This window comes from Cygnus olor, chromosome 2, assembly GCF_009769625.2.
Source record: "Cygnus olor isolate bCygOlo1 chromosome 2, bCygOlo1.pri.v2, whole genome shotgun sequence".
Taxonomy (NCBI): Eukaryota; Metazoa; Chordata; class Aves; order Anseriformes; family Anatidae; genus Cygnus; species Cygnus olor.
This window is the reverse complement of record NC_049170.1, coordinates 110,054,865-110,126,953: the sequence shown is the minus strand read 5'-3', so window position 1 is coordinate 110,126,953 and position 72,089 is coordinate 110,054,865. Positions and strand designations below refer to the sequence as shown.

The 72,089-nt window shown below is 38.8% G+C and overlaps 1 long non-coding RNA gene across 1 annotated transcript; it reads left to right on the top strand.

Annotated features, from left to right (window-relative positions):
• Positions 1-27,483: 27,483 nt before the first annotated feature.
• On the top strand, positions 27,484-43,299 carry LOC121065801. Its single transcript, XR_005817317.1, has 3 exons — positions 27,484-27,556; positions 27,971-28,020; positions 43,108-43,299. It is a non-coding gene; the product is annotated as an uncharacterized LOC121065801 (long non-coding RNA).
• The last annotated feature ends 28,790 nt before the right edge of the window (positions 43,300-72,089 follow it).

Sequence of the window (72,089 nt, the reverse complement as noted above, 5' to 3'; positions counted from 1 at the left end):
TTCATCTACTTTTGGCTATGGGAATTTCCCAAGGGAAATCCCATCCTCTACATCCTTTGTCTTGTCTATTTAGGTTGGAAGCCCTGAGGCTGTATTTTATAACTGTTCAATTACCATCACTGTGGTGTCACATGTGGGGTACACTAGGCATATATGTGGGCTGTGTGTGTGTGTATACACAATATGCATTGGAAACAATACTGGTTTCACTCTTCCTGAGATGAAACCTGAAGAACTTCACAGAGCCAGCAAGGTTGGATTGCTCAAAGTAGAACAAAAAGAAAGAAAGGTTGTTCTGGCTCACACTGTTTTTTCTCTTTCTTTCTTTCTCTTTCTTTCTTTCTCTTTCTTTCTTTCTTTCTTTCTCTTTCTTTCCTTTTTTGTTTAATTTAATTTTATTTTTTATTTATTTTCCCCTGGAAACCGATGAAAAGGACCCATGAGTGTACATTTGCCCTTATAAAATATCAATAATAATTCATCCCACTTGCTTGTCCACAGTTATCTCTTTGTTCTTTTTCTCCTAGGTATTTAGGGAACTCATTTAATGTTTGTATGTAAGGTAAAGAAAAGATTTTGTTTTAAAAAGTAATTATATATATATGTGTGTATATATATGTGTGTGTGTGTGTGTATATATATATATATATATATATAAGAAACCTCTTTCCTGTCTTCATATATTACTGATCTTCACAGGGAGAGAAGTCTGAGGAGGTCTGTCATGTTATGTAGCAAATATTACTTTGGCTGCTTTGTCTGTAAGTAGTTTCATTTGTCTGTATGCTGTTTGATGCTTCTCCTGTAGCCTAATTTCTTTCTAATTTCCAGATTTTCATCATGCTGAAAACTTCTGTCTAGCCATAAGCTGACTCCAGCATAGCCCTCCACTGAAGAGCTGCTCAGGAGGGTCTTGGCATAGTGATCCTCCTATGCCTCTCCTGCTGCTTTTCTGATGAGCTATAGGGGCCAGGCAGGGAGGAGACTTGTGCTCCCCCAGTACATCACTCCCCTTGTTCTACTCCTTGTCAGCCTATATGTGCTGCTGTGCTCTGTGCCTAAACCTAACCACACCTCACCACTCCACACACTCAGATATCAAGAATGTCCCTCTGACCGCACCTAAACTCTTTATCACGCACTTGTGGTCAAGAGCCCCAGTCTAAGCATAGGCAGGTTATACATAATGGGCACATAATAGGAGTTACCTGGAACCTTGCCTCACATAGAGCAACACAAAGAGAAAGGGAAAAAGACACCTTGGTAAAGGCTGGCAGCTTTTTATTTTTTATTTATTTTATTTATTTTTATTTATTTTATTTTATTTTATTTATTTTAATTTTATTTTTTTATTTTATGGTGCACCATAACATCAAAACACTTTCTAAAAGATACAATGATAAAAGAGAATATTTCTACTAGTCCTACTTTGGGTTAGTAGCTATGTCAGCAGACAAAGGGTTACCTGACAGAATCCATGAACATTAATATTGAATTTTGAATGTCTTGGTATTTGAAATCCAAATGTCAGAGTTGGAGAAAACATTTTGCTGTTGACGTAGGCATCGACTGGACATCCACAAACCAAACATCCCCCTTCATAAAATAAACATATTGTGGCAGTCAGCTTAGACAAAGGTGAAGAAAATGGTCCTGATGTGAACAGCTTCTAGTGAGGGTCCCTGTGTATTTTGAGATATAGTTTTCAGGGGTATTTGGTTAACTTTCTTTACAGAAAAGATTGTTTAAGGAACAAAACATATCCTAGAGGTAAGGATGGAAACAGGTGGCAAATAAATCAAGATAACGTAATTCATTCAACATGAATGAAAGTGGAGAGCCCGTGAGGTACAGTATAAAAAAAACCATAAATGTAGTTTAAAAATCAGAACTGCCACAGCCAAGCCTTGCTTTTGTTATTGAAAACCCATGGGCAATGACTTCTTTTAATTTTGCTCTGTTTGCTTTTCACTTTAGCAGTTTTATTTTCTTTCCACTGATTTCCATGAGAAACTACGTAAAATGTTTTTGGGTGTCAAACCTCAGATCTCTGTATCCCAGCCTCAGTGTATAGTAAGTACATGCACAAATCCTATTATATTAAGAAGATTTGCACATATATCTCTTTTGTACTGCTTGGAAAAGGTGCTCTTTGGCTCCTCCCTGATAAGTTCTTCTCAGATGCTTGACTCCACTAGCGACATAATAGAGACATAAAGAGGAAAAACGTCTTTTGCTTGTATTTCACCATGAAACCAAAAATCAGTCTAATCTGAAGAGAGAATAAATATTGTCCCTTTTGTATACTATGAAATAGTATAGTATTGTCTATTCCTTGTGCCTTCTGAGTTGTTTGCTTTAGGTGAGATGCCCCTTTCTCTGTGTGGGTAGGTATTAAGAGTGCAAGTTCCCCACACACTTCTGCACACCCCTCAGGATGATGTAAATGGCTCAGGAGCAGTCTGTTCCTACAAGCAGTTGTCCGGAGGAGCAACTCACAACACCCAAAGGAGGTCGTCATGACTCTTCCTATGTGTGGTGACACTGGACTGAGGAGCTCAGGGGATCAGCAGGGAAGGGAGCAGCCTCTGAGATTACAGCTGGAAGCAAGTTAGCGGTGGTATTAAAGACAGGGGAAAAACAAGAAAGGAATTAGAGGGATCCCAAGAAATGAAAAATTCACCCCAGACTAGTAATCATGCATTGGGAAACCAAAACAAGGCACAAAGACTTAAGCTGGATAGTTGTAAAAACAAATAATCATGCTGGAGATTTCAGCAGTGAAAACAATGACAGCTTAATACTCAAGTTATAATACAACATCACTTTTTCAGTTACACTTTACTTTGAGCTGGGCACATTAACAACATCCTTCCTGCTAAATCCTCAGTCCCTAATACACAGCCTACTCCTTTGCAGAGGAAAAGCAGTCTCTGAACCTTCAGGCAAGACAAAAATGCCATGAAAAAACTGAGAAAGTGGAAATGAATACTTTACTGCTGGTACTCCTAGAAACGAGTAAAGTTACTGTGTAATCAGTTATTTAATTTTCTAGCTGGACAAAGCATGCACTGTCATGGTCCTGCCCACATATTAACTTGATACTCAGGGAGATGAAAGTTTGGGTCCTCCAGGAGAAAGTTAGAAAAGGCCTCAGGCTGTAAGAAGTCCCTTTTTTCCTGTTTGAATTGCTTTAGACATAGTGTGAAATGCATGAATGCCTTCAGAGATTGATTGAAATTTTGTTCTGAGGAATTAATATTAACACTGCTTTCTTTCTAAGTTAGTAGTTAGCAAGAAATAATCTTAGTTTCTGCAAACCAGCTGTTTTTAAAGATGTGATTATATAAGTAGATATAATGTTGCACAAGCCATTCTGAAAATGAAAGGTATTGCAAATGAAAGTGGGTTCAAAGACATACAGTCTGTGTTTCCTGCTAAAAACAGGGAAACTTTCAATACGTCATGCACTTTCCATGAAAGATCTAAAAGCTGGGAGGATGATTTATATCTCTAGAAAATTACTTGCAACAGGTTGCTCTCTTTCTTTAAATGTTTGTAAGATATTGTGGAAGGTTCAGTCGATTAGGGCATTGTTTCTCAGGGTAAGCACTGTTGCTATGGAAATTATATAACATAGGAATAACTGGTTGCTGCTGCATAAGGTTTCTGGAAAACAGTTTAAGGAGTAAAATGGACTTTTTTTTTTTTTTTCTAGTGAGGAGGAAAAGATAATAAATTAGCTATCTCCCTATCTTTACAAGGCTGCAGCTAGGCTATAAAAAATAATTAAAATAATTACTGACTGAGATCTGACATGAAATAACCTCTCTGTACAAACCGGAAAAAGAACCAATGGGTTCACAGGTATTGTAAATAAGGAGAAAGGAGAAAGTGTGTTCCATTTTCGGTAGCTTTTAGCGCTTGATATCAATAAAAATTCTTACTGACTCAAAAGTTAGGCCACCATAGGAAAACAGTTGCATAACACAGTTACTTTTGTAGTTCTTACAACAAAAGTGCTATCGAAATACTATTGCTACAGCAATATATGTTTCAATGAGAAAAAAGGGCTAATGAAGTTTAAGAAATGTCATTACTAAAATATGTATCCACTGCTGTATTTTATAAGCACAAAAAGGACTATATAAACCTATATTAAATGCAAAAAGCCACTATAGCACTGGAGGATTACAATGTAGGTGTGCTGAAGTAAATCTGTGCTTGTCTGAACTGAAAAATTTCTGTGGCAAAAAGACCTTGTCCTTGTGGTGCTTGTTTTGGATGCTTCTTTGGTATATTAAGAATTAAAAGTCAGCTAGTGCTTGCTTGCCACAATCAGTCAGACAACAGCAGTGCACATGGGAACAGGTTTCTGAGGGGTTTTATGGTGGACTAATTTTTTTCCTCAATGGATGTTTACTGCCGACATTAAAGTGGAGCTGGGCCAAAGCTGAGAATTTATGAGACTCCTGCTCATCATGTTCATCTGTTGATAATTAAGTGAGCGTGTCCGACCCCAGCCTTGGGGAAGGGCACGCCTGGCTGGCGACTGCCCCCAGCCCTCTGCTGCTCATGCTGAGTCCAACAGAAGATGTAACAGAGCATTAGCGCCGCAAGCACTTTCTCGTCCCACCCACAAAATTTTGGTAGTGAACTCATTATAAGCCATCCATTAAAGCTGTCTTGTTCAGCTGATAGATGACCCACCTCGGCAGCCGCAGAGCCTACAGCCATCAGAGCCTCCGGTCTCCCCGCTCTGATATCAGCTCCACTGGACTGCTGCCAAGTTCGTTTAGTCACGCTGCTTTAACTTACTCTGTTTCTTTCATTTTCTCTTACAGCCCTGCTACCTCAGCTCTTTAGAAAGGGGAAAGGTAAGAGGGGAGGGAGAAGGCACAAATAATCACAGGTGTGACCCATAAGACATAGCTATGTCCCTCCAGTTATTGTGGACTGTCTCACTGTTTTACATTTTTGTTCTTTTAATTATACTCACACACAGGTAAAGGTCTTTGAGTTTGCCTTCTGATCAAAGTGATGCCCAAAGCTATCAGTGCTAGGTAGTGCAATTCTGCAACTACTGTTTTACTTCTCCTTCCTAGCCATTTTGCTTTCTTCCTGCACGTCTTAGAGCTCTTTAGGAGACAGTTATTACTGACTAAATAAGAAGACCAAACAGGAGGATTTTTTACAAGCTACAAACTGTACAAGAACAGGGAAAGCTCGTGTTCAGAAGGCCAACATGTGCACACATATTTACTTCCTTTGCCCTGCTAATGATGAGTTCCCTGTTGAACTTGTTTACTAGCCTGTTTTTTTAACACACTTGAGATACAGCAGTAATATGCTCGACTAGTTGATATGTCTGACTAGATTGTTGCTTGAAGAGCTTTGAGAAATCTTGGTGAGAAATCAAACACCAGTTTTGAACTCTTCAGTTTTTGTAAAGGTATTGAAAAAAACTTTGCCAGAAAAGGGTTAAAATTCCATTGGCTGAAGAGCCTTTTTATCTTGATGTAATTATTTCTCATGGCCAAAGAGAAGGGGAAACTACATTAGGAACTGTTTTATTGTGTCCCGTGGCCACCTTAAGCTTCTAGACCTGGACTATAAATACAGTGTTGGATTTAAATTGAAGATTCTGTGCTTGGCAATAGGAATAAGATATATTGGCTGAATAACAAAGCAGCAATCTTGGTTAATGACAAGAAAAGACTATTGAATTATAATGGACTGATCTCGTTGAACACCTCTAGCAGTTAGATTTGCAAACTGAATGAGGTATTAAAACAAAACAAAATTATTCCTGACAGGATTCCCTTAGAGACTTTCCCAGCATGCTAAAACAGGAAATCTGTTTATATTTAGCTTTTTAGATTATAGTACCCTTTAGTACTATATACAAGGTTATGGTATATTAAACAGGCACTATGCCCTCTGGCTGTCCTTGGTGGTTATGCATGAGCCCCAGCTGGCATGTGTTGCTATCTGTGCTTCCCTAGAAGAACCCAATAGACAAAGGATCCCACAAGCAACATTTTTAATGGAAACCTGGGGAGATGAACGTACCAGATATGTAGGACACTCTGATTTTGTCTAGCATGTCTCTTGTTTTACCTGCATTACCCTTACCAGTCACCATGTCATCATTTAAGTTTTTCTGGCTGTGTTGAAAGCTAACAATGTTTTTCTGCCCAACTGATTTCAACACAATCTTCTAACTGAAAATGATTTTGAGATGCAAATCAGTGAAAAAACTGAATATACAGTATCTTTTAATATTGTCCATACCAGCTTTTGAGGAAGATTAGGTTAGAAGTGAATAGAAGCCTCACAGAATCACAGAATGGTTGAGGTTGGAAGGGATCTCCAGAGATCATCTAGTCCAACATCCCTGCCAAGCAGGATCACCTGGAGCATGTTGCACAGGATGGCATCCAGGTGGGTTTTGAATTTCTCCAAAGAAGGAGACTCCACAACCTCTCTGGGCAGCCTGTTCCAGGGCTCTGTCACATGAACTGTAAAGAAGTTCTTCCTCATATGGTGATGAAACCTCCTATGATTCTATTTATATCCATTACTCCTTGTCCTATCACTGGCCACCATTGAGAAGAGTTTGGCCCCATCCACTTTACATTGTCCCCTCAGGTATTTATAGCTGTTGATAAGATCCCCTCTCAAACTCCTCTTCTCTAGGCTAAATAGGCCCAGCTCACTTAGTCTTTCCTCATAAGACAGATGCTCCAATCCCTTAATCATCTTTGTGGCTCTGTGCTGGACCCTCTCTAGAAGTTCTGTGTCCCTCTTGTACTGGGGAGCCCAGAACTCGACACTCCAGGTGTGGCCTCATCAGTGCAGAGTAGAGGGGGAGGACCACCTCTCTCGACCTGCTGTCCACACTCCTCTTGATGCAGGCTAGGATCCCATTTTCCTTCTTGGCCACAAGGGCACACTGCTAGCCCATGGTTAACCTGTTGTCCACTACGATCCCCAGGTCCCTCTCCACAGAGCTGGAAGTCCTCCTCAAACTGGGGACTAAATTTTTTTTTTCCTGACACTGAGGAGTCATGGCTATATCCCACATTACTGTTTTGTAAAAAGAATGAAACCAGACATATGAAGAAACAAGAACTATAATAATGATCATGCTATTATTGGAAAAAAGCTAGGTGGTGCCACTGTAGGTAGCCTTATTAGTTTTGTTTAAGTGATTTAATGGTTCAGAAATATCTCCAAAGATGCTTGGACTCGTTTGTAGGTTAGATCTTTCTGCTCCCTGCATATCTCAGAAGCAGTTGTGAGTTATTCTAAAAGACTTGTGCACAGAACGTCAATGGTATGGATATTTTTGAGTGGTTTGCATCAGTGTCTGATGGAAGCAGTGACAATGTACATCTAAAACATGAAGAAAATGCTCCACTATGTTCTCATAGCGTTAGGTTACTAACCTTTAGGAAGGAACCTTGCATTACGCTTTGCAGTTTAAGGGTGTCTTAAAACAGGTTCAAAAGAACTCTTCAAAAGAGAATGAGGTTCTTGAGGTTCGGCTTTGGTTCATGTCTCCTCGGTTACTCATTAGACCAATTTGTATAACACTTTATTGCAAGACATTACTGCTGGGACTACAAACAAATGAGTCATGACCTACAGATTACAAATAATAAACTGTGTGTATCTAGCTAGTTAAATAGCTCATATGGGATATCCAGAAACAAGTCTTTGATTTGCTGTTTAAGTTAAATTTTTCCCTTATGCAGAGTGTAATTTACTACAGACTCTGTTTAATAATAGTAAATCTTTTTCTCTCAGTGTCACTGTTATATTCTGATTACTTGTTGTAACCATAAAACGGACACCTCAGAAATGAGGGATAAATACCTTTTTAAGTTGGCAAATCCTTATTGATAAAACAGTATTTAATCATGCATCTTTTAGTGCTGAAATAGGTAGAAAATATCAAATCATCTCTTGTTCTGGATGTTCTTTGCTGACTACCAGTTTACCAACTTTCTGATAAAGGTGAGCATTAAAGTGATATTTGAATGTAGGAAAGGTATTCCTTTTTCTTTGAATTAACCCTAAAAGAGCACTAATAGAGCAGGCAGTGTATGGGAAAGAACCAGCTGAATGGTGTTTTTAATCTGTGGAATATAGAGAAAAAAATAATTTGAGCAGATACTTATAAGTACCTGCAACTCTGTCTCTAAAATTACAAATCATTCACTTAGGACGAAAAAAACCTCAGTGATACTAAAGTCGAGGGCCTAATTCACAGTTGATTTAAAGCATTCAGCGTAATAGCAAAGATTAAACTAGCTGATGATCTGATGACCCATGGTGGTTGATGCTTTGCTACTTAGCCTTGTATTATAATGGGAAAAAGTAGATGCACCTACATTATGATTCTTCCTTCTTCCTTTTCCTGATCTCCCACCCTTCTTCCAGTAACTTGCTTTCCAACCTCAATTGTATTTAATAAAGTAGCTGGACATTTTATCCTGGTGGATGGTAAGAGATATTCTCAGTGCATGCTCTGAGGCTGCAATTTACACTACAGTCATGCAGTTTGCAGTGCACCATCAAACAACTGAGCATTCACACACCCTTCTCTGTTTCTGAACCACATGAAAAAATGTAATTGGGCTAAATGCCTTCTCAGATCCCAGAGAATCCACTCACTGTTCAGATTTGTTCTCCATTAATTAAGGGGTGTGGTTACACTGCAACCTTAATAAATAAATACATTAAAAAAAAAAAAAGCTACAAGGACTTATAATAAAAGTTGTTTTTCTACATTTGTCTTAACAATCAATATTTTCTGCTGCACATCTGAGTTTGTTGTGGAGAAGTGTAAAGGTATTAAAGCACTATCAGGATCACGCAGAAGGCAAATGTCTGTGTCTAAATTTTCCTCTCTAATGTAGCCTTCTCATTAAAACTGTGGTCCATCAAACATTGTAATACATGTCTGTGAGGTGGGGGGCTGTATTTTAGCCATTCACATCTTTTAGCAAAAATCCTAGCAGAAACACACCCAATTCCTGTTTAAAACAAACTTTTAAATAAGGTCTGAAAAAACATGTCTCATTAACACATTCCTTAAATACAACATACACAGCATTTATCATATTGCTTCAGGTGGAACCATAACACAAGAGACTGTGTTTTTAAATATGATGTGCTTGCTCCTTTGAATAATTGGATTAAGTTTCTTGAGTCACAAGAACATAGATCTTGTCAAAGTGGATTACATCCATGATCCATCTATTCCAGCACCCTTTTTCTGAGTGGCCAGTGCCAGATGCTATGGAGCATGGCACAGCAACCTCATGCTAGACAGATGCAGTGCAGTCTGGCACCATGCAGATCTCCTTTTAACTCTTAATGAGTGATTTTTTTTTTTGGCTAACATCAGTCTTCCTTAATGTCATGGGAACAATGCTATGGCAGTGGAAAAAGAAGTGTTGGTGAGTTTAGAAATAATTTTGTCCACAAAGGGGAACAAATAGGAAAAAGAAAAGAAGGGCACTCAAACATCTGAATGTACCTTTCATTCAGATCCTTTGACATAAGAATACTTTTGTCTGTTATCCTCCTAGTCTCTGCTGAAACTGCCAAGGGTTCTTCAAGCAAGATGTTTTCAAATACAGCCCCTGGGGACTGAGCAGAAATGCATGTGATTAAATGTTTATTAAAGCATCTTGATGGAGATTTGTATTCCTTATCAGGATGCTTGCAGATAAAATGCCAACTGTATGTTAAACTGAGATAAAAATCAAGAGCTGGCAAACAAGTGGTAAAAGGGCAAAGAGTGTACCCAAAATAAGTGCTATTGGGAAGAAATTTTTGTGAATGGAAAAGATACATTCCCTTTAGAAGCCAGATCTGGAACTTTCAATAAAATGTCAAGATGTTTTTTATGAAGATTTCATATGACATATTTTATAGAACAGCTATCTCATAAAAGCTGAAAAAGACAATGGCTGGACAATTTCACTACACCCATGGCAGTAAAACTAAAATGTTTTTCATATAAACTTGTCGATCAAAACTTATTCTGCTTCCCTTTGTAGAGGGCATCCTTGTCCACCTATACTTAATGTCCCTTTTCAGCCATTGCACTGGTTTGTGGGCTTTACAGATCTCCAAAGATGGATTTAATATGATTCTACAGATACTGCTTCCTTTATTGGTTTTATTGGCTGTACTCCATCTTATGGCTTTTCATCCTCTTCCCTCAGGCCACATGTAGTAGGTGGAGAAGGACTACTCAAACACATTTAAACCTGGAATAATTCACCTTGCTGGTCATGTTAGCTGCTTTAAAAGTACTGGAGTTTTTAGCCAAGCCAGTCAAAAAAAACTATCTAGTTTAAAACCAGCTTAGAAGTCAATGAAACTATGCTGATTTACACCACCTGTCCCAAACAGTTGGACCTTTCATCACCATTCTTGTTTTTGTGTTGCAAACAACGCATCTCTTGCCTTTTTTTTTTTTTTTGTGTGTGTGTGTGTAAATATCCTATATTTTTTAGAATACAGATTTTTTAGAATACATTTAAAAGTGCCATAAATATTGAACAAATAACAGTCCAAGTGTGAGACACTTGAAGACAAATCTCATTCCCTTCTTTGTATGTAGAAATGGATATGAGAATGCAAATGAAACTACAGGGGTGTTACTAACTTCCATATGACTTGATGAAAAAAAGGACTGATTCAGGGATGAATTATTTTGGCTCTCATGTATAGAGTTGCTACTCATTAAAAGCAGTTACCTCATATTTCTGTTTTGCTTACTTCCTTATGTATGTTATGGGAGAAATCAGCAAGTATAGTCAAGGGCAAAGAGAAGTGAATAAGTTTGCATTCAAATAGCAGAAATTACCTCCTTCTTGTCCAGTCTGAAAATGCTAACAGGTAATCTTACCTGTCTTTAAAATTTCCCTGAATATTAAACAGAAAATCCAAACACAAAGATGTACTGCCAAATGTTCTCAGTTTCTATCAAAATTTAGTGAATTTAGAACAAGTTGATCACAGTGTAGAAAGATGCACTAATGATGAGTCAGACAAGGAAGTCACTAGTCAGAAAGTGTCCTAAAGTATTACTTCATGGTTGGTATTTTAAGTGTTATGCCACATGTAGGAAGAAGAACAAAAAGCAAAATGATGGTAATGACAACTGACAGGAAGTCATGGAGTGGGACTAGTCACTCATACCTAGTGCTTTTCGAGGAGATAGGTAACTATGTAAGGAAGTCTTAAATGCTCAGTCCAGAGGCAGATCATGTAAATCCACCTGCTGTTGCTGTTTATCTGGGTGGCCTGTGGATATTTAAAGCCCTCTTCATTTGGTCTGTATGAAGATTATGGACTTCATTGCAGGAGAAGAAAACACTGCTAGCAAAAAGGTTGTAAACAGAAATGGATGAGTCTTAGGAGGAATTGACATTTTTCAAGGAGTGCTTGTTAAAGCTCCTTTCTTCATCTCTAAAGTCTTAAAGAAAATCTACCATGAGTCCTATGGCAATCCACTTAACTAGTTTTTCTAGGATCACTCTCTCCCTATCAAGTTGTAAGGATAAATTTACTATACCTTTTAATCTATTGATCTGTTATGATTATTTTTTTGGTCAGTTATCTTGAACAAGGTAGCTAAAATCCTGCAGGTGTTCAGTGATTTATTTCACATGCGCTACCCAGGGGATCAATCCACTTAAACATGAGCATTTTCTCTTGATCTTTAAATGGGCATTACAGCAAAAGAAAATGCAGTATGAGATGGAGATGGGAGGTGAGAGATCCTCACAGAATAACTGCAAAACCTTTTAGATTTAGAGGTGTGATGGGTGTCTATTTGCAGCTCCAGCCACAGGCTGTAGAGAAGCTGTATATCACTCACCCATGAGAATGTCTGTGTCTAAACAGCTCACCTCAAGTTTAATGGCCAGTAAAGGCTGCGTACAGCACTGATTGTTTTTTCATTTTTGTATTTTACAGAATTGGATCTGGACGCTGCTAAATAAGTTTTGATTTCAAAGGTTCAGGCCCAGCAGAGCAGTAACATCAGCCTGAAAGCCTAAGTGGCCCTTGTAAATGTAGCTCTCTTGTGAACACAGTTGTCTGCAGTTGCACTGAATGTACGAAACCCCTATTATTTCCCATGGTAAGACACAATAGCAACATTATGGTCTCAATACTGTGTAATCTAAGAGTAATAACTTAGACTGTTTCAGTTTATTGAACACAAAAAAAATGTGCAACCTAGAGGCTAACATGTACAGTTTAACAGAATAAAAATGCCAAAGGTATGAAACAAGGATGAACCAAATGCTTGAAAAGAGGTCTTCTGTAAACGAGAGTCAATAAGTTGGCTAAGGGCTGGTGGATGCTAAAGAATAGGTTACAGTGGATAGGCTTTTTTGGTTCTGGCATTTTTCACTTACTACATATATTCCCCAGACAAAAATCCCTCATATTTTCTAGAAAAGAAAAGAGCTTCTTCCCCAGAAACATCAGCTAACATTTAGTATAGTTGCATCCTCTTGTGAAAAAGTGCACTTCAGTTGCCTATGTTTAGAAAAGGAAGTTCCTGATCTGCTCTACAATCAAATAATCCTATACTTCAGTACATATGGTCCAATTATTCAAATTTAATTAACTGTTCATTTCCAAAAGGAAATCTCATGCAACCTTTGCATCAGGGAGAATATTCAAACAGTTATCCATCAGTATGTTTTCTTGTAAATCACTAAGGAGTAATGATAATTTCTGCAACAATCAGGTTTGTTTAGGGTAGAAATTAATTGTCCTCATAAGCCTAATCCAGACTCCAAGGGAGTTAACAGACTGATATCCACTGATCTAAACTCTCTAAACTCCTTACTAGACCTTTGGGCATTCTTTAGACAGCCTAGATGCTAGCCAGCTATCGCTCCTTTGTGTTTCCAACTGGCTTCACACAAGTGTCTTTCTGTTTGGTACTGGATTTTGGCCATTCAGGCCTGTCATCAGAAATGCCTAGATTTCTCTATTAATAAGGTAAAGAAAAATGGACAGAACATGATTATGGCTCAGTGTCTGTATTCATATGTATTTGAGTCAAAAATTAAGATTTTTTTTTTTTTAAAGATCCTTTTAAAAGAAAAGTTCAATAATGCCCATGAAAGAGAACAGGAAAAAGATCCTTGCACAGCAGCTGTCCTGAACTAGTTTTCAACATAATTGCTGTAAATAAAGATATTACATCTACATAAATCTTTATTTTTCCAGGAACATGATTGCTTCACACATTAGATTTGTCACTGGGACATGACAGCCTTTTCTTGTTTGAACATTTCGCAGTAAATCTTTATTCACAACAACAACTGATGCATGATACCAGATATTACATTAGACAGCACAAAACGAAAACAGTTTCACACAAAAGCATCAAACACATGTACTAAATAATAATAAAAAAAAGACCCCAAGTGGCGGGATTTAACACAGTCATAAAACTAACAGATTATGACAAAGAAAGGAAAAAAAAAGTTATTGCATCCTTTTCCCTGTTTAGCTGATATATAAAGGGGCAGTGTGGTTCAAAGATTGAAATAGCAGTAACAGAACAGAAGTTTTAAGTTTTGTTTGAACAGATTGTGTTCCAGTATATGGACAAAAATAATATTTCCCTCACCTGTGACATTTTTATTACTGTAAAGTAAACAAAAATAGCTTAGTTTAGCTCACTAGCCATTTTCATTCTTTGTTGCTTACTAGATGCTTGTCCGATAATTTTGACAGCAAATGAAGGATTTATTTTTTATTTATTTTTATGTTTTACATTAGATAGTGTGTTTTACCTTAATTTTCAGAGCCCAAGCCTGCCCTGCATGCACAGCAGTCTGTATTCATAGAATCATAGAATATCCCGAGTTGGAAGGGACCCACAAGGATCATTGAGTCCAACTCCTGGCACCACACAGGTCTACCCAAAAATTCAGACCATATGACTAAATTCAGATGGTTCCTGTTCTGATACTCATTTGACTGAACTAGCTTTGGACCTGCAGATCCCATGGCATTAAGGGTATGGCCACCAAGCTAAATAATCCAGATGCTTAACACTAAATTCTCACTGTCACTAGCTCAAATTGTGTGAGTGACTCTTACCACTCTTCTCTGGTCTTTTATCGTAGTGGCCTGTCCATACTGACATTGCTGACATCACTGTACTCCTTGTACCTTGGGAAGGTACATGTTGGAATTAAAAATGTCCCTATCTGTGGGTCATGGACTCAAGAAATGAGAAGTTAATATGGTGGCTTTTCTTAGCAGTTATCCCCCTTGCATCCTTTTCCAAATACATAACTGGTTTACTTCAATGCACAGGTAAATATTTACCTACTTATTTATTTAAAATGGGATACGTCATAGGATGGGGCTAAAATCACAGCCACACCAGTGGCTGTATACTTAAAGGTCTTCCCAGAGCACTGTATTTGAATAAGCAAACAGTAACTTTATTGTGTAAGTTTATTTCATGTGGCTCTTTGCATTTATTGGAAACAATGTGAAATAGAATCCTTTGTTGTTGTTATTCTATTGTAGTTATATTTTGTAAAGTCAAATATAATTAATAACATTTTAGCTGTCGTTATTTTAAGTAAAAGAACATTTTTTTAATATAAAATAAATCTCTTCAGAAAGCTAAGCCATTTTCACTTTGAAAAGTGATATTTGCCAGGACTTACTTCTGAAAGTGTCGTAATTGTTTTAAAGTTTATTCTAAATTATACATTGAGATGCAAAGTTCAGTCATAGCTTTGGATATATATAAAAATCATTTCACCATTAAAGCACCAAGAAGACTTAGACTATTTGTATGATAGAGCTAGTTATTAAGAGTGTTATTATCTTGCTGAGTCTTATTTAAAATAACTCTTTTCCTTCTGCATAGATATACACATAATGAAGTGTATTTCAAATTTTTTATTTCTCATGGATATTAATCACCAAAATATCTCATTGCCTTAAAGGAAAGACAAGGAAGATTAGAGAGAGAACAACGACATAAAGATGCACTTCTATGCTCCTGATGATAAAATGATCTGAACAAGGACTGTACAAATCTGTTAAATCAAATAAATAAGACTTGTTTTTGTCACTGTATCACAATGCCATCAAACACAGATAAACACGAACTCCCTTAACTATACTTGTATTCTTTCCAGTTTGCTTACAATAAGAATCTGTCCTAAAAATCTTGAGTCAAAACATCTCCAGTGCATTTTTCATGTTGTGCGAATCTTGAATTTTTAGGTCTTATGCATTTTAGAAAGTGAGGAGAATATGGAGATCCCTTTCTCCTAAATGGCTGAAGAGTCACCTGAATTCTGTAAATTCACACAATTGCCTCATATTCTTTGTTATAAACTGTTGTCCTACTAGACAGGAGACACAAAGAGGCACAAGCATTTCAAGGTGAACTGAATAAGATTAAAAACAAATTAGTGATTTTTCTTTCTTCACACAATTTAGCAAAAAACTCTGCAATACTGAGTGAGAATAACTATATATGCTTATAACCAAGAATTACAGCTTATTGTCTCTAAAAGGGCAGCCTTGTCCTCCAGTGCTAATTTAGCACACTGACTCATTTTCTTAGAACATATGAGCTCCAGAATTAAATAAAATTTATTTTTCATTAAGTGTTTCCTTTTTTTAAATTCAAAATCTGAGAATTTTAGTGGGGACTCCACTTCTGTTGGTTTTCTCCTATTTACTAGAATCTCAGCTGACTGTGAGTAGTCATATAAACAAGTCGAATCAAATGTTGGAAGTTAAGCCAATTTAATTACATCTAAAGTCAGGTTACGCAGTAAGTTAATTATGAATATTTATTACAAAAATATTATCAGCTGTACCTTTGATTGACACCAGTATTATCACTTTAAATTAGTTACAGCCTGAATGAGGAAAAAATAACTATAACTCTCATCAGATCTATAACATGACCCTGGGTCACTTGAACACTAATTAGGAAATGAAAATAAATAATGGTCTAATATAAGCCAAAACAATGAAGGAAAAAAAAATCCTAGCAATAGACCTGTCAAGCAGATGACAAAATATTGCTTGATATGGCTGTAGTTTGAGATAAAATCAAATCAACCACAAAACAATAGGAAGTCTGGGATAGAGTTTATCTCTTCAGACTGAAGTATTGATTGCGTTAGCTATACAAAGCAATCCTTTGAGGGTGGGGAGAGGATGATAACGCTCTATAGTATATGAATGACTGATTGAAACATAAATGAATATAAGCAGCAAATGAATTTCTTAAAAGGGCAGACTTAACTACATATGGAAATTTACTCAATAAAAGCTTAGCCACCAGACCACACTAAACAGTGGAACAACCCCTTTTTAGACAGAGATGTTCCTGAATCACAAAAATACAATAAATAATCTATCTAATAATCCTGAATTCCATGTTCTTCTGTGTACTCATCGTGTTGAAGAAAGCTTTAGCACTTCAAGTGACAGTAGTGGGGAAACAAAGCCAAAGCAGGAAATTTCATGGAACTACCCCAATTTAGCTTATGTGTTACATAAGCTTCCATCAGTTTCCGGTTAGAAAAAGTGCTATAACTTGCTTTTAGTCATGCTTTTGAAAAGCTTTAATTATGAATTTCCGAGTCAGCTTACCTACTGCAATTTCATTTCCCCACTGTCTTTCTACCTTACAAAATAGGTTTGAAACAACATACACTTCATCCGGAAATGACTCCTAAAAACAATGTTGGTATATTTAAGATAATAGGAAAACAATGAGAAAAATATTTCCCAATTATTCCTTATTTGTCTTAGACAAACTTTTTGCAGGACTTTATCTGTCAACAGAATTCTTATGTGTTTTTTTTTTTTTTTCTTTTGCTGGAGTGCTCATTGTTGCTTCAGGAATTATATCTAGATAGCAATTGTGTTGTATTAGCAGTTATAAATCTACTACTGTTACAGACTACTGGAGTGACAGTTGTCACTTATACAGGCTCTGCTCAGCTGGGATTTGGGCCATTAGCACTTTTTTGGAGAAGTTTGACAATTATCCAGGTAGTTTATAGAGTTCATGAATAATTTTTTTCTTGTAACAAACTGTTCATTTGTCCTTCTAGCTTATATGATCAAGGATTTTTCTGTTGCTGAGGCATATCAGACCAAGAAAATCTTGTGAAAAGGCCACAGAAATATAGTGTGTATTGACAGCAGGTGTACTAACTCATTACAAATTATATTTATATAAGTGTTACACACTTACAAACCATATGGTTGGTAATCAAAAAGCTCTTCTGACACCATAAAGACAAGCTATCACAAACCTAGATGAAACATCAGCTACTTTAACTAAAAACTGAGTAACATCTGGATTAGTGTACATGGAAACTTACTGCCTTTGAGGATTTGCCTTGAGTCTAATATCGACATTGCCTTCATATTAGTATTATTTTTGTACTGCCTACAAAGTGCAATTTCAATGGTGTCATGCAGTGAATCTGAATAAAGGCAAGCAGCAAACTTTTCAAAAGTCTATCTCCACATTTTAGAGACATTTATGCCTGCAGAAATGCTTCCATATTTATTTCCATAGTAATCCACTTAATGTGATAGCATTCAAGAAACTAAGAAGCATGATCTTCTTTAAGGACCAAATCTGGAAATGCTTAGTCAATTACTCAGACTGCAAGTTCAAAATATCCATCTTACCAGCTACGGGTGAAATAAGCCTAACCATTCACACCTAAATCAACAAACTTGTGCAGGTGCCCTTCCGTGACCACTTGGAGTCTGACAGATTTAACCTATTACTGCATTATTTGAGAATCCCTCCTATGATACAAATCTACAGCTCTTCTCCATCTCTGTCTCCTGTCTAGTTAGAAAAGCAGCCTTTCTCTGGTCATCTCTTCGTCTCCCTGCTACATGTCTGGCATATCAACTATGCCATCTTCTCTGACCATCTAGCATGCTGCTCCATCACTTTCACAAGCCGATTTTAACTGAACACTTTGCTCTTTGCCTTCCTGGGGTTGTGATTTGTTTGAGTAGTAATCACTCACAGTTGCTGCTTCTTTACCTTTGGCTTCGTTCCCCTGTCCAAACTGGCTGACTTCCCATGCTGACTGCCCTCCTTCATCCCTGTTCCTAATTGCTGCTTGGGTCCTGGCACTGCCTCCCTGTACCTCCACCCAACACCCCATTCTTCTCTGCCCTGTAGGGCTTTTAAGCCTCTCATCTTTATTTTTTTTTTTTTTTTTTTTTTTTCCTGCTGCTGAGGAGAATCTGCCTCTGGCTATTTTTATTCACTTTGCCCTCTCATGCATTCCATTTTTTTTTTTTTTTTTTTTTTTTTTTTTTTTTTTTTTTAGGAGAAATACAAGCAGATTAGAAGAGAGAGCAAATCAATAACTTGTCAGTGCTCTCTCAGGGTTGATCACTTTGCTTTAGTTACCATGTATCATTGATAGAGACTGAAAAAAAGACAATCAAAATGTATCCTGCTTTTCCAGTTGTTGATGCCAGTAACACCACGAGATTTTCTCCTAGGAACTAATGGGCCCTTCACTCACAAACTCCAGCACACAGACCAAGCTCGTTTATGCAGAGACAACATCTCCTGATGCCCTAGGGTTGGCATCAAGAACAGTAACACTTGTGTTTTGAAGAGTCCTGAGGGAGGAATAATGTGACAGAGTGCATGGAATAATTATCTCTAAAAACTTATCTCTAAAGGTGCAGCAGAATGGTTTTCATGCAAAGCATGCACAGTTTCAAATGTCAGATAACTGAGCTACTTTTTCACCTCTCGCTTACATCTGCTACCCTTTAATTTAAGCACAGAAATGAAGGAGATGATGCACATATTTGCTAGAGCCATGGTTTGTAGCACTCAGCCTAGGCCTAGTGTCGTTGCAGTGATGTGCTCTTTAGTACATACATAGTAACAGCTTGAACCCTCCTTATGTTGATGCAAATGTAAAGAAAAACAAATGGAATAAATGATAAACGTGCATTTTAAAGTAATTAGATTTTTGGATGTATCCTGTTTTGCCTCTGGACCAAAACAAGTACTCTGAGGAGAGAGGTGGTGATGGCCACAATCTGGGTGGAGTAAAGTCCTGTCCTGCTCCTGAGCAACAGTTTAGGTAAAGGCGAATATACTGAATCTTCTGTGAATTTTCCATCTGAAGGAGGAAACGTGGCAAGGGACTGAAAAGTGCAAAAACTACCCTGAAATCCTCTGCCTGACACTGGCCTCTGCTGCAGGCTAGAAATATTCTCCAACATTTCAAAAGGCTTGTTATTCCTTTTGCACTCCAGCATGCTGTTCTTAAGCACGCAGAACCAATATAACACTGAGTGCACTCAGCAGGAGGAAAACCCAAGCAAAATAGATCGACCGTAGCAACCCTTCTCTTGCCTACCCAAACCCACTCATTTCAGTGCTCAGAGCAGTAACACATCGCTTGGGTTATAGGTACCACTTATGGAGCTGGCTTGTTTAAGAAGATGCCAGAGGAGCAAAATGTGAAAACCTATACTCTGCTACCTGGAAAAGGATGAAAGAGTGCTGTGCTGGGGAATGTGTGAGTTAAAACTGTACATAGTTTAAAAAAGAAAAAAGTTGTCAGTTTCTGTAAGGCATTGTGTTCAGCAAAGTTCAACTGATTTCAGGTGTGTTATTCTAGAATGGATTTTAGTCCCAAAAGGGCAAGGCTCAGTTAGGCTAATTTTAAATTCTTACTTGAAAGTAATCTTGTGAAAATTTCAGTGGGCTGTATTTTGATATTCCTACATGAAAGAAATAATGACCTACTTCATGCAAATTGGTATTTAAATCTATGGATATGCTGGTGGGGTAAATTGATGTTAACCTGAGATGATGGTTTAGGATTAGGTTTGTAGAGCACAGCTTTGCTCTTAAAATCATGCTGCTGAAGGCAAAGGAAGGCACGGGCAGAAGAAGCAAAGTGGAAAGGTTAGCTTTAGGAGTTTTGTCTTTCAGCAGTTCTGAAGAACAAAGAGTCTTAAATAAATTTTAAAATTTTCTAAACACAAACGCAAGTGGCCAGGTTCTCACGCAACTGAGGAATTTTAAAAGATTGAATTTGCCCCACTTTGACTTCATTTTTAAATAAGCAAGTAAACAAACAAACACATGAAAGATGTTTTCACTGAGAATTTGGGTCGCTAAGTTATTGGATTGCAAAATCCATATTTGCAGGAATGAGGTTGTTGCTTGGGCTAGTCCTGATTCAGATTCCATTTCAGATGGCATAAACTAAAAGGCCTGCGCAAAGCCTGGAGAAATTGTGTCAGACAAAAAGATAGGCAAGGCTTAGAGCTTTCATATTGTGCCTGTGAGCTGGTACCATTTGTTGATATTTAAGGATAGAACTGATAAAAATGGAGCAGTTCTATGGGGGGGTCAGCTCTCATATTGGAGAAAACAGTCAAATTTGTTTTCCAGAAAATTTCAGATATTTGATTTGGAACATTTTATTATTTTTATTTTTATTATTTATTTATTTATTATGTCAGAATTTTCTGTACTGCTATGCAGGTTCATATTACTGATCCTCTAAGAGTGAGGCTGTATTGCAGTATACCACAGAGCACTATTGTGGCAAAGTTCTTGGTTATGTGAGCTCTCTCTCTTGTAAGACAATATCAGAATTAGGGAAGTGTGCTTGTATTTGATTCGTTTAGAAGTTCAAACAAGCACATTACATCAGTCTTGGCATTATTTAATAGGAAGAAGGTCATGTTATAGCAGCAGATTCTTGCAGCAGAACTTTGCAGCATATTGTAATGAGTCACTATCAAAGGGCAGGCTTGGTCTTCCAGCAAAATCTCGTATTCTTGGAGATGTGCAAAGGGCTAATAGACGGTATCATAAGTGTGTTTGATTTTTGTTTAGTAATTTGATTTCTTTTTAAATGAGCAAATCAAAGTCTTCTTGTTACTGTAATTGTTTTTAATACCTCTTATTTTATTTCTCCATGAAATAGGTACCATCCATTGGCTGCTGCAGTTTCCAAGACACATACACCCCAAATGATCTCCAACATAATTTATTGGGAGGACTTTTTTTATTTACAGGTTGGACTTCTTTCACCAAATCACTCTCTGTCCACAGAGAAACTTTTCAATGAAGAAATACATTTGAACTGTCAGTTATGTGTCTGTTTTTCCTGCTGATCTGAAAACACAGCAGCTGGAAAACTTTGATTTTCTAGAAATCTCTCTCATAGAAGAAATGATTGAAAAATCCCTGCTTGTGATTCAGTACTCTTAAAAGTTAAAAAGCTGTTTCCAGTGTGCAATTTCCATTTTAAATGACTATTATTATCCAGCAGTATATGCTTAGCTTAGATATTCTCCATATCTCCTCCCTTTCTTTTCCATCCTAGTACTGAGAAAATATCTTTTAATGACCCTCCTTCAGAGAAATCATTTTTATGCTTAGTTTTGTAAACTTATTTTGGGGTTTATAACCAACAAAAGCCCAGATATTCTCTCACATATAAAAGTTATGTACCTGTTTTTTAAGGGAATTACCATTACAGAGAGAGACATAGTACATGAGATAGAGAGGGAAGATGGGAACTCCACCAGCACTTTTAAGAGGGAAAGGTCAGCACCTGGTAGAAAAAGAGCTGGACGACCCTCAGTATCCCCTTTTTTGCTCACATATGCTCAAAAAATCTGTAGCCACTGCAAAGGTGAGAAATAGAGGAAGAAACAGAGTAAGGTCAGGGAGTCAGCCTCACCATGTTTTTGACCTGCCAGCAGTGCAGGGACACAAATTCATCTGGTATAAGACGGCTGCATTGGCCAGGAAATCCGTGGAACCACATTTTAAACTGGACAGGACACTTCAGAAGTCCCAGGCTGAAATTAGCCTTTTGGAACAGCCTCTGAGAATGTGTCAGTGAGTCTTAGTCACTGGGATTTTTCTCTGTCCTGTCCCTTTCCAGGAGCCCAGCTACCTTCTGTCTGTCTGCTGCTGGTTACATTTTTGGATTTTTTTTTCTTTTTTTTTTTTTTCTTAATGCTGTTATTGTATTAATATTTTTAATTGCATTAACTTTTAAAAAATATTTCAGCTTTTCCTCAGGGGGAGTCAGGCTTCTAAAGCCATTGCAGTGTGGAACAGAAGTTAAATGAAGGATGATCCCAAATGCACATTTTGAAACTGCAGCTTGACTTCCAAGTGTTTGGGAAAAGTAGAATCAGCATACCCTCATTATGTGAAAATAATTCTGTTTGGTTTCCTTCATTTTCTAAAATCACAGTTTCCTAAGAATTGCAAGAATCCTGCTTCTTTTTTATGCACAGCTCTGTGTTTATCACTTCCACCTGTGTAGAAATTATCCTCTTTTACCTTTTTTTTTTTTTCCTTCCAATGGCAGAGCTTAGAAAGAAGATGGAACATTTAACTCTTTCCTAGTCTATATGTCCTTGCTGAGAACATGTTAATTGGTTTTCTGTTTCTTTTACATTGCCACAGTTCATGGCTGTGAACCCAGCTCTGTTTAGTGCCTGGCAAACCAATTAACATAGCTACATTAATGTGTATCTAAAATTTCTTTGCAATTCAAGTTATTAAAGCAGGTATGCAAAGATCTTCTGAGCATTGAGACCTTCATATTCTGTCACCTGGTATGTAGATAAGTAGAAGTCTATAGTATTTTTAACATCAGGACAACTTCTGATTTTAAAGGTTACTGTGATATACAAGACAACTCAATATCCTTGTAAGTAGAAGGTAGCATTTCCTTACCTCCCAGAAGAGAAATTTCTATACTAATATATTTTCTTATTCACAAAAACATAGCTTGATGACTTGGTAAAATGAAGTTTCCTGCAAGATAAACAGAAAAGCAAACTGTTCTGAACCAAATATACATACCTATTTAACAGTTTTTAGTGCATTTGATGCATCTTAGTTGAATTGAAAATTAAACATTAGGTTGATACTCAATTTGATGTTTGCTAATTATTTTTCCCCAGAAATTCTGAATAACACCAATAACAGGTGTCACATAAATATGAAAGGAAATGGTAACTGAAGAAATTTCAATTCAAATATATAAATATATATAGCCTTTTCATTCTCTTTAACTGAGAAAAGCTTTTTTTTTTTTTTTTTTTTTTTTTTAAATTATTGTAGCTATAACATTTTTCTAGACTGTCTCTATACTTGCTATAATGCCTTGTGGTTTTGGTAGGGTCAAAAAATAGATTCTTTGTTGCTCAGTGCTGATTTACACAGGAACCAGTGTGGAGGAGAAAGCAGATAAAATAAGGATGGCAATAAATAGAACTGATTTTAATAAAAAAAAATGGCTGAGCGATGTTGCATTTAGAATCACAGATTCTCCTGTCTCCTGTGATGCCGTTAGTTTAGTGGGCTTTGCACATGATGAATGCATCTGACTGCAGGCTGATGGCACAAACTCCATGCTGATCCTCTGCTCTTCTCTGATCCTCTGCAGTGCCTGTGACCTTTTTGCACCCATCCCCAAAATCTCCCCCAAGAGTTCTGGCATTTTTTCTTCCTTGCTCGACTGAACAGAGCAATGGGTGTGTGAGAAATGTATGACAGACTTATACACGTCAGCACAAGAGCTGAGGAAAGGAAAGTAACTAGGCTGTGTGACCAAAGGACTAAAATCATGTCTTGAGAGGCAATGAACTGGGGACAATGAATAGAAAAAATGACTGTTGTGGTTATGGTCATGCGATGGTCTTACTTTCTTCCTGTCATCCTGTCAGTAAGATCAAAACATTGCCCATCCTTGTGACAGAAGGATAAAGGATAAAGGAATTTGGCTGCCATAATATCTTTGTGTTTATGCCTGGATTTTTTTTTTTTTTAATATAATTGCAATTGGACATGTTGTCCATCATAGATAGGAAATCTTACCCAGGATGCACATGAACCCTGGTAAAATTCCAGAAAACAACCTCTGAGGTCTCTAACATGCTACTTGTTTTTAACTTACATCTCTTTACCTTTAGCTGCAAAGATTCTATAAAAGGAATTTGTAATGCAAAAGATGCAGCAGGCTATAGCAGTCTTTTCCAGGACTGTATATTCAGCATAAGGACCATGGACACTGAGCTATAGCATTTTACTATCTCGTAGAGAATTTCCTGCCCTCCCAAGGTGGATTTCATCAAACAACTTTAACTACTTGATCATAAAGGTGTTTTCTCTATACAGGCAAGTGAAAACCACAGAAACAAAGGAGGCATCTTAAATAGACAAAAAACAAACAAACAAACAAAAAAACCCAACAAAACCCCAGCATCAAATTTTTTAAGTTATGTATCTGGACCCAAGAGGCAGAGATATCTGAGTGTCTGTGTATGACGTATCCTTCTGGGGACAACATAGGTGTAGTCACTGTGGGGACTGGCTACTCTCCTACCTGGACACTTCTGCAGGTGAGGCTTGGTGAATGAGTCACACCAGCACAGCGAGAAAATTGCTGTTGGTACTCATTTGCCTCAGCTTTGAAAGGTGTGTAATGAATGAGTAAAAGGACTGAAGGCACAGGAAGGACAGTCATTCTGCATCTTCCTCCTCCAGAATGAGTCCTTATTTACTTTAACAAGCAGATGTGAACAATGCAGATCTTGTTCTCCCAGCATTAAAATTGAATTAAAATGCTCTTAATTTAGAAGGATGTTCTAAAGGCAACAATAAAAACTGTTTTTTTTTTCATACTCTACTAAGCTTTCTTTTGATTTTCCATAGTGCTGTGGAAGGCCAGTACAGAAACCAGGCTTTCCAGTTGCATCCACTTGTGGAATCTTTTGTATAATATACTACAAAAAATCACAGGATAACAATGTGACTCAAACATCTTTATGTATTCCTCAGCTCTCTAAAACATATCTTGAGAAGAGATAAAGGAGCATATGAGCATATATGAAAAGGGGCTGCAAGTCATTCTGTGTGATGGATCATTTATAAAGTGCACCTAGGGAGAAGAGAGGTCTGTCGGGGCTTTTTTGTTGTACTTTATCACTGCCTGGAGAGTACAGGCTCAATTGTCCTGGTAAAATAAAGCTATATCTGCATTTCAAACACATCATTAGGAAAACGTTCACCAGGAAAGGAAGTAAAATTTCATAACGCACATAAAGTTTGCCTGCTACAGTTCTGGAGTATATAAAATGTCATCTGCCTTTCTGGGTAGGGTTTACTGCACTGAAGAAGGAATTGCATGAAATGACCCTAAAGTCTTGTAAGCAAGCAGGCCAGATAAATGGATGAAGTACCCAGGCTTGTCGCTTTTTTTTAAGGGTAATCTGATGTGTCCCTTTTTTCCTGAGCTGGAAACAAAGTTGGCGATTACAACTTAGGCCATAGCTTTGCTACTCCTATTCTTGCTTAAGCAGTGCTTTCTTGCTCCAGATGTCAGATAGATTTTGGGGGTGTGGGGCCCAAAGGGTCATTAGCTTCTGCCCCATCTAGGCCATGTCAGGGCTGGTCTCCAGATCCCCACAGCCCTGCCCTGGCGTGCCTGGCTGTGGGCCCCATCAGGCCAGGCCCCTTGCAGGCCCATGTCCAGGCCTGGCTTTGACCTGTCCCTGTCCCCATCTGCTGGGAAGCTGCTGATGCCTGGGACTGGGGCTACCCTGGTGTCCCTGGTGCCCTACTCTTGGCCTGCCTTGGGACAGGCCTGCTCTTGCCCTGTCTTGGGACAGGGCCTGGCTGTTGGACCCTGCCCTGATGACCCATAGGAGTCCCTATGGGCCCTAGGTAACTCCAGCACCTCAGCCCCCTGTTTTTAAGAGCACTTCCCCTGAATTCACTTTTTCTTTCCCTCTCCTTTGATCATCATCTCTCCATAATTCTTAACTGAACGTAGCTGCAATCTGCTTAGTGGCTTTGGGTAGTGGTATGAAGCCACGTATAAAGCCAGAGTTCCTCCAGCTTTGAAGATGTTTGACTTTTCATGTTGTTTTTGATAAGTAGACTTTTTTCAGCCACACAACTTCATGGACACAATTCTCTTTCTTTTTGGGGGCTAAATGGATTTGCTTGAGTTTCCTTTCCCCAGGTTTGGAGAGAAGGTGTTCTCCTTCTCTCACATGTGTCCCAAGGAGCACCTACGCTTTATTTTCTCCCCTGTGGTGCAGTCATATCTGGGTGATCATTGGCAGATGTTTTTATGCTGAAACATCAGGGAGCAAGCCACCTCTCATACCACATTCAAGTTCACTGGAAATAAGAAGTCCCGCTTTAATGGATGTGCTTATATTGTATGCCACGAGTGATGCTCAGCTATTGTTCAAAGAGAAAAAAGCATGTAGCCATGCTTGTCCAGTTCTGAGGCTGAGCTAATCCCCAGGAGATGGGACATTTTGTCTGATATTGTAGAATTGTGTGAACTTCAAACACTTTAAAGAGTTAATTATCTGCTTCTGCTTTTTGAACTGAGGTAATTAAGGAAAAATTCAACAGTAGCTGGAGTCAATGGAACTGGAATAAAGACATTTAAACATTATGATGCTATACCTGTCCTTTCCTCTAAAGAAGAACTTTCTTATATTCTCCTTTTCAGTTTTCCTGGTCACAGCTAAAGAGAAACTATTCAGAACTGAGTCCGATCCCTCCAGTAAGAAATCTGAAGGCCAGTTTCCTATTGAAAGTGCATAGCAGGTTCTTCTCCAGCAACAAAAAAAGCCTCTTCCACTCCAAACATAAGAGCGCTACCTCAGCAAGACTGGTCTCTGCATTTCTTCTGAAGGTTGATGGTAATGAATTCCTCTCTGAGGTTTAATATTGAGCAAAATAAACTGCATTTTCTTCCTGTTAAAAACACTTTCATTGTGAAATGTCAACATAAATTCTGAGTTACAATGCCTGATATCAATTACCTCCATAACTATCTGGACAGCTATGCAGCTATGTGAGGGAGCTGTGCTAATTTAAAGTGGTTTCATCAAGTTCTTTAGAAAAAGATATGAATGTAGGCTTTATTTACATTCCCCCTCCTCCTTCTGTTTACCCAAATAGCTTTGTGAAGCTGAGCAAGATTCCTCTGGTTCTTGAAGACAACTACTCTTTTTTTCTTTCTTTTCCCAGACATTATTTTACAGTGATATTATTCTATTTGCCCACTTACAAGCAATGTGTGAACAGCAAAGCTGACTTACACAGTTTACCATCACCCTTCATACAGCAATTGGTCACTTGTGACTCAATTTCAAACGCAGAAGTGTCTCTGAAGTTTCTTGGTCAAACGGAGGTTCAAAGAGAAGTCTTCTGTCTAGGAAGTCCAGGTAGAAACTACCCCTCAGGCATGAGTATGTTTTCTTGTCATGCTGCATCATGGTGCACAGGGAAGTGAAAGTTTCTTGCAATTGCAGTTTTATCTATATATACCTTTTTTTTTTTTTTTTTTCCTCTTAGGTTTTTCTGCAGATTAAAATTTCCAGATTTTTAGTCTTGAGTGTAATTGCGGCTGAATTGCACTTAATTCAGGTAAGTGGAGAAACTTCTGGTTAATTTGATATTGTTCTTTAGGAAGATGACATATAGACAGGGTTGGAGTAATGTCTCATTTCCCTGATGTAATGTAATATGTGTTTTTAAATGATTGGATGTGAGTGTTAACAGCAGAATTGTTCAGTCACAACTAACATATATAGCTTTCAAGAAGCAACAGCTCAATAATATTATTGGTGTTAATTGAATTTTGCCCACTGTTTTTTATCTAAGTCCTTCTTAACTGTTTTTCAGTGTCTTAAATTCTGGGATGTATTAGCTTCTGAACAATGTTATTAAATGACCAAATAAGAGAATATGACAGACATGTTGGAGTTTAGATAATTATATTTGCTGCTTTTTTCTAAATATAAATGTTAACTGTGATGAAATTTTCTTTTATGTTTTCAGGGGGAAGAAGTCAAAAAGAAAGCCAACTTTCAACTTTAGTCTAAAAACTAGTAAGTTAGACATTATTATTACTTAATGCCTATGGACACATCACTAATTAATTGCTTATTCCATGTCAATTAATTCCATATCAAATAATGGGATATCAGTTTCATATTGTTTATATACCAGGTAGTCATACCTACAGAGAATCTCAGAAAATTCATATCATTCTCCAAATTGAAATGCAGTCACAAAATACACGTGGCATTTTCATATTATTATTATTCATAATATTATCCATGATTATGAAGACAACTTTTACAATTTTTATAACTGTACTTGGTTTTAAGGAAGTTTCTATCTCAAAATACAAAGTGTTGCTTTTTATTCTGTAATTGAATGTTAATATTGCAAAGTTAATAATGTATTGTGGAAACTGCTAGCACAATTATTATTGAAAAACAAATGATGTTTCTTTTAAATACAAAGAAACAATTACAGTAACAAATAAGAATATTCTGGAAGACAATAATGGATAGCTCATAAAAGCAGAACACTTATTTAATAAGAGGCAGCTGAAACTCAAAATTGGCAAATATGAAGTGATGCACATGGGAAAGACAAGCCTAACTTTGCATATAAAAAGATGGGCTGTGAGCTCCCATTATCACCCTGGAGTGAAATCTTAGGGTTATGACTCATATTTCCGTGCAAACACGAACTCAGTGCTTGGTATCAGTCAAAAAGCAATTCAAAATTTTGAAAATATGAGGAAAAAAGCTGAGACTAAGACTGAGAACATCATTATTGTGACTCAGAATAAATCCACGACTCACTTGTAGTTCAAATGTTATGTCCCTCTTTCCAAGGAGAATAGAGCAGAAATGGAAAAAGTCTAGGGCTGGGCAGTGAAGATGAGAAGGTGGTGAACATAATCTTTCTATATTTCAGTAAAGTCTTTGATGCCTTCCCTCTCAGAATCCTTCTGGACAAATTGTCCGTCTGTGAGACAAAGAGGTTCATGCCACTCTGGGTAATGAACTGGCTCAGTGGCAGAGCTCTAGGCTTGTAGTAAATAGGGCTACAGTAAATGGTGTGCATGGTCACCAGTGTTGTTCCTCACTGGCCCTAGTTCTAGGGCCAGTCCTGTTCAACATTTTTATCAATGATCTGGATACAGGAGTGGAGTGCATCCTCAGCAAGTTTGCTGATGATACTAAACTAGGAGGTGCTGTTGACTCCTTGGAGGAGTGGGAGATCTTGCAGAGGGATCTAGATAGGTTGCATCTGGGTGATTAGCAATGGCATAAAGCTCAACAAAGGAAAATGCCAGGTGCTGCACCTGGGACAGAGTAATGCTGGACACAGGCACAGACCAGGAGACAAGTGGCTGGAGAGCAGCTCTGCAGAAAGGGGCCTGGGGGTGCTGGTGGCAGCAGCTCAGCATGAGCCAGCAGCATGCCCTGTCAGCCAAGAGAACAAACCACATTTTGGGGAACATTAAACACAGTATTGCCCACCAGTCAAAAGAGGTGATTTTCCTGCTATATTTAGCATTGGTGCAGCCTCACCTTGAGTATTGTGTGCAGTTCTGGGCTCCACAATATAAAAAGAGATGTTAAAGTCCTTGAAAGTGTCCAGAGGAGGGCAAGAAAGTTGCTAAAAGGGCTGGAAGGCATGTCCTGTGAGAAGAGGCTGAGGACATTTGGGTTGTCTAGTGTGGAGGAGAGAAGGCCGAGAGGTGACCTCATGGATCTCTGCAACTTCCTGGGGAGGGGAAGTGGAGAGGGAGGTGCTGGCCTCTTCTCCCTGGTCGCCGATGACAGAATGCGTGGGAATGGCAAAAGTTTGTACCAGGGGAGGTTCAGACTAGATATAAGGAAAAATTTCTTTACTGTGAGGGTTGTCAAACACTGGAACAGGCTTCCTAGAGAGGTGGTTTGATGCCCCATGCCTGTCAGTGTTTAAGAGGTGTTTGGATAATGCTCTCAAAAATATGTTTTGACTTTTGATTAGCCCTGAATAGGTCCAGGCTAGATGATCGCTGAAGATCCCTTCCAACTGAACTATTCTATTCTATTCTGTTCTGTGCCATGCCATGCCATGCCATTTCCAAATCACAGGTGACTCAGTAAAGTGGGATTCTTCAACCTGGGAAAGAGATGAATTTGGGGAAGGGAGTTGTAACGAAAGTCTACAAAATGTGGAGAAACATGGAAAGGGCAGAGAGGAATTTGTCATTCATTATCTCCTGAATGGAAACAGGAGGGTGTGATCTGCTGGTCGTAGGAGCCATAATCAAGGCTACCACCATGAGTTTGCTCTTCATTCAGGGGGCAAGAGACCTATGGAACTCTGCCACTGAGGATACTAGAGGTTTCTGTGTGTCTCAGGGGAGACTGGACAAATTCATGAAAGGGAAATCCATGGAGAAGTATTGCAATTGTAGAAGACACAGCTAGTTCAGCACACTTCTGAGCTAAGAATGTAAGAATGGGAGACAATTGGGGTGGGGAGGAGGGGGTTCAGCATATACTTAGTCTGCTATTACACCCAAGCACTCTCTTAAGGCACTTGTGGGAAAAAGCACAGTGGGCTAGATGAAACTATGGACTTACCCACTACAGCCACTTTCAGAGTCTTACTCTAAGGATCTTGGCTTAAAGTGATTTGCAGCTGAATTCTAGATTTTTGCTTTGACACATTGTTTTTCAAAATCTTCAGACTTTCAGGGAATGTCCCCTCTCCTCCAAACCTCAGTCTGTTGAATGTTACATTGTATGATCAAATTCAAAGGAAAGAAATGCATAAAAGATTAAAAAATAAGCATTTGAAGTATTTTGAAGTTCCTATCTGTCAAGTAGTGTTTGACCCCTCTCTGCTGGATTATTCATTTTATATCAGCATTATATTAGAAATTTACTGTTCAGTGTACTAACCCAAGATTATTAAAAATTAAAATGTACTAGTTTAGCTCTCACTTTTTATTCTGAAGTTCTTTTTCCAATGTACCATAATAATGCAACACAATAAACCTAAAACCCAGAAAAGGAAAAGCAGACAATAACCATCGTCTGACAGTATAAAGGAATATTTTGTAAGATATTGTAGCTTTGCCTGTGTTTTTAATTCCCTAATCATAACCTGGTCTCTCATCACATCACTCTTGCTCTGTGGCTAAGATGACTGCTATTTGCCTGAGGTCACATAAAACACCTTGAAGAGCTGCATCACAGCGTCAGGTTCCTGGCGTTGGGTACCCTGCTCAGAGCAGGCACTGGCAATGTCTGCAATATCTTAAATGCCAGGACTGCCTGTGGTCCACCTTCAGTTTGGCAAAGTAAGTAGCAGTCAGGCTTCTTTTTATGGAAGCATATTGCTGTGTAGGAAAATCCCCACAAAACAGATGACTGATCCTTTCTTGGTACAGAGGCAAATTAAAAATAGCATGTTTTTTCTCCTTTATTTTTTTTCCCCTCAAATAGTATCTTTTGATCTAAGTTCTTTGTGAACCAGGAATATATACCGGTTTAATGCATTGGTCTGTTTTTAAGAAACATTTTTTTTTTTTTTCTGTGGGTAAGGAGCTTTTTGGGTTCCTCGTGGTTCTGGCTGTGGTTGTTGTGATCTACATATCCTCTGCATTTGGCAGTTTCTCTGGAGAGACTGCAGTCTTCAAATCAACAGAAATGTGAAAAATTTGGGAACTCAGGCTGAATTATAGGCAGCTTAGTTGGGGAAATTCCTTTTAAAAGGAATACTTTCAGAACATTCCCAGAGACTAATTCAGTAGTATACAGTGTAATACTGGTTTCAGCTGCTGCATAGCTGATACATAAGTGTGTTCAACATTTACATATTCATTCATTTTAGATCACTAACCTTTCCATTGCTTTAGTTTGAAAATTTGTTGTTGTGGTTTAGCCCGGCTGGCAGCCAAACACCACACAGCCGTTCGCTCACCCTCCCCCCTCCCTCTCCGGGATGGGGGAGAGAAACGGGAAAGTGAAGTCTGTGAGTTGAGATAAAGACAGTTTATTAAGACAGGGAAAAGAATAACAACAACAATAATAATAATAATAGTATTAATAGTAATAATGTGTACGAAATAAGTGATGCACAATGCAATTGCTCACCACCCGTTGACCGATGCCCAGCCAATCCCCGAGCAGCCGGCCCCCCCCTCCACCCCGGCTAGCCACCCCTATATATTGTTCAGCATGACGTCAGATGGTATGGAATACCCCTTTGGCCAGTTTGGGTCAGCTGTCCTGGGTCTGTCCCCTCCCAGCTCCTGCTGCATCCCTAGCCTGCTCGCTAGCAGGACAGAGCGAGAAGCTGAAAAGTCCTTGGCTTGGTGTAAGCACTGCTCTACAACAATTAAAACATCAGCATGTTATCAGCGCTCTTCTCATTCTAATCCAAAACATAGCACCCTGCCAGCTACTAGGAGGAAAATTAACTCTGTCCTACCTGAAACCAGGACATTTGTTCAACAGGTTTTGTCTTTTTGTTTAATCTTTTCCAGTTAGTCCAGGATCTTTGGCCTCTTCAGCTTCTCCATTTTTTACATGACTGATCCAGGCAGACAAACTGCTGTCTGTAGCTTGGGACTACAAAACCATCCAACAATGGCATGTCGGTTGCCAAACAGTAGCCAGTTTGTCCAGCAGCTAGAGCTTGGTTTTAATTAGCTCAGAAATCCCTTTCTGTCAGAAGACGTTATATTCAGTTGCATTAAATGTTTGCTTTGTGACCAGTTAACATGTTTACATGTGTGTAGGGACATGCATTTGCACAGTTGAAATTCTGATCACTATTTGGCACTTGAATCTTTGATACACATTTGGAGTTATTGTACCCAGAACATTGTTTTTGTGTATTACTCCATTTCGTATAGGCCCCTGCAATAGTTCTCTTGCTTGTAATCTAACAAATTTTCTGTCAAGCTCATAGTCAGCCACTTTGCAGAAATTTCCGCACCCCAAAAATCAGATCTGTATTATAAGTGGACTCTGCTGACATAGGCCTGGTGAGAAGTGCATCTGCACTAGCTCTGTGTTTGGGGAGGTGGCAAAAGGAAGCACCAACACTTGTGCTCCAGGAGTTTGTGAAGTGCCAGCATACCAGGTTTTGGGTTAATGACATAATTTTTCCTACTATTTGCTATGTGAAGCAGTATGCAATACACATGTAGGAACAAATATGACTTGGGGAGGAAGCTAAAGCAAAGACAACCATGGAACTTGTGTTTTGAACCTGTTTTCTAATGCTTTTTTTTTTTTTTTCTCAATTTTTCATAGAGTGGAGTACAGACTTGAAGGAATTCAGTGCGTGATAGCTATGCTTATTATTATCTCATATACCCTTTAAGGAAGGGTAGAACTGTTTTTCCAGTTACATTATGGGAAAAAAATATATTAGCAGAGTACTCTGATGACTACATTAAAGGGGAAAGATTAATGTTGATTTCTGTTCTCCATCGCCCCTGAGAAACACTATGAACTTGTATGGTAGCCACATAAGTAATATTGAAAATTGTTCATTTATAAACCCTTTCAATTTAGGAAGCAAGTATACATGGTGAAGTGGATTGGGTGACTCACAGAGGGACATGATTATTTTTCACCCCCTGACACAAATTCTTATTTATTCCAGGCAATGAACATGGCAGGAAGTAACCATCATTCATTTCACATCTCTGTATGTACCTCTGTGTAATCTGCCAGAGTGTAAAGAACATATAACATTTAAAAGAAAAAAAAAAGTGGAATAAAAAAAAATATTCTCAAAGGAGGGTATAGCAGTTTTTAAGAAATGCTTTATAAAAATATAGTGATCTGCAACTGAAAAGGCTAAGCAGCTGGTTGTGAAATTTGCTTGTATTGGCTTAAGGGATCTGAGTTTATGGCCCAGCTTGTCCATGGCTTTCTGTTGCTATACTAACGAGATCTTACCTCTGTGTGCCTTTGTGTTCAATATGTGCAATGATAAAGATATTTCTTTCTTCTACTTGACTTACAAGCTCTTTGGATTAGTGATAGAGTTTGTATCTGGCCATGTATGCATACAGTTTGTTGCCTTTGGGTGTTATAATTAGAATAATGTTCCTGGTTCCAGAAGGAAAACCATTCAGTAGGAATGAGAATAATAATATAAACAGTATATTACTATACAAAAGAATGTTTCCTAAACCCTAGGAAAAACTCCTAGGTGCACCTTAACAAGCTATTTGTAATGAAGAATCACTTGGCAGCCTGGGTTCCTTTAATGGACCTTACAAAGTACAGTAAGCCTCACCATCTGCTGCACCCTCTAATTACCAGTGAGAAAAGGACACTTTTCCTTGCTGCACCACACAAAGAGATATGATTTAGATGTGTATGTTACTTATCCAATGTAACATACATCTGTTGTGTTCTCATATTTTAGACACAAATCCAGGAGGAGGCACAAATAGCCTTGCCTGAGAATGTACATCCTTTTTGTTGTACTGGCACACACGTAGTCTTACTATTGGGTAAACCTTCTGCAATTTCTTTTCCCATTTTTTTTTCTGTGTAAGTAATTTTGCTCATGATCTGCCCCTGTGTTTATTTGTGAAGTAACAAGTATAGGTTGAGATGCTATTTTACAGACTTAAGGTTACTTCAGAAAAAACAAGTCAGCCCTGGAAAGTCTTTAACCTTTTTTTGAGAGACAGTGCCTAGAGAGAGAACAAGTGAGAGGCAAAATAAATCACAGCCCTTTTCAGAGGTTTTCCCTTTTCTCTGAGCTCTCTGTGACTACAGAAGGGAGGAAAATCTCTTGCACTCATGTAAGTTGAGGAAAAGTGACAAGAGGTTTGGCCCGGTTCTGCCTTCCTCTCCTGTTTGTGCAGAGAGGTTGCTGGGTCAGGACAAAAAAAAAGAAACAGCACAAAGAAGGACACTGTGATACCTACCCATCATCCCGCATCTGACCTGTGTCTTTGAAAAAGCTGGGAGTAGCTATGGGAAGGAAGCAAATTTTTGCTGGGAGCTGAGGGTGACAGCAAGGAGGCAGCACTGTGACCTCCATGAGAAGTGGTGCGGTCTCCTACTACCCAAGCTAGAATCACAGAGCAGGTCTGGATGCAGAGTTGGCCAAGATGTCTGCTAGTCACCAGGTGGGTGCAGCAGGTGGGTGCACAGGTGCAGGGTGCTGCACCAGTGGTGCAGCAGGTCCAGAGGCAAGTCAGTGGTCCAGACCAACTAGTACCTGGCCCGGCACAGGTGTAGCTACAATTAAATTCAAGCAGGGACCACAGGTGAGGACCTGAGCTTAAACAGTTTGGGAGTGATGGTAGTGAACATCCCCACAGAGGCCTCTCCCAGGGCTCTTTTTGCAGCAGCCTGCTTCAAGGCTACCCAGCTGCACCATGTCAGAGCTGGTCTTGGCCACAGACAGCCTAACACTTAGGGTTTGGAGAGGCATGGGGCTGTGGTCAAGGCCCTGACAGTTGGAGAAGTGAATGTGGGTTTTCTCTGCTAGTCATTTTGTGGAACAAACTGATGGAAATGCAGCAGGACCCAAAGGAGGATTCTTGTGAAGCTGTGAGGAAAGTATATTGTTATTCATTGGAAAGAAAAATGTGAATGGAGCTGAAAGAGCGTGAATGTGCCTCTATTTCCTCTGACTCAAGTCATATTAATGATGGAGAAGCTGTTCTGTGTTGCTGAGTATGTTTTCATTGTCAGGGGCACATTGCTGCAAGTATGCTCCCACATCAAAATCCAAGCACATCTGAATTATAAACTTCTAAAAAATGGAATACACCTGTTGAACTTACAGTTTTATGGGTTGATTTCGGTGCAGGGGATGATAAGTGAGACCTGATCTTACTGGCAACATGGCTTATAGCACTTCACCAAGGCAAACAGTAGCTGCCATGTCAAGAACTGTAGCTTGTGGGCAAACAAGAGCAGATGTGTTAAAAACATTCAGTCATGATTCAAAGATTGCAGGAGTCTTATGATGCAAAGGCAATCCACTTCAGAGAATACACACTGCTGTAGCTAAGATAAGATTTGGGACCAAATAAATTTATGAACACAGCAAGCTTTAGGAACATTCCTAATCCTGATTGTTCCTTTGGCTTGCATAGCTTTCCATGGTAAGGGCAGGAGGCCTTCTTCATGTCTGCTTACTGTCTGTGCATGGACCTATTTTGCTTTCAAATCCTGAGGAATTACAGATCCTTAACTCCCATCAGTAAAATATATCTTACATTTTCTTTTGTGGTATTACTCTTCTTCCTCATTTCAGAATCTGAGAAACTGACTATGGTCAAAGATGCAGTGTTGCAAAATCTTACTTCCAGTGACGTTATCAGGCTTTGCTGTTTGCACTGTGGTAATGCAGAGTAAGGTCTCTCTGCACCTGCAGACTGAAAAATCCAAATATTAGCTGCTATTATAAATGTGCAGAAAAGGCTCCTTGCTTTGACTGTAAGCAAGCAGCAGTTGGCATGGCTGTATGAGACAACTCTTTATGGACTGGCACAAAAATTTTATTTTCCTGAATGAGCATGCATGAGAAAGGAACCTGATCTCTGGACTAGTAACCTCTGGGCTTTGGTACTGAGGGTAATCAGTGGTACTGGAGGTATGTGAACAACTTGTGACTCAATTTTGTGGTTAAAAAAAAAAAAAGTTCTTAAAAACAAACTCCATGGGGCAGGCCTGGTACTTATTTGTTGTTTGTTTGTTTATTTTTTGGCAAAGCAAACAATAGACCTGAAAAATATTTTCATGTCAACCTGGACTCTTTTATTTAACTTGTTTTAATAAAAATATTATTTTGAAGTCATCTAGCTTTCCAAAACTTTTTCTTCATTTAATTTGGCACTGAATGATTGAGTTATTTTGCTCATTTAAAAAAAAAAAAAAGATGAAAAGATGAATAGCATTATGGCACATAGGAAGAAAATAGAAAATGCCAGGGCTCACTGGAGTTAATATAAACAGGAGAGAGAAAGATAACAAAAATCATTCTCAAAATGCATTACTAGGAAAAGGAAGTACTGAGCAACTCCCAGTGAGAAGACAAAACTATTACTGGATATTGGGAAAACTGGAGTGTTTAAGTGCCGTTTTTGCTTCATTTTCACTAACCAGGATAAATGTGGCCAGATGGCTAACACAATGAACATCGGTGACAGATGGGTAAGTGCTCTAACTAGCATCAGAAAAAAACAGGTTAGAGATGCTTGTGAATTGGCAGGGCCTGATGAAACTCACCCTGGAATACTTAACGAGATAGCTGAGACTGTCCCTGCTCCTTCAAGATGAGGTTCCAGAAGATGGGAAGGGAAAACCATAATCATGATTTTTAAAGAGAAAATATAAGAGAAGCAGAGAAGCAAGAGGGGGACCAAGAGAATCATCGAGCAATAAATATATCTTCTGAACCCAGAGAAATACAAATTAGCAATCCATTTATCAAGAACAGAAAGCATCTCTTGAAAAGAATAAACCATACCAAACCAACCTAATTATCTCTTGAGACATCATGGAATAGAGAGGCAGTTATAAATAGCATGTCTTTGATAAAGCTTTTGATATTGTCTTAGATGACAGTTTCCAAAACAGCCAAGAAACAGCCTAGAGGTATCTACTGCAAAGCAGCTTTGTGGCTGGTTGGGAAACACACAGTCATGGTAGTTACCAGCAGCTTATGACAAAATTGAGAGAATGGACCTTAAGGGGGTTCTCCAAGGCATTAGTCCTGGGTCCGGATGTTTTCATCTGGGGTCTGATCAACGAAATAAAGAATACTCATGTTAACTATGCAAGTAGTGACCAAGGGTACTGAGCAGATAAGATCACTTTGCATGACAGGGATGTGATTAACAGCAGATCTTCAATATCTAGAACATGGTTAGGAGACATGGGGCTGGAAAGATCTGGATTTAATCCATGCACCTTCCACAAAGTGTACAGAAGTGTCTGCTACCTTTTTGGACAGAAAAATCTAATCTGCTCCTGAAAGTCTTTGGTGAGGGAGGCTCCATAATCTCTCCAAACAATTAAGTACAGTGTTTCACTGTACTTACTGTTAAAAAAATTTCCCAAATGTCTCACCTAGGAGTTTACTGCAGCTGAAGCTTATTGCTTCTTGATTTATCCAGAAGATAAACGTAGGCCGTTTTCTGTCCTTGCAGCAATTTTTCATATGTTAGAGGACGGTGCAGAGCCGCAACTGAGCCAGTTGTTTTTATATTTTATATAGTTGATTACTCCTGCTTAAGTGCAGTATGTTGTATTCCTTCCCATCAAATGCCACCCTATTTCTTTTTCCAGCCTATATCTCCAAGTTGTCAATATCAGTTTTGATCATTTTTTGGTTTTATTGCTTTTGGTTTTCTGGCACTGTATTTCAGTCTTTTCCCTAGTCTCATATATCATTGCAAAAACTTATAAAACAATATAATAAATGTTATACTGGCACATATAAAAATGAAAATCATATGTAGCTCAAACACAGCAATGCTTTAACTCAGCTTGTCACCTAAGCTGGGGTGATGCACTTCAACTGAGGCCTGGACCAGTAGCAGAGAATCCAGGAAAGATAAATGAGAAAGATCAGAGGTCTTATCTGGGATGTTTAAAGATGTGGTTTAACCCTTACAAATGGCCAAGTATCGCACAGCCACTCACTCACTTTTCCCACGTGGAATGAGGGAGACAATCAGAAAGGTAAAAATGCGAGAACTCATGAGTTGAGATAAGGACAGTTTACTAGGTAAAGCAAAAGCCACGCATGCAAGCAAAGCAAAAACAGGAATTCATTCGCTGCACTTCCAGGAGAGCAGGGCTCATCATGTGTTTCATGGGAAGACAAACAACATCACTCCAAATGTTCCCCACTTGCTCCTTCTTTCAAAGCTTTCTCGGCTTTTATTGCTGAGAATGACATTGTATGTTATGGGATATCCTTTTGGTCAGTCTGGGCCAGATGTCCTGGCTCTGTTCCCTCCCAGCTCCTGGTGCACCCTCAGCTTCCTCCTGGCAGGACAGCATGAGAAGTAGAAAAGTTCTTGGCTCTGTGTGAGCACTGCTCTGCAACAACTAAAACATTGGTGTGTTATCACCACTACTTTCATCAAAAATCCAAAATAGCATCATACATGCCTCTATAAGGAAATTAACTCTATCCCAGTCAGAACCATGACAGAAGGAACTGAAGCTGTTAAATAGGGAAAGCAGCAGACTTAGAGGAGAGCACCTTCAAGCATGCAGAAGTCTGAGCCAACAGCAAGGTAATGGGCTGCATTCTCAGTCTGCTGGAAATAGGTCAGAAGCAATGAGCTCTAACTGCAATAGGAATATTGAGGTTAGACATCAAGAAGTAGTTTTTGTTGGAAAGTGCAACCAAGCACAGGCATAGATGTGCTGAGGGAGGCTGTGAAATCTCTATTAACAGTGGCATTAAGAACAGTGAGAGTAATATCTGCTGAGGGCAGTTTAACAAGGATCTTTTCTTGTGTAGGAGTACAATCTGTGATCCTTAGAGCTCCAAATAAATTTTTTAACAAAATGGTTAAGAATTTAAGATTTTTTTTTTCCACTGTACATCTTCCTGATTTTGGTCTTAATTCAGAAAGAGGAATGGATTTAGTGAATTTTAGTAACACTTGGGGAAAAAAAAAGAAACCCAAATCTAGTCAAGACTTAAATCTATGCTATCCTTGGGTTAAAGAAATAAATAAACTACAGATCAGTATTGTATCTTTTGTCTGATAGTATGGGAAATAAACAACAGGACCCTAGGCACTAGTGTGTCTTCTGTCCCAGAGCACAGCCTGGGCTGGACAGAGTTCATATCTCAAATGAACGTGAAACTGATCTGTGTTCTCTGTTTTGGAAGAATAAATGTGGCCTTCAGAAGTATTTGGGTCACTTACTGTGTCTTTTATACCATACCTGGTCTACCAAAGCTATTACACCAGTCAGTAGGACAGAGTTTTTTATATCAATGAATGTCTCAAAAAAGCTTAAATGAATTGTAATGAATACTTTAATACTGGCACCAGCTAAAAGCATAATACTAGCTAAGATAACACCCACACCCACACATAGGCTCCTCAAGCATCGTTTCTATAGTATAAGTAGTCTCATAACTTAAATATTTTGGTAGTTATTTTTGCATTAGGAATAAAACAAACATTTGTAGAGTAGCAATGTTGTATTATTGGTGTTAAAAGTAGGTCTCAGTATGCATGAGAAACAGCTGCTCTTCCTGAATGGAAAAGTGATATATTTGTTCCAATGGGTGAAACATCCTTCTAGTAACTGAGCACACATCAGTGTGAACAGCACTCATGCCTTAATATGACCAGCAGAGTTTTGCATTGTAAACAGTTGATTTAGAAAAATGTGATGAAATCTAAGTTCATAACAAAAACATCGAGTACCATAGGGAAATAGTATTACATAGCTTTTGCGTTTCCTTGCTTTCCTTCTTTTTACAACATGCTATTTGTTTGCACCGAATAACTCTTTTGAAATGAAATTTCAAAGCTCTTACAAATGATGTGCACACCTCTTCTACAACAGTTAGTTGAATTTTCCATCTCCTTTTTTCCCTTTGTTTGTTTTACTTGAACAAATACACAAACAAAAGATGCAGTATAGCAAGGTTTAAACCTATGCTTTAAACCTTTAAAAATACAATTCCAGAGGCTTTTTGAAAGAGACCGAACTCTGAAAGTGATGTTCAGATCCTATTTTTCACTATTTTTTAATCATAAGTTGAACTATAAAGCTGGGAGAGCAATTTATCTGAATACTTAAGCACTCTTTCTCATACATAAATATTTTTCTTCTTTCAGAATGCAAATCTTCCTTGCTTCACTGGTATATGACTTGTGAGGCACAGGTAAAGTTGTCTGCATGACTAGAAACTGAGGCTTGTCTCTAGCTTTCGTAAAACTAAAATCTTCTTTTTAGATACTCTGACACTAAAATACAGAATGTATGAGCTAGTGTATCTATAGGATATATCTATATATATATGAAATTTTATAGGGTGAGCAGCAGCTAAATCCTGATCTGCTGTTCAGCAAGAACTATACAAGAGCAAGATGCTGCCAGTAGAGAACAAGGAAGAATATGGTAATTACTTGTTTGTTCATTTATCTAATACACAATTTGAACTGTGAAGTTTGTGTAATGTGCAGCTTGAATTTGCCAACTTGAATGAAATCTTTACAAGTTTCTTGTTCCCTTCTTTGTGATCTCGTTCTTTTCTCAAAATACTTTCAGCAAGTAATTCTTAATATTTAGATATTAAGCTTTAGAGTTCTCTTGATTCTAAAGGAACTAATTTTTAACAGTCTTTGTTAATGATTTCAGCTATAAATTGTTTTTACCTAAATCTTTTGTACTCCAAACTTATGTAATAAATTTAATGATATTAACATCTTTGTAGAAGATTATTTAACATTTTTATATTATTATTATTATTATTATTGTTATTGTTATTATTATTATTTTATTACCTTGCTACTGACTGGTTCTACTTTTGTCTGCAAAAATGGCTTTAGGGAATTTCAGAAAAGTAATGGTAGGTCTCAGTTATAGCCAAGTCTTCCTACCAATGTAAGGGGAAATGTTTGTAATTCTCATTAGTGTATTTAAAAGGAACAAAATCCCCTTATGCTCTTGCTTGAATGTTTGTAAGGATTTGCAGCAACTTAAAGAAATGAATAAGCTGTTGAGTGGTTGATAGGAAGAAATCATTACAGTTCACGTTGCAAATGAGCCCACCTGTCAGGGGAGCTCTGCAGAAAATTGCCCTCAATTTTCGTATAGGACTTTGGCAAAAAGAGCAGGTGACTCATGAGAAAATTCTTTTCTGTGTCTGCTATCTTGTTTCATGTCAGGGGTAAGAACTAAGTAGAGACTTGTGAAGAATTATTCAGTGAATTATAAGTGGAAAATGAGAAACTTGAATTTCATTTCAGTGATGAGAAAAACTCCTTGGAATATTTTTAAAAGGAGCTCAGTGTGAGCCAAAGAGCAGGAGATGGTCCTGATATCAATGATGCTATCTAAATATACTGAAGCGAAAACTGGATAAGCAATTGAAAAAATGTTGGTAGGTAACTGGCAAAATGAAATAGGTAAATTTTGGACTAACTTATTTTCAGTAAGGCAGAAAAGCAAAGTGGATTTTTAAAATGGATCTGAGAAAATAGTCACCAGAAAAATATTATTATTTTATATATTTAGATACAAGAAATTTACAAAATCCAGGGTAGTTAAAAATCTTAGGTTATCCTTAGTGGGGTGGGTTTTTTTAGGTGATGGTCTGTTGGATTCATGCACCTAAAAGCAGTTTTTTTTTCGTCTCCTTCATCCTTTTCAGCTTTTCTCTTTTCTCTCTCTCTCTTTTTTTTTTTTTTTCCTTTTCACTATTTTCTTCCATTATTGAACTATGCAATGTGTTCAGACAGTATATACTTTCACAGTACATTAATATATCCTAGCAGTTATATTTATAAACAGATGCAAGTGTCTGGCAGGATGGATCATTATTTTGGGGCTCAGATGTTATTAATTAACACCAGGAATGTTGTGAAATAAGCTTGAAATCAGACCTCCCCCCTCCTGATGCAATGTGAATGGTTAAGTACTTTTCCTTTCAAATAATAATAGAAGGAACCCCTCCTCTTACTACATTGTGAAACAGTATGAGTAATCAGTAAGTAATTACTGAAACTGTTGAAAATGGATGGATGTTGAAAATCCCTAAAAAATCCTGAAAAATGTTTTTTCCTTTCACTGTCGCTGATTTTATTTGGCAGAAGTCTCCAAATGCGCTGAACTTATTTATTTATTTTTCCTGGTACTTTTTTAAAAATTATTATTAATCTTTCTTTTCTTTTTACTTAGAGTTCTGTAGGTAAAGTGACCTGACAGAGATGTTCCATTCAGAGGGGTTCTACCAAACTTATAGCACTTCAACTATTCTGTAAATAGATATGGAAGGGGATGCTCTGTGTAGACAAGAATGTAGAAACTCTTGTACTGGATCAGACCAAAGGCTTGTTTAGCCCAATATCTTGTCTGATAATACTTCTGTTCTAAGGAAAGGATTGAAGGAAATGACTGAACACTGTGTTCTTTCAGGTTCCAGTAAAAAACTGTTAATGACTGCCTGAACTGCTTTCAAATTATCAAGAAGTCTTGATGGACTTATTTTCCATCAGCCTTTTGGAACCTCTTTGTAAGTTTGGCCTCAGTGACATCTTTATGTTTCAAATCTGATTCACATGCTTTGTTTAAAAATAATTAAGAATAAATGCTTTTTATGTGTGTTTGTTTTTGTTTTGATTTAAAACTTCTGCTTGAAAATAGTGCCCTAGATACAAGAGATATAAATAAGGAATCATTTCTCACCCTTCATATTTGGATGTTGTCTCAATGGCTTTCTAAATCAGAGAATACTATTTTAGTTTCTGCTAACACAAACTATTTTCTCCATGTCTTTGATAATTTTAGTTACCCTTGTCTTACTGTTGTGGAAGCTTACAGTATACACTCTTCAAGATGGGATAACTGGAAACGTACTCAGTATGCAAAATGTGTGGCATCTACGTTTGTGTACTGATGTAGTAATATATATATATTTTTTATTCCTCCCCTTCCCCCCCCCCCCCCCCCCCAAATTGTCTGCAGTGACTTGATGCTCTTTCACATGCAGTATTAACAGCTTCAGAGCTCTTTGCTGCATACAGACTTAAGGATGCTTTTCTCAAGGTGAATTCTTCATGTTCACTACTCCTGATTGGGATTTCCTGTCTTTGTATGCTGTCCCTGTCATTAATGTTGTCATGTGAATGTGGCACGGAGATGAGAGGAAAGCTCTCTTGGTAAAAGATCTTCAGGACTGTGCAGTCTTCATTGTTCAAGAACAAGGAACAATTAAGGCAGTTCACTGTAGCAGGCAAATTTTACTCATCCTTTCCTGCAGTGTTCTCCTATCAAGTGCTACCTGTCAGGAAAGTTTTCAAAGTTCATAAATATCGCCTGATATGGAAGCATCCTATCATGCAGTTTTGCTCCACCTTCCTTTTCTGAACTCCTGAGAAGCTGTCTGTCAGAACAACTGTATCTGAATTTGGAAAAGCACAAAAATTAACAAGACATCACTGTATGAATGAGGACCTCTTCTGGCTGTTTCCATGAGCTTTCCCCATTAAGAACCACACTGAAAATATCTGGGTCAGAAAAGTGCAGCTAAAGAAAACACTGCGTACAAGAATGATACTATAATAATCCGAGTCCCTGTTGTCACACTTTTTAAATGGATGGGTGAGTGGCCTCTATGATCTGAATATTTAATATGCCTAGTTTTTGAGGCCCCTTGCATTTTGCTGCTTAACAGCTCAGATCTTAGTTTCTTTACTTTCTTTATTGTAGTAGCTGATGTAAGGCACTAACTGCAGAACACTTACAGAATTCAAAGGCAGTGACCTGTGAAAACTAGCTAGCAGTGGCCTGCTTAGAGATAAAGACAAAAAGTAAAAGCAAACCTCATGTCTTGTATATTATCTACAGAAAACCATGTTTTATGTGTAAAAACTTATGTATTTTTCCTACCAATTGAATTTCCTGGAATGTAAACATGTCATTATAAAACAGTTGTAGAAGGAAAATCACAAAACAGACCAAATTTCCTTAATCCAAAGCATCTTTTTTGGATACCTTTTCCATATTAATCCCAGTGCCCAATAGACCATGTCAAGTGTAGTCCCACTGACTTTATGTGACTAAATCATTCTATTCCCCCAAAATAGAGCTATTTATGAAAGTAAGAGAGGCAGGATTTTGCCCTTTATTTATCCCCGTAGTGCCTCCCCAAAGTCAAACATATGTCTGCTAAGCATCATTCAGAAATTGTTAGCACAATTTAGTTGGACACTTCTATACTGACCCAGTGACAGATGGTAGTATGGGAGTATGGTGTTTGAATGTATTATAAGTCCTGGGTAGGTGAAGCAACCTGTATTTAAGGAGATCCATTTCTGAAGCTCCTGAGTTTTCACCCCGAGTGTGAGGATTTTTTGATGAATTACTGTTTCTCTTTTCCTTCTGGCTACAGTTCGATTAGTATACTGAATACCTCTCCTTTATGAAAGTTCAGAGTACGCATTTCATTTCAAAGAGTGAATCACACAGAACATAATTTTCTTGGTTTACTGTCTATTATTGTAGTTTGCTATTGGCACTGTCAGAGCACCCAAAGGCTCAACCAGATTCTTAAAATACTTTGTGCTGGGCACCATACAGACTTATTAAAAGAAGTTTCTTGTCTGGAATGAGACAATGAGGTCACTCAATATGATGAACGATGGAAGAGAATGATAGTGATATTTTTGGTCTCTTTATTCTTTAGCATGCTTCTTAAAAATTATTGCATATGACAAGGGTGTGACTGGTCAGCATACTCCATCAATATAAGTTTCAGTAAAAAATGCAAATAACGGAGTCTGTTTCTGAATAGCAAGTATTAACAATTGTCCAAATGAATCCATGGTAGCAAGCAATCAGCTCCAAGTCATTAACTCCTTCCTTAATTACAGAGGAGCCAAGATTGTAGATTCACTTTGTAGCTCACGAAGAAGAAAATGTTCTTCAGCTGAGCCTTCCAGCATTAGTTGCTGAAAGACTTCAGCTTCTATCAAACTGATCATTTGATAATGACAGCACAGCATTAACATCACTGGTTTAATATTTTTATTAGACAATTGCAAATATTTTGCCCATATGAATCATTAAGCTACTGTGAAATGGGGAAACTTGTTTTGTTCTGCAGTCAGATGTTTACAAAGCATCACTCTGTACCAGGCCTTAGTTTCTGACAAATATAAGGGACAATAAAGATGAAATTGGAACTCCATTTTTGAACTTCAGCTTTGGACAGGTTTTCTGATATAAGTTTTCTGAGTTTGCAGTCTTTGTTATTTTAACTTTGATTTGGTCAAACTTTGCAGTTTTATTAAGTTGTATTATTTATGTAGGATTTATGGTAGTATGGTATTATTTATGGTAGTAGGAAGGCAGGCGGGATGGTAGAATCATAGAATCATTTAGGTTGGGAAGACCTTCAAGATAATTAAGTCCAACCATTCCTGGTGGCAGGAATGGAAAAACATTTCCAGGTAAGAAATTAGGGTGGTGGAGTTGTGTCCTGGTTTCAGTTAGGACAGAGTTAATTTTCCTCCTAGTAGCTGGTAGGGTGCTATGTTTTGGATTAGAATGAGAAGAGCGCTGATAACATGCTGATGTTTTAATTGTTGTAGAGCAGTGCTTACACCAAGCCAAGGACTTTTCAGCCTCTCTCTGTCCTGCTAGCGAGCAGGCTAGGGATGCAGCAGGAGCTGGGAGGGGACAGACCCAGGACAGCTGACCCAAACTGGCCAAAGGGGTATTCCATACCATCTGACGTCATGCTGAACAATATATAGGGGTGGCTAGCCGGGGTGGAGGGGGGGGCCGGCTGCTCGGGGATTGGCTGGGCATCGGTCAGGGGGTGGTGAGCAATTGCATTGTGCATCACTTATTTCGTACACATTATTACTATTAATACTATTATTATTATTATTATTATTGTTGTTATTCTTTTCCCTGTCTTAATAAACTGTCTTTATCTCAACTCACAGACTTCACTTTCCCGTTTCTCTCCCCCATCCCGGAGAGGGAGGGGGGAGGGTGAGCGAACGGCTGTGTGGTGTTTGGCTGCCAGCCGGGCTAAACCACAAGTTGACTGAAAAGGAGAAATGTAGTCGTGAGCTGCAGCAAACTATGAGAGAGGAAGCAAAGTCCAGTCTGAGGTTACGTGGTAGCTGGTAGAAGATGAGTTGTCCGCTCTCTCTGTTTATGGCCTCTAAACTGCTGAAGTCTTTAGAAAACATCCCTACTTCTGCCTTTCACATTCTGCTGCTTCTTCCTTATGAATGGGATTTCTGTATGGACTCTGATAGCAGAGAATGGGAAAGAGTCCATTCAACTTATATTTAGATAGATAGGTCAGGATGCTGATAGACAGAAAGTCTTGGAGAAATCAGCCCAGCAGAGCAAACTTTCTAAATGATTGGATTATTATTATTATTTTTTTTTCTGGACTCATTATTTGCTTAAAATGATAAGTTTGCTAACTAGGCATGCCAAACATGACAAAGCATTTTTTCCTGGGAACAGATTATTACACCGATTAGACTGTCTATATTTTATCATTCTGTTTCTCGAAAGTTTGTGTGTGTGTGTGTCTCCACATTCAGGCACATGTGCATGAGTGCGAGGCTAACCATCTTGGCAAAGCTACTCAAAGATGAGCTGCAACTTGAACAGCTGCAAAGTCTCTGAACAACAGAATTATTCATAGCACATAAAGGAAGAAAACCTCTTGAAAAAGGTTCAAACACAATTATGGGAGGATCAAACTTTAATTTTTGATTTGAATGAACCAGCTCCTGAAGGAGTATGTAAGATGGGCACATTGGGATAATGGTGTTATTTCAAAGTCCTTTTTGCATTTAAAAGTAAGCAGAATGCAGCAAAAATATTGAGATCTGTGTGCAAAATTTATCTGTTTGCTTTCTTTCTGACAGTGTAAAATTAGGAATCCTGTGTCATGGCCAGACAAACATGTAGTATTATAGAGAATAACATTCTGTGTGACTACAGTCCTCAATGTAGAAAGGTCTGAAAGCATGTGGTTGGTTCAACTATGTCTATTTTGCTTAGAGCTACAGAATTGCTTACATATCTTAATGATACACTAATTCAGAGATCATCCTTTTTGGCATAGGGATTAAGCCAGAGGGTGTGCTTTAATCCTGAGAAGACTGTATCTGAATCTAATGCTCTTGCTTTGGTTTTGTGTAGTCAGATTTTTTTGCATGTGCCCAATGCTACTTATAGTTTAAAAGATTATGTGAAGCTAAAGAATATAAATCTCCAAGTACAGAGGTCAAACATTTAAAAAGGAAGATTACAGTGTTCTTTCCTCCCTTGTTAATACAAGTAAAAACAGTCATCAACTTGCTCACAGGTTACGCTGTTGTCCACAACTGTACTGCTTGCTTTCTCTGCATCAAATAGCAAGTGGCAATACTCAGAACAAAATGACACTTACAAATATATTTTATTCATAGGGAATTCACATGTTCAATTTTGGTATGCCTCAGGCAGCCAGCTGGAGTGTAAAGTGAGTATCGTGTGGCTTTCCCCTAACACCTGTTGTTGCAGATAGCAGCATGCCTTAATGGCAGGCTCTTTCCCAATGACACCAGTTAGCGATATTTATGATTCCACTTTCCTATCTCCCCACAGCTTTCCTATTAATTTAGACCAGGTCATATGTAGGGTGAAATACTGATTCAACCGTGAACTCAGTCTTGCCTTTAGAAATATGTTGGATATGGGTGAGTGCATGTGACACTGCCAGACACACCATTCTGCAGTGAGTGAGAGAGAGGGAGAGGCATGCAGAGCTGAGAGATGTTGCGTAGCCCCATTGTATTCATTGTACCATTAGAAAACAAAACCTACAAAGCACCTGACAAAATAATCAGCTAGAATTTCTTACACCAAAGCAAAAAGTATTTTCTTGCCTGGTGTAAATCATATAACTCTTTGCCACAGCGTTTTTAGGAGGTAAAAGTGTAAGCGCATTAAAAAGAAAGATAGAGCAAGTGTTACCTCTGTCAGTGGTTATTTATTTATTTATTTATTGCATAGTGATAAAGTTGGTTCAGGAAGTTCTTGAAACTGATTGCTAGATGCAGAGAAGGCATTTAGTGGAATGATGCCTCTGTTTTACCTATTTCTTTAATAAGCCTCTGAGGTATACACACTAGAGGATGATATTTAGAGACAGTCCTTCTAAGACAAGCCCTTTCCTCCAGTACCTTAGTTGATTTTACTGTATTAACTGTTACTGAAGATTTCAGATCACTTTTATGTGCTGGCCTGAAAAATGATGTTCCGTCTGAAGCTTTGAGCCATTCCTGTGTAGATGTCCAGTGATGGCTGAGGGTAAGTAAGTTCCAGTCACTCATTCAATCTAATGTTAAATGCAAGTCAGATTTCTCGCTATTCCCCTGAGGTAGGATAGTTGGCAATATGGACCTGTGGGGTAAACCTGTTCTGCCTTGTTCTAGACCTTGACTAAGAACACAGAGATCTGAATACACTCATCTGGTTTGCCTGTTTTGTTTTAAGATTTTTTTTCCTTTCTGTTAGTAGTGATTTAGTGGGTTTATGGTTGGAGGGGAGAGTACAGACATTATCCATTACTTAAACGAGTAGTTATTTACAATGTTTTAAAATGTCTTGTCACTGGGGAGAAATAACAGAATGATAGTTTAATTTGGGCTGGAAGGTACCTCTGAATATCAGCTGTATAGACATCAACCTGTCCTGCCTAAAGCATGGTCAACTTACAGCAAGCTGCTCAGGTCTATGCTTTGAATATCTTTAAGGACAGAGATTCCACAGCTTTTCTAGGCAACATGTACCAGCATTTGACCAACATTATGATGCAAATTTTTTTTCATATGTAATTGGAATTTTCCTTTTAAAAATTGCAGCAAATGAAATTTCCTTTTACAAATGTCCTTGTGTGCCTTTAAGAAGAATCTGTCTCTGTCTTCTCTATACCATTGCATTAGGCATTTGTAGACAGCAACAAAGTCTCCCTTGGCCTTCATTTCTTAAGGCTGAGTAGAATCAGATCTGTCAGCCTCTAGTTACAGGTTTTGTGCTCCAGCTACCGGATGTGCACCACCTTGATGGCTCTCTGTTCTATTTGCTACTGCATTTCATGTCCTTTTGATCATACTGCAAGATGGAAACTGGACACGGTGCTCAGACATCATCTTACAACAACCAAGAACATCACTTCCCTGGACCTGCTGGCTGCATACTTTCTACAGCACGGTTTGCATTTGTGCCACAAGAGCACACTGCTAACCTATGTTCAGCTTGTTGCACATGCAGCCTGTAGCCTGCAGCTCCTTTTAGGTAAAGTTTCTCTTTAGCCAGTTAATTCCCCATCTGAAGTGCTGCATGGACTTATTATTCCTCTAGAATAGGATGTTGAACTTCCTGATTTTGCCATTAGCCTGCCTCTCCAGCCTGTCAAGGTCCCTTTGAATAGCAGCCCTGAGCTCCATGGCTAATGTTGGTCAGATAAGGAAAATAGATCAAACATTTGAAATATTTTAAAGAATAAAGCAAAAAGGTATACTGGTGTGTTTGTGTGTGGGGAGAGAAAGAACAACTTTTTAACACTGGATTGCACTGAGGGGCCACTGCATGTGTCAGTATACCCTACAGCACAAATGAAGCCATGTTTCAATCGTGAAGTGCTCTTTAAGAAGAGCATGATTCTCTTAGTGAGATACTTATGACACTCCCCAAGGTATGTAGATATACAATAGTCAAAGCACAGATACGAAGATGTTTCCAATACCTTACTACATTCAAGGTTAGGGACATGATTCAGAAACTCAGCAGATGCTGTGACTCAAGTAACTGCTGATGCACTTGGCAGCATGTCTGTATGTACAAACACTAGGAAGTACATTTTCATTTCAGTGTACATGGAAATTAGGCATGCAATTCATGTTGCCTACCAAATAATGGTATCCTTCTTCTCCATGCACTAGCCAGGAACTTCCAAGACTCATGAGCTCAGCAGAGGAAAATGCCTGTTACAGTTGCTGTTATAATGTCATATATGTATTCTCTAGGTCTTAATAAGCAGCAGAAGAAATAATTTACCTGTAAGCTGCACCTCTTCTGAAAAATGAATCATATACAACCATGTAACGGTGTCTGTAGTGGGTCAGAATACGGTCCATTGGCTTAATTATGTTTACTCTGGCAGCAAGCGTATAAGAAACTTAACATAGCCTGTTCAGCAGGTTTCTTTCTCCATGATTCTGGTCAGGAGTCTCCTCCTGAAGTACAGAAATTCTTAACATCTACAACCATCAGTGCCAACGAATTCCCCAGCTTGATTTCGCCTTGTTTATGAAGAACTACATCTCTTTTCTTTTCTGGTCCTGCACCCTCCTAGTTTCATTTGAATTTTCTTTGTTCAAGAAGCAGTGAGTTACCAGACTACTTCAGAGAAACAGAAGCGATCACAGTCTATATTTTCTGCTTCATCTTTTCTTTCGTCCTGCCTGGTGCTCTTGATCAGCCTGCTTACAACTGAGCTATGGGAATTGGGAGCTTCTGCTCCAACAAGTTTTGTTTTGTATTTCTATCTGAATTCTTTTGTACTAGTTGGCAAAGTTAGCAGGTTGTACATAGCAGTGGCCAGAACAGAGAGAAGAAAAGTATGTGCAATCAGAAATGTTTTAATTTGTTGTGTTGGCAGGCTAAAAACACACCCACACAGGGCCACAAGAAGGCGGAGGAGCAGTCTCATGATTCAATACCAAAACAATTTCTGTGTTCACTTAGGTTCCTGTTATATATATACCCTCAGAAATGGGAACATCACATGCAGTGTTGTGTTGCTGTGGCAATGTGACACGGGTAGGACTCAAGCAACGGTGTGTGTTGTGGACACTTAACGTGGGGGTCAGCTCACCCAGCTGATAAGCTCAGGTAACTTCAGGGAAGCAAGACAGCAAATGCAGAATGAGGGCTGTCAAAGAGGCTGTGAGTTTGCTGCTATTTTGGGTGCATTTAAGTCACTGGAATAGCTTTGTTTTGTTTCTTGTTGGCAGTTTTGTGGAACTCTGATGCAAAAACCTACTCTTTGGTTTGCTGTATCCTCCAGGGTTTTGCTAGTTACTGTAAAGTTATGGCTAAATTAACACACACCTTTTTTTTTTTTTTTTTTTTTTTTTCCTTCCAATTTTTGGGCTGTTTCCTACTACCATTGTACTAACTTGGATATTTATCTTATTTTTATGTGATGGTAAGAAACTTTTCTGAGATGTGAGCTATTTAAAAATGAAGAAATATGTCCAGAGGTCTGGTATCCACCAGCAACACTGAAAAAGTGGCAGTCCTGAAACAGCAGTGTTAGCAGAGCATTCATACCATAGAAGACATAAAATTGTATTAAATCTAATGGACAACACATTTTTGACTAAAAGACTGATATGTTTTGACAAGAAAAGATGACATAACAATAACTGGATATGGAAGTTTGAAATAAATAAAAAAATACAGGCTTAGTAATTTAGAATAACATAAGACACAAATGCTTTATGAAAAGGCAATGTATAATATTTGGTTTTAATAGATCTTTGTGTCAAAGAGGTATAATTGACAAAGTTCTCTGATGTAGATTTAAAAGAAAATAATCTGACCATGTGCTAAAACACTTGTTACACACATTTCAATGGTAACAAGATTAGGTAGATAATAAGGCTAATATGTATCCAAAAGCATCAACCACTCATGAAGCAAAAATGGCTGGCCTCCAGGGGCACCTGCCTTAGAGTCTAACAAAATCATTGGTGCACATATCAAATGTCACAGTTCTTGATTTGGTAGACAAAGGACTATGCTGAGTTATAATATATTACTGTGCAAAGACTCTTGATGTGGAAGATTAGAAAGTCACAAACTCTGGGTCAGAGCACCAAGCACACAGGCAGTGCTCCAATGTCCCTGCTTCAATGGGAGTTGTGTTTGACAGCCTGGAACTTGACTATGAAGAGGGGAAAAACAGTGTGCTTTTGTTGTAGCCTGGGCAGATAAGATAATGCTGGTCACTGAAGCATTTGGTTTTGAAAACTTGTAACACACACACGGGGAAAGGAGAGAAAAACAGAGATTTTATCTGCAAAACTGGTGCTTTTGAAGTATTAACTGAGTTATTCAGTGTCCTGGGAGCAAGTGGCAGGAAGAGCATCAGGAGGAATGTCGGATTAAATATGATGTACTGATGAAGGCATGAATAACATTTTATCTGAAGCACTGACAAGATGTAGTTGAGAGTATCCTAGCCTAGCATTTTCCTTTTGACTTTTTCTCCGATCTTTCATTTTGCATGTTCTGGTAGAGCTTATTCTTCTGTGTAATACTTCAGGAAGGGAAGGGAAAAGCAGGCTGGAGATGCTGCTCAGGTTTCAAACACTGTTAGCAATGTTACCATTAATGCTGGTTTTAGTGGGAGGGTAAACTCTGTTCACTGTTCTAGTTTCTTCTTCCCAAAATGTAAGTCTATAGGAATAAATCTCAGCCCATGTGAATAACTGTGTAGGTATTCCTATGTTTTAGCCATTTGAATAATTGGCCTAGTAAATGACTGTTGCTTGAGATGCTCTATTCTTCTCACCTTTCAACCAGAGATTCAGATACGATATATGAATTTGTGATCATCTCTGAAAAAGCTATAAACGTGTGAGCAGAAAAACACTATTAAACCCCCTTCATTTAGCTTTTGCAGAATGGTTTGTATGAGACAATACAGATCAAACATTACCTTTGAAAAAATAAATGCAATGCACATCAATTGAACGAACATCACTAAGCTGTCTTTTATTAAAAACCCTAGCAGATATAAGGAAGGCTGACAGTATAGTAAATTTATTATACACCTGCACAAGTTATATATGTATTGCTTCTTTCAGTATATTAGCTTTGTGCTGCTGCCAGTTGTTAAAGCATTTTGGAAAGTGAAAATATGTGTGGTAAAGTCCATTACAGGCTTTAAACCAGTGATGCTACACACCTCATGAGACAGGAATTTCATCACCTCCAGAGACCAAAGGGGACCTAGCATCCTCCCTGTAGGAAAAGGTTCCTTGGGGAGTGCCTGGCTGCTGCACTACTACGGCAGGCAGCCCCTTCCCCTTTCCCTTTGCATCTCAGTCTCATTTCCAAACTGGTCTGGGGCCAGATGGGCTGTGGGCTGGTGTGCAACCCTGGGGGCACCAGCACAAGGTCAAGGGAGCATTTTGGCTGTCTTGGGGAACGGAGCTCTACAAATGGATCATTATCAGTAAGGAAGCGATCCCCTTCCTGTTACAGAGTGATCATTCAGGTCGGTAGGCACTTTGGGCTTTAAATCTTAGTTTGTCTTCAACAGAGACTGAAATTTGCCAACCTGAGCACAGCACGCTTGTTTGGCAAGCAAGCCCAGATATTGCTATTCTGGATAGGAGCTTTAAAACTTCTCCCTAAATCATAGGATTCTTGCAGGAGTTCCTTGGCTTATATGGAGATTGATTAGGAAGTTGCAGTGTTTCAAACGTTAACCAAAGGACACTGGAAGATGGGCAATGTGGTAAGAAACTCTCCCAGCCATATGTGTATGGACTATTGTATTACAGATGCATACTGGGAGTTTACTATTAAGACAAAAATCAGTTCTGTCAGGTTTCTTTTTACTCACTCTTACTAACTATAACGCTTAATTCACTAATGGTGGCAGAGAGAGGTGTGTATTTAACCTGACAAGATTCATGGTGAATAGACGAATATGTTTTCATAGTCCATATGCCATTTTTCATAGACTTGTGAATATGAAAATGCAGATAAAAGTGAAGGAATGATGCAGCAGAATATGATGTAATTTTTCTATTTCTATGGACTTTGTACACTTTAAGTGAGGATGAATCTATAAAGGCAGCTGAGTTTCACTGGCTCTAAATCTGGCACACAGCTTGCTAAAACCTATTCAAACTTAGCTCCTATGCTCCTTTTTTTTTCTTTTTTTTTTTTCTTTTGTTCTTCCCACAAAAGAATCGAGCTTTCAAGCCATCAATAGGTGAATGTTATTTTTCAAATGATTTTTTTTTTTTTTTAGAGTATCTAGGAAACAAAACAATAATGTTGGTCAGAAAAGCAAAGAGAAATGATAAATACAAAAACAAGGTCAAATTGTGTCAGAAATAGAGATGTTTCCTGTGATATATTTTGCTGCAAGTATTATTTTTGAGTATAATCAGAGCATTTAGGGACTTCAGAAGAGTAAAGAAAAAGAAATACAGGTTGTTGTGACATATAGGCATTCTTTCAAATTTCTCAATATTCAATAATGTAAATTGATTTGCTATTTGTTATAGTAAGGGCTTTTTTTTCTTTTTTTTTTTCTATTTTTTTCCCCTGCCCTTTGAGGCTATATAAAGACAAAATGCTTATGCTTTTGGGGAGGCCTAGTTGGGCATTTTCGTAAAGAAAGAACTAAATACTTAGCAGTTTACTTCATTGTAAGCAGGATTATAACCTTCATTTTCAAGAAGTTTCAGCTTCGTGTTAATATGTTTCAGTTTGGCATATGCTTGTAAGCTAGGCAGTGGGCTTGGCTTTGCATCAGGTATTCTTCTTTCACGACAATGCCGTCAATCAAGAATGTTTGCAGAGTTCATGTTTAATATCACCGATAACACGTATTAAGTCATTACAGTGATGTTAACCACTCAAAGTATATTGAGTATAATATACAACTGCTGATGAATATAATTTCCAAATATGTTTGTTCACTATAAAGGTTGGGTGTAAGAACAAAATGATTTAAAAAGAGGTAAGACTGTTTTTCAATGAGATCTGAACTACATATCTGAATTCCTTTCCATTATGTTTCTGGCAAGCCAAAATAAAATCTTCAGCCTTCTCTAAGCTGCCGAGCTATCTAACAAGGTCAGGTTTTACCTATTAGTTTGAAAGAAAACAAACAAACAAATAAAACCTTAAAGCTTCTCTTGCACACAAGAAAAGCAATGTTTTCCGTGATATTTTTATGTGATTACTTAGGTCAATTATTTAATTAGCTTTTTCCATCTCTACATGGAAATAATGAATATATATATAAATGCATATAATGAAATGCAGACATCAAAAAGGTCTGAAAAAGTCCTGCATCAGAAAAACAGATTTAAATGATGCTTTAAAATGCTAACAAAATCAATTTCTTACCAGCTGTGAACAATAGATCCGTAAACTTAAAAGACAGCTAAGTGTAGTAGAGAAGAGCACAAAGCTGGTGGTAAAATTTGTTTGGGTGAAAATGCTTGAGCTGCTGAATGAAATGCTTGCTAATCTAGGTGCTGGGACACCTAGTCCCCTCCAGTTTGCACAAAGCCTTTTGAAAGGGCTGTGCAGGAATGACTATCTGAGTAGAAGCCAATTCTTTTACTGGACTGTATTTTACTTTCATGATATGATACCTGGATCTGATTTCTAATTCTTCATAAAAGTTGAATTCATTTTTTGGGTGCACTGAGGTGAAACCTTGGATCTATCTAAAAAGTGGAAGGTGGGAAGAGTACAGCATGGACGATGAATCCCACTGGCTTTGGGCAGGTGACCAGCAGGTGCCTGTGTGACAAGAGGAAGAGGTAGTGCAATAGCCCACCACCAATAATATGGAGGTCTAAACAAGTTTGTTCTGCTCACAGGAACTGTAGTATTTGGGCTACTAGGGGAGTGAACAGAAAGAAGCAGGAGCTGTGTGCCTTTGCATTGCAGTGGAAGTATTTTCATATAGTAATTTCCAAGAAAGCAGGACATTTCTGCACTTATCCTTCTTTTGATGGAGCTAAGTGAAAAGACAAGTTAAAGTCTACCTGCACGGATAAATCATAACACATGTATTACAACGTAAAATGAAACGAAATGGTAGCTTTTTTTTTTTTTTTTTTTTTTTTTTTTTTCCCAGGGTGTCACAGCCTGCTGCTGGCAGCACATGCTGAGCTGCTTGGACAGGGGTTCTCTTTGGATGTATCACGTTGATTCTATGATTCTTACATTATGGTTAGATTGGTTTGCTTTACTTTGTAGCCTCTTTAATGGTACAGATTCCATGCTGCACTGAAAGTGTGAGAAGTTTGTCTGTGGTCAGTTTTGAAGAGAGAAAAACAGCTCTGTTTTTAATGATGACATGGCCCATTGCAGTAATGATTGTTTTTATTGCAAACTACTGGAGCTTAAAGACCATTTATGGCTAAAATAGTTAGGCCACTGGTACTATGCAGACAATAAAAGCATTATTGCTCCATTGGTGTCTTTTTACTCTTTGTTAAAAGAAACACTACTCTTTCATTTTCCCCTGAACACTAAAAACATCCCTAATTATATCACTGCTCAAACAACAACTGCTGCTCCCAACATCACATAAATCTTACACTAAATTGGTTTGTGGCTGAATTGTGAAAGGGATCAATGGATTCGTTTGCACCGATTCCCAACTCTGTTACTGAGGATGTGTCTACACATGTGAAGGACAAGATTATCTACGTTGATTCACAACCTCCCAGATGTCTTAGGAACTGCAATATAGCCAGAATAGAGGGAAAAGGAATGGAAGAATTAAATCAGATGCTCTGTTTGATCTTGCTACTCCTATGATTGCTGAATCTCCAGTGTGACAGAGTGAGGGGCTGTGGTGTCTCCAGCATTTTGTTCACAAAAACAATGTCAGCTCCTTGGAGAGAACACCTCAGAGTTCTCTACAGCAATGACATGTTACTCTCAAGTACCACAAACAGTCTGCTGCTGAATGAATTGTGGCTACCTTCGAACGCTCTGTTTTCATGCAAGACAGTATCCTCAAAAAATGAAATCCCAGCTGTGAGCACAAAAATCAGCTACCAGTAATAATGTGTACTTTTGCTGTATTATCTGGGACAGGTTCACCCCATTTGCAAAGAGAATTCCCATGTTCTTCACTAAAGGGAAGTTTTAGTATGTGTAAATAAATTAGACTATAGGACTAAGACCTTAGATAGTAAAACTTCCTCAGTAAAGATATGTACTTTCTGTGTGTTGCATAGTCCAGTACATATGACTCATTTAGGATTATGGTTTTATGAACGTCACTCTGCCAATATAAATGCATTGCTTATGCTAGAAACCTGTTTCTGCTTTACCCATGTGATCAGGTCTGTGTCAGCTGAATGCCTTTGTGGAGGCAGAGTCTCTGTGGGTACTTTTCCATCAATATAGTTTCACCACTTCAACAAAGAAACATAACATGGGCTGAGGTAGATATTCTTTTCTTGGTGTAACCTTTTCCATACCAGTATTTTCACCCACAGGGTAATGTTAGCCAAGGGACTCCCACCCTGAGCTGATGTTCCTAGCTTGGCAGAATGTTATTACAGAGCTGGGCTTAGCAAAAGGAAAAAGGCGAAATGCTGTGTAGAAGAATAAAACTTCTAGCTTCTGACAGGCACCGAGAACCATATGTTCTTGGGTATGTTTAACTCTACAACAGGTTGGTCCATCTAGGGCTCTGCTGAAAGGATTGTTTTATAAGATTACATTTTATGTTTACAAGGATGATTTTATTTTGTGAGTCAGAGGGAAAAAAAATCAAGCTTTGGCACAATGACAGCACTGTTGATTATATGTACTGCACTCTAAAGCATAACTTCTTAGATGTTGGGCATTGTTTTAACATGACTTTGAAAAGGACAGGCACTTGTGTTGGTTTAAGAGAGTTCCAGAAACAGAAGCAACATTGAAGAGACATGTAAGGAGAAAGCTGACAGTCCTAGGTATCCCCAGTACGCAAAGGTGTATGATTTTTGATCAACTCCTGTGGGCCCTGGTGTCACCCTAACACCTGATGTCAGGTACCACAGACTGCCTAAAGATCTCTCAGTTTCTTTTGAGGTCCGTTTTTTTTTTTTTCATCACCAGGTCATGTTTACACATGCTTTTAGAACAAGTATTCCTGTGCTGGAGGTCATTTGTATAGAACAACTTGTCCTGATTTTGCTGGAGGGTGGCTAGGCTCAGAGAAATTGCTTCTTGTGTAAAAAACCTGGGACTAAAGAGAAAAGCCGCAGGAGGAAAGGCAAAACAGAGAAAGACATGAAAAATACATAGAGAAAGGGATGTATTCTTTGAGCTGGGGAACAGATTTGGCACTGAACTTGCACGTGGTAAAGAAAGCAGAAGCAGATAAGAGAGGAGAGTGAGGAGAAATGGGGGAGGCGATGAAGAAGAACAGAGCAAATCCCAGGAAAAGGAAAGGAAGCGGGCATCACATTCCTGTGATGCAGAACCACGCATTTTGTGTTTTTCCCAGATGTGGCTGTTTAGGCTTGAGATTTTTCTGTAGAGCTGAAGTTCTTTCAACTTGCATGGCCACATTGCCCTCACAGCTTCCATGGCACTTGTCCATCATGTTCCCCTTCTCCCCCACTTTCAGAATTTTGGAGATTGATTTGCAATGTACTTAAAATCAAACCGGTCACAAGTACATTGCTGGTGTCAAAAATACATGCAAAGCAAGCAGGAGCTAAAGAGATGGATGGTACCTAAACCTACTCAGCTCAAACTACCTAAGAGAACCGGGTACCAAAGATCTGGCTCTGCTCAACAACATAGTGAGCACCCGGAGAGAGAGACAGTGAGCAAGAGAGAGCTCCTCTAGTTATCAACTGTCTCTTTCCATTTCCAAAATAAGTACTGCACTGATTTGGATTTGTCTGCAACCTAGTCCATGATGTGAGGTGGGAATACCTCTTGTCTTCATGTGCAGAAGTTTTGTATCTCTGTTATGGGAGGTTAGAAATATTTTCTACAAAAATATTTCAAGAATAAAAATGCTAAAAACTTTTATTCAGTCAGCCACTTTGGTAATGGACAGATTTAGACTAGACATTAGGAGGAAATTCTTCACTGTAGGGGTAATGAAGCACTGGCACAGGCTGCCCAGAGAAGCTGTGGATGCCCCATCCCTGGAGGCGTTCAAGGCCAGGCTGGATGGGGCTTTGTGCAGCCTGGTCTGGTGGGAGGTGTCCCCACCCATGGCAGGGGGGTTGGGACTAGGTGATCTTTAAGGTCCCTTCCAACTCAAACCATTCTGTGATTCTATGATTCTATATGAGTTGTCTTCAGTTAATACCAACGTGAAAGAAAGCTGAGGGGAAAGCTATTTCTATTTTTTTTGTTGTTGTTGTTGGTTTTGTTTTAAAACCACATATAAACCTCTGTGAACCAAGGACATGAAGCAGCTTTTACAAGGGTAGCAAATTGCAACTGATGTAATCACAATTGTGACATAAGTAAAGATCTTGAATGTGATGTAACTGTTCCTTAAAATAAACCATCAACAGATTGCAGTAATTAACACCCCGTTCTGCTGCTCAAAATCATCTGTGAGGGAAAATACAGAGGGAAACCTTAAGGCCAGATTCTGCTTAGGGATACTTGCAGTTCTAGTGACTCAGTAAAGGCTGCATGAGTTTTTAACAGCCAAAATCTACCCTTGGAGTTGTGATATACAAAGATGTTTGGCCTTCTGTATAGGAAGGCAGTGGGGTTTTACTTTGGAGCCTTTTTTTAACATTGTCTTCTGGTGCTTAGTATTAATGCCATCTCTAATGTCTTTAAAATTTGCATTTTAAGAAAAAGAACAGGTGCTAGAGGGTTCATGTATGCTGGTACTGCAGAAAACAGCAACTTTGGTTGGCTTTAAAAATACTACCAAGCCGAGCTTCCTGTCTCCTATCTCTGTTTTTTCTCCCTGAAATTACTTTGCTTCCTGCTGCAAACTAGATTTTATGCCATTCATAATAATAATAATAAAATGACACTAATTGCTATGTGTAGTGGATGTTTTGAAATGAGCTGAGGAACTGAATATAGGCTGTATAAGCACCAAATACAGCAACTTTGCAAACAGGGTAAATTGGAGTGAAGAAAATGTTGTATAACAGACTATGAGTGGTAGCTTATAGCCTTCATTTTCATTCACTCCCACAATTTGAGCTCTTTCACAGAAGGACTCTTACTGGGAAGTAATCCTTTGGAGAAAATTCATCAAAAAGATGCCATCCTTCTCATGTTAACCATAGCAAAAAATATCAAAGCAGGAAGTCTACTCAATATAGCTTTCTCCTTAAGCATTAAAAATATGTAGTGGCACTTTAGATTTTTTTTTTTTTAAATGCAGGTGTTAATATGCAACTGTGGAACTGTGGATATTTAGCAATATTTCATCAGTTATCTGAAATTAGAATGACAGTTTTAAAGCCATTCAAGTAAAAATCTGAATGGCCCAAAGTGATGCTGACCCTTGGAGTCTTATGGGGCTTCGCAGACTTTCCCCTCTGTAGCTCTGGGCAGACTGCTCTGTGGTGTCCTTGGGCTTCCTCAGGAGCTGGAGAAACTTATCCATGGCTACAAAGCATGGTGGCTGAACTCTTCGGCTCTGCTAATGACAATTCATGATGATGGTGAAGCTGCTGTTGGGTTTTGAATTGATCCTCACTTGGGACTTGTGCCTGTGACAGTTCCTGCACCCAGGGTCAGCACACTGCAGCACACTTCTGTAGCATTGCCCCTGATATCAACACATGATTGGAAATGAATTGTGTTTTGTGCAAAGCCTTTATTAGGTGGTGTTTTTTTCAGAGCACCTTCCAGGTAGTTATATGTTCTAAAGCTCCTTTGAGTGGCAGTCTTGCTGGGTTTTGCAATTTCTGCACATGTTGGAAATGAGGGAAAAGATTGAACTCTAGGATGTGTTATAGAAAATTGATGCTGAGGCTCCCAAAGCTAACAGGAGCCATGCAGTGGCAGTGGTGCAACGCTGCTGCGAGGAGCAGCAAGGGCTTCCCTGCTGCGGGGCATGCTGGCTGCCTGCAGCCCCTTTGCTCCCAGCTTTGTGAAGGGAGCCCCCGGAGCCGGAGCCTTGGTCTGCGCGGGTGAAGGCTGAGCCAGGCAATGCATCAGCAGCCCCCAGCCGTGGCAGTGGTCCTTTGGGAGCCGTCGCAGGCAGCGGGAATGGGGAGCATCATCTGGAGTCCCCTGGTGAATGAATGCCAGGGAGAAGCTGCGCTTGATCCCTGCTGGCAGCCGAGGGCAGAGGCTGCTCGCTGCTCTGGACAAAAGCTGGCTCCTTGATTTCTTTCTGCTATTGTTACTAAAACTCCACATAAATCTTGCACGGTATTTGGTGTCCTTATGAAGAATGCTTTGACCCCCAAATCTAATAATGCTGCCTGTGTAGTTTTAAGGAAAAAAAAAAAAAAGGCATTGGGAAACTGAATAACATTAATAACTGGAGCTGCTGGTTTCCCAGCCTCTCTAAAGGAGTGTGTGGTAGCAGTAGGAAGCTGCTTATTCAACAGAAAGTATAAGGATGTGTAAGAAAATAAGGTCCTTGAGAAGTAGCAGAAAATAGCTCCTGCTGTGGTGGTGGATGGAAACAGGAGTGGTTCAGGGCTCATGTCTGCCCTTTCCCTTCCCTTCCGCAGCCCGTCATGAGACATGAAACATGCTCCCTCACTAATGTGAGAGCTGCAGCCCCTTGACCTCCCTGGGAAGTCTGTGCCTGTGCAAAGTGTCAGTGGTGTTGGCTCGATAAGGTCAAATCTCTGCTTCTTTCTTTAAACAATAAGTGCTTGGAGTTGTACCCTTCAGCAGTTTGTTCTTTAATATTTCATTCATCTTCTTTAATCTTAGTTAGTGAATCTCTCTCTTTCTGGAAACAGGAAAACAAATAAATGCTGTAGCTATACCGCAAGGTCTGAAATTCTGATATTAAATGAAAAGCGGGCTTCAGGCTGAAACTCTATCCCTTATAAAGTATATGAACTCAATTTCATGACCTATGCCTGCCCATTCAGAATCCTTTAATATCACATTGGCTTTCGCTCTTGTCTCTGCCTTATGCTACTTGCCTGAGGAACTGTGTTTGAAATTTCTTGTAGTATCAATCCAGATAATTGATCTTGTGGCTAAGAATTAATTGAAGATGGTCATATCAATGAGCAAAGAGTAAAAGGAGTTCAGCCTTGAGTTTATCCTAAATCAAAAATTAGGGTAACTTTTTTTTTTCATTTAAGCTTTTTTGTATGTATGTGTCTTCTGTGTTCTGTTGGACCATGCTAATCATTTTATTTCTGTATTTGAATTAATTCAGGAACGTGAAATGAAGGAGGCCTCATTGCTCAACATCTATATTTGTGGTTTGAACATCTGATAGTTCCACTTCTGAGGGAGAGGGGACTTCAGTCAGTCTGTCTGTCAGTCAGATAAGTAAATAAAGATTAGTTTTGGAGCATTCACATCTCAACTTGATGCAACCTGAAAACAGAAGGTATCTGCTCTGTTGGGTTTATCTGAACCAGGGAAAAATGAATTTATGGCTTAGTCTTGAAAGTACTTACTTTGTTATGTCATTGTGTAGTGGTTTAACGTGGCGGGCAGCTAAGCACCACGCAGCCCTTTACTTGCTCCTCCCCAGTCAGGTAGAGAACTGGAACAAAGTAAAACTCGTGGGCTGAGATAATGACAGTTTAATAGGACAGAAAAGAAAGGGAAAATAATAACGATAACAATGATAAAAGAATGCACAATGCAATTGGTCACCACCCACTGACCGATGCCCAGCATGTTCCCAAGTGGTGACCTCCTCCCTGAAACACTCCCCAAAGTTTTATTGTTCAGCATGATATCACATGGCATGGAATATCCATTTGGCTAGTCTGGGCCAGCTGTTCCCTCCACGGTCGTCGTGCACCCCAAACCTCTTCGCTGGCAGGGCGGTGTGAGGAGCTGAAAAGTCCTTGACTTAGTGCAAACATTGGTCAGACACGATGAAGGCATCAGTGTGTTACCAGCATTATTCTTATCCTAAATCTAAAACACAGCACCATACCAGCTACTAGAAAGAAAATTAACACTATCCCAGCCAAAACCTGAACATATTGCAATGGTTTCACTGGAATTACTCACATGGGAAACATTACTAGCATCTGTAAGATTGGGCTGTCATGGAATATGTGTTAATAATGCTCTCTGAGAAATGACTTGCAAAACAATTAAGAAAAGGATTGGATAAAATTATTGGGACTTGTTTTTCATATAATTAATAGCATAATTAACGGTAATAAAAAATCATAATAAACAGACGGGAGATTTCAAACAGCTGAAACTGGAGAACAAACTGACTCATACAGATTTCTCTTTACACCATTGAATCTGCTATCACAAATCTGAAATGGCAATATATTTTTACAGCAAATAAATAAGTAAACCTGCTTGTTACAGCAAAAGAATACATATACATACAGGAAATAAATATGGGGCATTTTTGTTAATTTTGTATGTGAGTAGAACAATTTGGGATACAGATTTTTTTTCATGTGGCTTGCAGCTGTTAATTGGTGTGTTCGTAGTTGCTGTGTATGTAGATGTATGTGTGTGCATGCATATGCATAGTTAACAATATGTAACTTTTACCCTTTTCTGTGCTCCCAAACTGAACTTTTTGTAATGGGTGAATGGGTGAAATGCTTTTGTTCTGTGTATGGCCTAATGTATTACATTTATTTTTTTTTTGGTAACTCTTTCTAGGCATTTGACCACTGCAGAGAGAAATAAAGGAATAACAACCAGAACAAATGTGTTTCATTGTGTTTCTAACAAATACATTAATAAGTCATTATATTTTTCCCTTATATTAGCATGTAATTTATTCTTCATGGTGCAGATTTTATCTCCACGTTTCCTTCCCATGTCATTTGATCATGACAAGCTTCATTTCCACATTCATAGTGTGTAATATCAGTTGTACAATGTCATAAATACCGACTATTACCCAAATACTTCTGTAGAATCAAACATACAGGACTCAGAAGAAACTTTAATCAAAAGGCTTAGGACCACCAGGGTCCATCCCAGTCTTTGTGCAAAGTGATTTTTGTTGGCTGCCCTGGATGCCTCTCTCTTCAGCTTTGCTGAAGACCAGCGAGAATTTAGGAAAGCTGGTTAGAATTAGTATGCTGGCAGTTTTTTATTGGAGCTGATAAAGACTGCAATAATAAAAATGAAAGCTATTTAATTATTGCTTTTAAAAAGGATGTCTTTCATATTTCTTTCTTATTTTTTTTGCACTTGTTTTTCTACAGTTTTGTCTCTAGCTGATTTTTTTAGGTTACTCCTTTGTTCAACAGTTAGTGTAGTCTCTGCAAAGACTGAACTTACATGCACATACTTTTAGTCATAAGAAAAATTAAATTTGATGATGTATTTATTCTAATAATAATAATTAAAAAAGTTGCTTTTCTTTAAACAACCTTGTTACCTCAGTGGTGAATTTAAATGAGTAGGCTTCACCTGTAGTGGTAAATAAGGCATGGTAAATGTACAGACTTGGGAGCTTGCCTGTGATTATTCATACTGTTTCATTATGAGCTTATTTCCCTGCAGAGGAAAGTATTCTGTCCTAAAGAAATGAAAAAAAAAATTAAAAATTAAAGCTTTTTTTAAGCAATTCATCTTTTTGTATTTTTCCCAGTAACAATAATATTGCTTTTATTATTATTATTATTATTGCTATTATATTTTGAAGTTTCTATATGCACTTTTGGTTCTGTAGAACCGTGCCACTTATCCAATATTTCCTGTGATCATACAACAAAAATCCTTTGAAGTAGAACTGATAGTGTTCTATGGTTTAACACATGTTCTGTCTAAAAAACAAGTGTAGATTTTCTTCCTTTTGATTTTTGAGTCCTTTGAAAAAACATTATGCATAACAATGAAAGATTCCCTATACATTGTGAAATTAAGATCCTCAAGTTAACCTTTCATTCTTAAAATTACCAGAAATACAGAAATTAGATTCTGGGGTCTACACAGTAAATTCTCTACCATGAAAGAAAAAGCTTGACTTTACTGTATATTTCCTAGACCTCATTAACTTTCTGTGTGGACACACTATATCTGAAGAATAGCTTTGGGTGAAGCAGAGGCAGAAAAGTAATGTTCATGTTTATTGTAGTAAATTCTAAATAAAATCTCTTGGGGGGTCTACGCATATCTTAATTCATCATCCCTTTCAGACTTCTTTATTGATTTATTTTTTAGTCACAGGTAGATACAATGTGAGCTGGAGAAGTGGAGCACTTGCCTGTATCTCATAGAATCATGGAATGGCTTGAGTTGGAAAGGACCTTAAAGATTATGTAGATCCAACCCCCCTAATATGGGCAGGGTTGCCACCAACTACTTGTTGAACCTCATTAGGTTCACATGGCCCACTTCTCAAGGTTGCCCAGGTCCATTTGGATGGCATCCCTTCCTTCTGCTGTATCAACTGCACCACTCATCTTGGTGTCACCTGCAAACTTGCTGAGGGTACATTCAATCCCACTGTTATGTCATTGGTAAATATATTAAACAGCACTGCTCCCAAGACAGAACCCTTAGGGACACCACGTTTCACTGGCCTCCACCTGGACATGGAGCCATTGACTGCAACTCTCTGGGTACAGCCTTAAGCCAATTCCTTATCCACTGAGTGGTCCACCCTTCAAATCCATATCTCTCATATCAGGATGTCATGTGAGACTGTGTCAAAGGCCTTACATAATTCCAGGTAGACGACATTGGCTGGTCAATTGGCTGGATGGCAGAGCTCAGAGGGTTATGCTTAGTGATACAGAGTCTAGTTGGAGGCCTGTAGCTAGCGGTATCCCCCAGGGGTCCAGTGTTGTTCAACTTATTCATCAACGATCTAGACAACGGAACGGAGTGCACCCTTAGCAAGTTTGATGATGACAAAAAGCTTGGAGGAGTGGCTGATACCACAGAGGGCTGTGCTGCCATTCAGAGGGACCTAGACAAGCTGGAGAGTTGAGTGGTGAGGAACCTCATAAAGTTTAACCAAGGCAAACACAGAGTCCTGCACCTAGGGAGGAATAACCCCAAGCACCACTACAGGCTGGGGGCTGACTTGATGGAGAGCAGCTCTGCAGAGAGGGCCCTGGGAGTCTTGGCGGATATCAGGCTGACCGTGAGTCAGCAATGTGCCCTTGTGGCCAAAAAGGCCAATGGTATCTTGGGGTGCATTTGGAAGAGTGTTGCCAGCAGGTCGAGAGAGGGGATCTTCCCCCTCTACTCAGCCCTGGTGAGGCCACACCTGGAGTATTGTGTCCAGTTCTGGGCTCCACAGTGCGAGAGGGACATGGAGCTGCTGCGAGTCTGGAGGAGGGCTACAAAGATGATTAGAGGACTGGAGCACCAGTTGTACAAGGACAGGGTGAGAGAACTGGGCCTTTTTAGCATGGAAAAGAGAAGACTGAGGGGAGAACTCATTAATGTATATAAATATTTAAGGGGAGGATGTCAAGACCATGGAGCTGATCTCTTTTCAGGTGTGCCCAGCTACAGGATGAGAGGAAAAGGGCACAAACTGAAGCACAGGAGATTCCACCTGAATATGAGAGGGCATTTCTTTACTGTGAAGATGACAGAGAACGGGCACAGGTTGCCCAGAGAGGCTGTGTAGTCTCCTTCTCTGGAGATATTCAAAACCCACCTGGATACCATCCTGTGCAATATGCTCCAGGTGATCCTGCCAGGGGGGTTGGACTAGATGATCTTCAAAGGTCCCTTCCAACCTTGGCCATTCTGTGATCCTTCTCCATGTCTGTCATTACAAGTTCTCCCTTCTCTTTTATCAGAGGGGGAACTCTCCTCTTGGCCTTTCTTTTCTGAGCAATGTACCTGTAGAATCCCTTCTTGTTATTCTTTGCATCCCTTGCCAAGCTCAGTTCCATCTGTGCCTTTGCTTTCCTGATCCCATCCCTGCACATCCAGACAGCATCCCTGTACTCTTCCAAGGCTGCTTGTCCCTGCTTCCACTGCCTGTGCATTTCCTTCTTGCACCTCAGTTTGAACAGCAGACCCTTGCACAGCCATCCTGGCTTTCTGCCTTCTCTGCTCACTTTTTTTACACAGGGGGTTGGAGAATACTTGTGCTCTAAGGAAAGCATCCTTAAAGAGTTGCCAGCTCTGATTAGTTCCTCTGTCCTTAGGGGGACAGCTTCCCAGGGGTTCTCACCCACTAGTTCTTTAAGCAGCTGGAAATTTGCTGTCCTAAAGTTCAGGGTCCTGCCCCTGCTTTTCACCAGGCCCATATTCCTTGAGATCACAAACTTAACCAGGGCGTGGTCACTGTCATCCAGACTGCCTCCAGTCTTAACATCTTTAATGAGTTCGTCTGCACTGGCAAGCACCAGATGAAGTAACGTTTCTCCTCTGGTTCTTTTGTCTGACACCTGGACCAGGAAGTTATCCTCAGTGCACTCTAGGAGTCTCCTGGATTGCTTACAGCCTGCTGTGTAGCCTTTCCAGCAGACATCTGGGTGGTTGAAGTCCCCCATCAGGCTGAGTGCCTGTGAGTGTTATGCTTCTTGTAGATGAAGCCAGAACAGGCTCCCCTTGATCAGGTGGTCTGTAGTAGACACTAACAATAAGGTGTCCTTTATTGGTCTGGTCCTTAATTTTTACCCACAAGCTCTTAACCTGTTCATGGCTGTTTCTCAAAGGCATCTCTTCACAATCAATCCATACCCTAACACAGGACTCTCAGTACAACTTGATTTCATAGCAATTTATTGATGTGTGTGAGCTAACCAAAAAAATCAACTTTTTGGTCAATGTGAAAAAGAAAACCCCGCAAATTAATGAAATACATTTTTTTTTTATATTTCTGAATATTTTTACTGAGTTTTTATTGCGTCTATACTTCTTGTCAGTTGCAGACTGAACTCAGTTACATAGTATTAAGAGTTAATCAAAATTATTTTGACCTGAGTTAGCAAAACTAGAGCATTTTCAACACAGCTGCTACTGCCTCTCTGGTCTTCAAGACAGACCTATAAGAAAGTTAAGAAAAGACACTAGGAACTATAATTTTCTATTCTTCTTTGTGTCATATTTTTCTCAGTATTCAGTAGAGATATTTGTTGCATGATGAGATACAACTTCTTTCTCTGGATTGATTTTAAGCCCCTATAAGAATGGGGTCATATCAATACAGTTTAACAGAGAAAGGGATACGATGTCTTAACCAGTTATTGTTTCTGCCTTAAGAAACATCCAGGGATATAAAAATAGATACTGCATATGAACAAATGTTCCACTAAGTCATAATATCTATTTTTTTTTGCTGATTGTTCATACTAGCAAGCTTATTCAAATCAATTTTTTTTTTTCCCCCTCTAAGGTTTCCCATCCCTTTAAAAGGTGAGAATTCAAAAAGATGAAAATGAAAGAAATCACAACAGTGATTGACGTGAGAATTCAGCAGACCTATGAGAAGTTAAAGTCTTCCAGAAGGTGGAGGTACCAGGCCACAGAAATATGTTTTCCTCTTTGGTTGCATCAATTCTAATAATCATACACAAATTGTTGCACAAGTAGTACAGAAAGATGGTTTTCATTTGTCTTTGATTAAGTTATGGTAAGCACCAAGCTGATAATGCTCCTGTGTGTTTGATTGATTGGTCTCTGCTCCTGGTGTTCTGTGCACTGAATCCTAGAGTCCTGGTGTCTGATGTAGCTTTTTTAGTTTCAGGGTGGGCTAAGTGATTCTGAGATCCTTGCTGCTACAGATTTCTAGTTATTATCCCATTATATGAGCCTACGGCAAAAGCTGCAGTGAATATGGAAATAAAGAAAAAAAATATGCTGCTTGATTTAGAAGGAAATTGTTACTTGCCTGTGCAGTGCCAGAACCAAAGGATCTCTAAGCTAAGATCCTCCTGCGTTATGCACAGAAACATATCCAGTATGTCTAGCATATATGTTTGTAGCTTCTGTAAGATGCTATTGTGTTTATTAGATTCCACAGTTTTGGAATGACATTTCTTTATAAAGAAATAAACATGATAAATATGGGAAATATGGTAAAATAATTTAAAGGCAAATGGTAGATTCATCTCAGCAGGCTTCATGGATGTGCATGGTGAGTGGGATGGTGCTTAGACATCCAATCAATTCATTATGCTATCTCCTCATTATACTGCATTTGGGACTAGTGATGAATGATTTCTGATCTGGATGATATCATTGTTATTAAATTTCATCTTTGATTATTTCCTGTATGTTTTTTGACCTTTACTGAGGAACGGTAGTCCCATGAAATCCTAGCATTTTATTAACCAGATGAAAGGGGAAACCCACTCTTTTTTTTCTTTTTTTGTTTTTTTTTTTTTTTTTTCAGGTAAATATACTGTGTAACATGTAGCAAGCAGGCTGTCTATTTGAAAGTGTACTGCCCTGTCCAGCTGGACATTTTCACTGTGGCACGTTAGGAGAAGGTAGGATGCATTTTGGACACTGACATCTATCACCAGGAGCAGTGACTTCTTATTCTACTTTATAACTAGGGTACAGGGTAGTTTTGACAGGTAAAATCACAGGAAAATATTTCCAGGGCCATCAAAGAAGTTCAATTTTGCCTCTTTTAGGGCAGGGAAAAAATATATATATATAATCCAGGAAAATGATAGATGTACTCTGACCAGTTATCTACAGAATTGCTGCCTGCAAAACAAGTTTCGGGAAGGCAAATTTTGCCATTCAGCATTTCTGAGTGCTCAGATTTGCTGGATTCCAAATCAGAATAGTTTTGGCCTCTGGACAAAGCAGAAATCATCTGTCTCTCGTTAATTAAATTCTTTTGGACAGTGAGTAAAAGCATCCTTGCTGAATTCTGTAATATCAGCTGCCTTTAGTCAGGAAAGCAAAGACATAGAGGGAACAAGCAAAGGAAGGAGCATGGGTAGAAACAGGTTATGCTGCCAGACTGACAATTCCCAGCACCCCCATTACCAAGAGTGGTTCTTGGGAGTGTGTCTGAGCAGGCAGGTGTGAGGAGGAGGAGGGCTGTTTGGCAGGCTGATCTCGGTGAGGATGTCCATGGGGAGGGGGGTGTCAGGGAGCAGAACATGCTGGAGACAGCTTTAACTGCCATCCCTACAGAGCTGGACTGAACTGCCTTCAGCACTGCCCTCTGCAGAGCCCGGGCATGTCCCATCTGTTCCAGCTTGCCAATTGCACTTGAATCATCCTTGACCACAGATCAATGGCTACTGTGTAAAGCAGCAGCATCAACCTCCTATACATGTGAGTTTCTAGGAAATACATGGATGAAGTTAGGATTGCATGATGTCAGCCTGGGGTTTTGGAGTACTGCATCTGGTGCACCTTGATCAAAGGGCCAGAAACTGTGTCTCCTGTTAGCTGACAGAACTGTAGTCTTAGCTATTACTGATGTGACTGATCTGCTGCTGTTAGTCATAGTCTAGTACTTTGGCACTCTACCAAGGTTGTCTGTATGTGAGCATGCATTTTCATGCATTTATAGGCACTTTCTTTTCTTGAGTTTACCCACTAACTCCAGTAGAAATTTCCAGATTTAGTTGTAGTACTGAAATGAAAACAAAAGAGAGAATATTCAACAACAACAAAACCAACAAAAGTCAATAATCTTAAAAGATCTGTTTCATTGTTTTGATTGTCTGGATGTGGAACTTATCAGTGATGCAAAGCAAAGTAGCACCACTTTAATGTCCCTAAACTGGCTCCAAGGATTTAGTATATCTATCACAAGGTCTATTGCTGCACAGTGCAGTCATAATGTTTTGGGTGCTGGCAGCAAGAAAGCTATATTATGAGTTTGTGCTTATGTCGGTGTCTCTAAGTCTCTGTTTATTAATCTGGTTATGGTGGCATGTTAATGATGCTATCTTGCTTCCAATACAGAAGCTGATTTGTTTGCTGGGGGATATAACCCGTGCCCTTGGCTGTGCTGGACAGACAAATCTGCAACTAATGCCAGACAGCAAATTAAGGGGAATGCAATTCCACCCACTGTATGCTTTACCCAGTCTGTGCTGAGTGGATAACTACTAGTGAAAAGGGTGTGTAAATCATGTCAGTCAGAAGCAGAGCTGGGTCCACCAAGTCTAGATCTGGGATTCAGAGCAATTTTAATGAAGGACTCAGCTGCAACCTTTAGACCCCACGTCTATGCTGTCTTCTCAGAGAGTCCATATGTTATAATCAGTGTCTTGTCCATCTCTGATGAAAAGGCCTCCATGCCCAAATTTGGAAGAAAAACTGATACCCAGAACTGGTGTGGGTGGGAAGGTGAAGAGTCTCCACAGCAGGGTGGACAAACTATGGAAACAGTGAGTTTTGAGAGTCAGGAGTAAAACCAAGGCAACTTCTCAATCCAACTGTTTTTGTTCTTCTATTACCAGCATAACATGCTGCCCCATGTGTTCTTTTTCTTGTTTGTGTCTGGTTCTTCTACCTCCCACTCACAAGCTGCATTTCTTAAAATTAGAAACAGGATTCTCAGCCCAAGTTTA